At 36.8% G+C, this 72,089-nt stretch overlaps 3 protein-coding genes, 3 long non-coding RNA genes and 1 pseudogene across 6 annotated transcripts; 5 read left to right on the plus strand and 2 right to left on the minus strand.

Moving 5' to 3' along the window:
* Nucleotides 1-21,427: 21,427 nt before the first annotated feature.
* On the plus strand, nucleotides 21,428-23,193 carry LOC110905946. The gene is made up of 3 exons (XR_002573535.2): nucleotides 21,428-21,648; nucleotides 22,577-22,650; nucleotides 23,157-23,193. It is a non-coding gene; the product is annotated as an uncharacterized LOC110905946 (long non-coding RNA).
* A 2,064-nt stretch (nucleotides 23,194-25,257) lies between these two features.
* On the minus strand, nucleotides 25,258-27,153 carry LOC118486562. The gene is made up of 3 exons (XM_035983096.1): nucleotides 26,617-27,153; nucleotides 26,215-26,517; nucleotides 25,258-25,470 (listed from the first exon to the last, which is right to left on the minus strand). The coding sequence occupies exons 1-3, from the start codon at nucleotides 27,079-27,081 to the stop codon at nucleotides 25,258-25,260; spliced, it is 981 nt and encodes a 326-aa protein (XP_035838989.1). The 5' UTR covers nucleotides 27,082-27,153.
* Nucleotides 27,154-32,856: 5,703 nt separating this feature from the next.
* Nucleotides 32,857-34,087, plus strand: LOC110905947. Its single transcript, XR_002573536.2, has 3 exons — nucleotides 32,857-33,197; nucleotides 33,911-33,939; nucleotides 34,032-34,087. It is a non-coding gene; the product is annotated as an uncharacterized LOC110905947 (long non-coding RNA).
* A 307-nt stretch (nucleotides 34,088-34,394) lies between these two features.
* On the plus strand, nucleotides 34,395-36,045 carry LOC110903893. Its single transcript, XR_002572223.2, has 3 exons — nucleotides 34,395-34,462; nucleotides 35,672-35,826; nucleotides 35,913-36,045. It is a non-coding gene; the product is annotated as an uncharacterized LOC110903893 (long non-coding RNA).
* A 107-nt stretch (nucleotides 36,046-36,152) lies between these two features.
* Nucleotides 36,153-38,282, plus strand: LOC110903894. The gene is made up of 10 exons (XM_022149689.2): nucleotides 36,153-36,192; nucleotides 36,282-36,384; nucleotides 36,494-36,621; nucleotides 36,717-36,801; nucleotides 36,897-37,032; nucleotides 37,109-37,317; nucleotides 37,381-37,501; nucleotides 37,586-37,765; nucleotides 37,870-37,938; nucleotides 38,046-38,282. Exons 4-10 carry the CDS (start codon nucleotides 36,722-36,724, stop codon nucleotides 38,280-38,282), a joined length of 1,032 nt encoding a protein of 343 aa, XP_022005381.1. The 5' UTR covers nucleotides 36,153-36,192; nucleotides 36,282-36,384; nucleotides 36,494-36,621; nucleotides 36,717-36,721.
* Nucleotides 38,283-39,601: 1,319 nt separating this feature from the next.
* On the minus strand, nucleotides 39,602-40,433 carry LOC118486683. Its single transcript, XM_035983318.1, has 2 exons — nucleotides 40,207-40,433; nucleotides 39,602-40,080 (listed from the first exon to the last, which is right to left on the minus strand). Exons 1-2 carry the CDS (start codon nucleotides 40,336-40,338, stop codon nucleotides 39,835-39,837), a joined length of 378 nt encoding a protein of 125 aa, XP_035839211.1. The 5' UTR covers nucleotides 40,339-40,433; the 3' UTR covers nucleotides 39,602-39,834.
* A 2,089-nt stretch (nucleotides 40,434-42,522) lies between these two features.
* Nucleotides 42,523-47,310, plus strand: LOC110907439 (annotated as a pseudogene).
* Nucleotides 47,311-72,089: the final 24,779 nt, after the last annotated feature.

The following is a 72,089-nucleotide window of genomic DNA, read 5'->3' on the forward strand; positions in this document are numbered from 1 at the left end:
GAAGAAAGTCGACCTATCGGTGATCATGCTCAATTATCTGCATATCAGAGAGTTTCTATTGAGGATGTTTTAAATCCGCTATCTGCAAATCCAAATCCAATTGCAAGTTCAAGTGCTCTAAACGATTGTTTTAATGTAATTATGTTAATTCAGATCTCTAAATTGTTTGTATACATGTTTTTTGTTTAATCGCACCTCTGATTTTACATTGTTGTAACTGTTTTTGAAGTTTGAATGTTTGAGTATATTTTTGACATGAAATCAACATGTACGAATTCGCATGTTATGAGTCTTTCAATTCGCATTTGATATTTATTTTCCTTAGGGATTTCGCATATGGTATAATAAATTGCATAGATAAAACAGATTAATCAAAATCATCAATTTCGCATGTTTTCTTCATAGATTTCGCATGTGTTGGTGTTCTTTAAAATGAAATTATGCTGTTATTAATATATCGCAGGTAAATAGTCCGATAATTCGCATGTTTTTTGATTTTCTGATTTGATTCATTTAGATGAAAGGGTTTACACTCCGGAGGTTCAAGCATCAGCTACACCTGTGGTTGGAATGCAATTTATCTCTATTGAACAAGCATATGCGTTTTACCAATCATATGCTAAGTTAGCTGGTTTTTCTATTCGCAAAGGTGGTGAAGTACACAATGGTGGTATAAGCAAAACTAAGTATTTTGTTTGTTCTAAAGAGGGACATAAGCCACTGTGTATTGACGATCGTTATTCGAAGTCAAAGAAGCAATTCAAAACAAGGAACATGGGGACTATTAGAACGGGATGCAAAGCTCAACTTATGATTTGCACTGTTGATGGTAGATTATATACAGTAAAGAGATTTGTTGATGGGCATACTCATAAGTTTGTTTGTCAAGATGATATTCACATGCTGCCAGCTTACAGACAATTGTCAGATGTCCAGGAGGAAATGGTATGGGAACTAGGCACTTTAAACCTTGGTCATGTCAAAGCTTTCCATATAATGAGGAAACGTTATGGTGGTTTCGAGAACGTTGGTGCCTGTAACACCTCGAAATTTTGCGTCCAATTAAATAACGACGCGTGTCATATACGACAAAAGCATTATAAACCCGGATTTAGCTAAAGATGTATGGCATGATTTTTGAACATGTCGACATGTTAATTGATACCTTTGAACGACTTCATTATAAATCCCAAGGCCCTAATGTGGATATTAAACATCTAGTATACTTTTAAATCCGGTGATTTCTATTATTAATAGATCCCTAATTTCAAGAAAAGGATCCTATGAAATAATGCACGATATGGCCTTCGTTTATGAATTCAAATATTGTTCGAACCAATGTTACTTCATGAAAGGATAGACAACTGTTCAAGTATGGGTTAAAGGCAACATACTGATAATTCATGGCCAGAAATCATAATACACATGTTGCCCTTTCAAAGCTAGAGAAGTTAAAAATTTTTGCCTTCTGGTAAAGGCTTACGGACCGTAAAGCTCCTGCCTTACGGTCCGTAAGGAGTGCCCAGCGACAGCAGGTTAGCTGTTGGCAGTTATAAAAGTTTAACCGACTTAGTAAGATATTTTCAGCAGCACGGGCGACCCCTAACAGTTCCTAGGCACTAGGAAACACTTGTAAATGATCTGGGAGCAATGATAGACCTAGTTGTCATGATCTCAATGGATTAAAACCATTATAAAAGGCCTTTGAGTTGCAACATTGTGTTCACTCATCACTTCTGTATTTCTGGAGCTTCCTGGAGCTCAAGAGCCTTCTCTAAGCCTCTCTGGTCGTACCTTAGACTTCAGTAAGTATGCTTAACCTTTATTAGTTAAGTTTTTGCTTAGTTTTAGCTTAAAAGTCAAACCGTCGTAATTAACGGTTGACTTAACGATTAATCACTAATGGTCCAGTGATTAGTCAAACCAAAGGTAGTTGTACGTTGGTAATCATGTGGGCATTAAACCCTTAAAAGGGCACCCTCTGATTCCCACTCTAACTAGTTCAAATATCGGGTCAAAGTTGCTTAGAAAAAGTCAACAGAATGCTAATTTTCGATTTAACGCATAATTTAACAATGTAGAAGGCATGTAACATATTTTATCACACATATAACTTGATAATAAGTATAAGAACTGGTTTAAGCTTGTTTGATCCGACCATTTACTGTTTTGACCCGGTTCGGAACCGAAAGTCGCAAAACTTTGACTTTTGCTTTGACTTCAGTTCTGACCCGTTTTAGTATGACTTGGATATGCCTTAGGACTTCCTTAGGACTTCCTTAGGACCAGGTTACATGATGGTATGACCCTCTGTGACTGGTTCGTTGTTTGTCCAAGTCATTTGCACATTTCCGTTATATGCTTAAAAGTTGACCATAATGCCCTTTTGACCTTAAAACGAGAATTTTGGATATATGAAAGGACAATAACCTTAGTTACTGATTTCTAAACATGTTCCTAAAATTTCATGTCAATTCGAGGTCTAGAATAGGAGTTATGCTAAATAGCGCAATTAAGAAAACTTTTGTTAATTAAACGGCGCACTTAGCATAAAGCCCATCTACACCCAACTTTTGACACCAAACCTTTTACCCACTGATGTAATATAATATTTTGCGATTTTTAAAGATTTGTAATTATTATCAACCTGCTCATAACCTAAGGTTATGGCATTGATTCGGTAAATACCGATTATACCCTTTTCGGACATAAAATGAGTTCTACATAGTATTTTGACACAAATCCAATTGCTACTGATTTTATATAATAAATAAAGTATTTTGAATTATGTAACCTGATCAGAAAACTCAGATTTCCTGTTTAACCCGGAAATCGCTTAAAATGGCTTTTTACGCGTATTAAACGCCTAGTATAGCTTTAAAACCATTTTGTCACATAAGACTTATTACCTACTGATGTAATTTGTTAAAGTAAGTGGTTTTACTGATTACTTCAGACCCGAAAATCATAATTATAAATAATCTCTGTTATAATCTTTAAAATGACCAAAATACCCCTACGGGGCTTGTATAAAGGTTAAACTCGTTTTGGGCATAATGGAAGATATCCTACTGATATCATAACTTATTTAGGGCATATTAACTTAGGAAACCTGTAAGTGACTCTCATGGTTAGCCGTTACGCTTTCTGCGCGTTCGGTTCGGCTTATGTAACTAGTGTACATAAGATAGCCGAAACGGGTCAAACCTTATCGTTTTTATCTCAAATTCCAGAAGTTGTTTAGTTTGCCCATATTATGCAATTCCTTAAACTTGTCAGGACTAAAACACATTCTATTCCGGTCTTCGCCTAATCGTGCGTTCGAACCGTATCTTCCGTTAAAACTAACCGGTCTAAGCTTAAGCTATACTAAAGACCCGTTAGGATTCTAATAGGTTATTATAAACCTTCGTGCCAGAATAGGAGACCCGGTGAAAGCTACCCACACTTGCTATTTGTGATTGATACTTGCAAAGGTAAATACTTTTAACTTAATTTCCCTAATACGGGCTTGGGGTACGGTATATAGAATACCGCTTGGTCCGGCATTGAATCTTTAATCGAATAGAGATTAAATCATTGATATGCGCTGTTTTGAAATGTTTTGTTTGCTTAAAGCCTTTGGGGGGTTAATGACCATGTCCCGGATATCCCTGGCATCATCTTACGAGATGGCCACGACCTGAGCACGGGGTGTAGGCGTACACCCGTCAGTGCATAAATGAATAAATAATGTGGTGTGTCTATTGATCTTTAACCCGGTCTACAGATCTGGCTACTGAACGCATGAGAAACATGTAATTCGTTTACAAGTATTATATTCAAATAATTATCCCAAGTTATAAAAGTTTGTGCCTCGTGCATTCAAATCAATTTTTATTAAACTTTTCAAACTGTAACGGTTGAATGTATTTACCAGTGTAAACTGACGTTGTAACACCCCGTGTTTTCGAATGTCAAAGTCAAAGTCAAAGTCCAAGTCAACTTTGATTTCCTTGACCGTAAATAGTCTTTTCTTATTTTGTATTATGTGGAGTAAGTGTTGTCTAAATAAAATGATCGAATGTTTAATCAATGCGACCGATTTACGACTGTGAATAATAGGAAGTAACAATGCGATAAAGTTAATCAATCAATAATCAAGCTAATCGACTCATCAATCGAACTCGAGGCTCGAACTATGTGAAATCGATGTGGTAATACTTATGTGTGTGTGTGCCTTACGTGTTACTTGTGCATGTTTACTTTATGTTTTGTTTGGTATTCAATCGAATCAATCGAAACTCGAATTGAAACTCGAATCTCAAATCGAATGCAAGCAAGATCGAATAACGAGGAATGGTAACGAAAGGTTTGGGTGAATAATAGTTGATTGTATGTTAGATATAGTAGTTGGGACTGAAAGTAATTTGATTAGGAACTCTATCGTAATCATATCGTCTTCAATCGGAATCGAAATATGAAAAATCGTCGCAAAACACTCAAAAAGGATGCTGATCGAACAGGACGTCACCGATCGAACAGGCCAGCCGATCGAACCAGCTGTCCGATCGAGCAGGCCAGTCGAACAGAAGTCCTGGCCGATCGGTCAGCACTTTCCCCTTTTGGAGGCCAATAAATAGGGTTGTCATTATCATCTTTACCACTTTTGGTAAGCTCTGACCGACCAACTCTTGTTCTTCACCATTTCTCAGATTTCTCTCAACTCCGGTAAGTTTTCACTCTAAATCTTGTACGTTTTTTTATCAATGCATGATTCTTCACCTTTCTATCTTTCAAATCTTGATTTCTAACCATGAAATCACCAAGATCTAGGCATTCAAGGATGATGTCATCATGGTGTTCTTCAAGAACATCATGTCTTGGCCTCAATCCATCATGAATAGCTCGGATCTAACCGATTTCCACATAGATAAGTAAAGATTTATCACAAATCTAAACATCTACACAATGTGAAGGATTGAAAGAGTGATTTCAACTCTCTTTCAACTCTTTTACACTCAATGTCTTCAAACCGGTAGAAACAAAGCTTGAGCCAACTCACTAGCAATCGTAATGGTTGCGTGGTTCAAAATTCGGATTCTATCTACGAGGTTCACCGATTTCGGGTTAAACATCAAACTACCGTTCCGAACCGTTCACCGCCTGGACTTGGGTGATTCCTGTCCGAACAGGATGAACGGGTGAGGACGAAGGTTCCATTGTTTAAACTCGTTGTCAAGGAATATCGAAATAACGTCAATAACCAAAGCAGCCAAGTGTTAGACGAACAGGCCGACCAGGTCAGGATGCTGGCCGAACGGTTAGACTGTTCGAACGAACAGCCCAACCGATCGGACATACCAGCCGATCGACCAGGCCAGCCGATCGGCTAGCATGTGGTCCCACACTTGACAATTTCATGAAGTATGGTATTGAACGAGGTACTGTTTGATCGAACGACTGTTTGTCAACATTACTCCTCGGATCATGAGATACTATGCTTCAACACCTAATCTACAACTCGTTCGTAGTATAGGATGCCACCCGATCGAGCCTGCTACTCGATCGAGCGACATCCAACTGAGGAACCCCTATTGAAGTGTATAACCGATCGGTTAAGCCGGCCGATCCAACTGAGGAACCCCTATTAGGTGAGACACGACCTAGTCCGGGTCGCTGTCTTAGAGACCTAGACTATAGATAGGAACCAACATACCAAGTTTATGTGATCTATTCAGCAATCCTTCGCTATCACTGCACTCGAATCTTCAATTAAAAGTCAGACGATTTAGCCAGGATTAGGTGTGAAAACCGTAAACTCTTGACTAAATTGCCTGGATAATGCTGATTTCATCCGTCTATTCATGCATATCTTATCTATTTTCGAAACAAGCAAGGAGAAATATACCAAATCAGGAGTGAGATCCATATTTTGATGCATAATCTCCTCAATTTTTGCTAAAAACAAGGAAGAAATTGCTAAGCCAGGGGTGAAACCCTAACCTTGGCAGTTTGTTCCGGACTTATTTCATCTCACCAAGGCTTCGATGGACTCCAACGACCTGAACTCACGAGTATGACCTAGGGAAAATATGTGGACTGCCCAAGAATCGAGGCAGAAAGCGCGAACCCCTAGAGTCGAAAGTGACGACAAGTCTACTGTGAATAGTCGAATTGCTTTAGGTAGTCGATGTCTAGTAGCCGCAGACAATCTATCTCTCAATTTTATGTGTTTCGATTCTGAGAACCGCAACCGTGTACTCTGATGACTCGTTGATTTGATGTGTTTATGTGTGCTTTATCTGTTTTTGTGTTTATATTTTTTAGTATTATTCGATTTTTGCTATCATTTCGACCGACACACACGACTCGCATTGCGATCTCATCTCAATTCGATATCCAGTTGTTGCAATCTAGGCGATATTATGCTATGCTATGCTATACAACTAAGTAGGCCATACTATACTATACTACTCGATATGTTATACGCGATCACTATACACGCGAGCTTGGAAGGATAGGTTTCTGTGCTTATGTGTCTCTGTGCTCTATGTGCTTTACGTGCTAATGTGCTTCTGTGCTTATGTGAATCTGTGGTTATGTGCCTACGTGTTTATGTGATGCGTGTTTCGACGTGTTCCTAAGCTTTAGTAAGTAGTAGACGTGTGAGGTGAGACTCGATTTGTTGTGTCTGAGACCTACGACGATGTCTATTGCAGACCATGTCGTCATCTGGACACCGAACCCCTCTTACCCACCAAGAAAAGCGAGACCGCCGTCTTGCTGCAATCATCGCCAAAAGTGTGGCAAAAGCTGTAAGCGGTGTGTATGAAAACGCTAGCAAATCTTCTGAAGAGTCGCGAACCGACGCTCCCAAAGATGCCAGCAAGGTTACTTTCAGCTTCAAGCAGTTTAAAAAATGCAGACCCAAAGAATTCACCGGAGAAGATGGCCTTACCGCCATGTTTCAATGGTTCGATTCAGTTGAAGTCACTCTGCGCCAAAGTGGCTGTCCGGAAAATCTCCGCACCCTCAATGCTACAGGCGTCTTCCAGTCCCGAGCACTAGACTGGTGGACGGCCGAACGAAACAAACGCGGGAATGATGCAGCTTATGAGCTGACATGGAAGGAGCTGAAAGCCATCATGATGGACGAATTCTGCCCTCCCCATGAACGCCAAAAGCTGGAGGACGAGTTTTGGACCATCAAGCAAAAAGATGGAGACAACGCTGCTTTAACCGCTCGCTTCAAGCTGCTTAGCATCATTTGTACCGATCAGGTCAAGACTTCAGACCAGACCATCAAGAAGTACATTCGAGCCTTGCCAGATTGTGTAGCCGATTTTGTTCAAGCCGCCAAGCCAGCATCAATCGAAGAGACTTACCTACTTGCCACTGAGATCAATGACAAGCGGCTAAGGTGTGGTTTTTGGGATAAGCATACCAAGTCTCTGCACCAAGCCACCACAACATCAACCACCGACACCGCCCCTGCTCAATCCTCTAAGTCATCGAGAAGAAAGAAGAAGCACAACAACAGCAACTCCAGCAGCAAGAACTGTGCTGTGACAACAACTGCTGCCCCCTGCAAGCCGTACCGGCTCAGCAGCAGCCTCACCACCGACAAGCTCCAGTGGTTAATGCGCCGCCCGCAAAGCGCGCTTATACAGGTCCCCACCCGCTCTGCCCGACATGCTCATATCATCATCCGGTGGGACTAGCCTGTCGTTTTTGCGATCACAGCAACCTCTACGGTCATTTCACTGCGAACTGTCGCTATGGTCCCCGTCAAGCCCCAGTTCAAGCCATCGCTCATCAAGCTCTACTTCCAGCCCCTCAAGGCCAGCCAGCAGCTCAAGCACCTGTAGTCAATGCCAGGGTCTGTTTTGCATGTGGTGACCCTAACCACTTCGCAAACACGTGCCCGAACAGGGTAGTGAAACAAGAACCCCAGCAGCAGCCCCAACAACAACAGTAAGCAGCCCGTGCCCGAACCTTCAACATCAATGCCCGCCAGGCTCAGGCGGACAACAACGTGGTTAATGGTACGTTCCTTGTGAATGGTATTTATGCATCATGTTTGTTTGATACCGGAGCCGATAACTGCTTTGTGTCGTTTGAATTCGAGAAGCTCCTTAGTCGTAAGCGCTCTTATCTCCCCTCGTCATTCGAAGTTGAAGTTGCTACGGGAAGAACTGTCGCCGTTAACTCTGTTCTTCGTGATTGTACTCTCGAACTCAACAATCACATCTTCCCAATCGACCTCATTCCGATGCAACTCGGAAGTTTCGATGTCATAGTAGGCATGGACTTTCTTCGCGAAAACCATGCTGAAGTTGTGTGTTTTGAAAAGATGATTCGATTCTCACTCGCGAATGGTGATTTGTTATGTGTATACGGTGAGACAGCTTCGAAAGGTCTCAAGCTAATGTCATGTGTCCAAGCCAGTAAGTATCTCCGCAAGGAATACTGGGCTTTCTTGGCCAACATAGTAGTAGCGGAAAAGGGAAAGAAAAAGAAAGCTGAAGTCAAAGACGTTCCAGTGGTTCGTGAATTTCCTCAGGTGTTCCCTGATGATCTTCCTGGGCTACCGCCAAGTCGTGATATCGACTTTCGTATCGACCTTAGTCCGGGAGCTAATCCTGTTGCCAAAGCCTCATATCGACTCGCTCCATCTGAAATGCGAGAACTCTCAAACCAACTCCAGGAACTACTCGAAAAAGGATTTATTCGCCCGAGCACCTCTCCTTGGGGCGCACCAGTCCTTTTCGTCAAAAAGAAGGATGGGTCGTTCAGGATGTGCGTCGACTATCGGGAATTGAATAAGTTAACCATCAAGAACTGATACCCTTTGCCTCGAATCGACGACTTATTTGATCAGCTACAAGGTGCTAAGTGTTTCTCGAAGATCGATCTACGTTCAGGCTATCATCAGTTGCGCATCCAAGAGGAAGACATCCCCAAAACCACCTTTCGAACTCGATACGGCCATTACGAGTTCGTTGTTATGCCCTTTGGTTTAACCAACGCACCCGCGGTTTTCATGGATCTGACGAATCGCGTGTGTAAGCCATTTCTAGACCGTTTCGTCATTGTGTTCATCGACGATGTCTTGATCTATTCCAAATCGAAAGCCGAACACGCGCAACATCTACGTTTGGTTCTCGAGTTACTACAGGGGAATCAACTCTATGCCAAGTTCTCCAAGTGCGAATTCTGGTTAGAGGAGGTTCAGTTTCTGGGTCACGTCGTGAATAGTCAGGGTATACACGTCGATCCCGCGAAGATTGAAGCAGTCAAGAGTTGGATTACGCCTAAGAACCCGTCTGAAGTTCGTTCATTTCTCGGACTAGCGGGCTATTATCGACGATTTATTGAAGGATTCTCTAAGATCGTTGTCCCACTTACCGCTCTTACTCATAAAGACAAGTCTTTTGTTTGGGGAACTGCACAAGAGACTGCCTTTCAAACCCTCAAGCATATGCTTTGCAATGCTCCCATCCTCGCGCTGCCCGACGGAAGCAACGATTTCATTGTCTACTGTGATGCTTCTAACCTTGGTCTTGGCTGTGTTCTCATGCAGCGAGACAAGGTTATAGCTTACGCATCTCGACAGCTCAAGATCCACGAGAAGAACTATACAACCCATGACCTCGAGCTAGGCGCCATTGTCTTTGCATTAAAGATTTGGCGACACTACCTGTATGGTACCAAGTGTACGATCTTCACCGATCACAGGAGTTTACAACACATCTTTAATCAGAAGGAACTCAATATGCGTCAACGCCGATGGGGAGAACTTCTTAACGATTACGACTGTGAGATTCGTTATCACCCAGGCAAAGCGAATGTTGTTGCTGATGCACTTAGCAGACGGAGTTATATGCTCAGTATTCGTAATACCCAAGCTCAGCATAATCTCGAAGCCCTCATCCGCGAAGCCCAACATGCTTGTTTTAATGAACGAACCTTAAAAAAGGAGAGAGTCTATCACGATGGAGCTCAGCTTGTAAGCAAAGCAGATGGGATTTTCTATTATCTGGACCGAATTTGGATCCCTAAGCGGACCGATTTGCGAAAGATTATAATGACTGAAGCCCACAAATCCCGATACTCCATTCACCCCGGTGCCGATAAAATGTACCAGGACCTCCGTTATAAGTACTGGTGGCCGGGTATGAAACGGGATATCGCTCTTTATGTTTGAAGTTGCCTGACTTGTGCAAAAGTTAAGGCAGAACATCAACGACCCTCTAGCTTACTCGAACAACCTCCAATTCCCATATGGAAGTGGGAGAGTATAGTTATGGATTTCATAACCAAACTTCCGCCCACGCCATTAGGTCACGACAGCATTTGGGTTATAGTTGATCGTTTGACCAAATCAGCCCACTTTCTGCCAATACGAGAAGACTATAAGGTGGAACGACTAGCCCGAATCTACACCGACGAGATCATTTGTAATCATGGTACGCCTCGTGATATCATTTCAGACCATGACGCTCGGTTCACTTCGAGATTGTGGGAAACGTTTCAAGCAGCTCTTGGTACGACGCTTAACCTAAGTACCGCATTCCATCCTCAAACCGACGGACAAACTGAGAGAACGATCCGTACTCTTGAAGACATGCTCCGTGCGTGTGTCATAGATTTCGGTAGGGGTGCTAAACGGGTCGTGTTCGCGGGTTGGCGGGTTCAACCCGACCCGAACCCGAAAATTTTACACAAACCCGAACCCGACCCGAACCCGAAAACCGTATCATACATAAGAACCCGAACACGACCCGAAGTTTCGTGGGTTGACCCGAACACGACCTGTTCAACCCGAATTTTTTATTTTTTTCTAAAATTAATATATTAAAATTAAAATTTACTTAAAAAACACAAATGTATATAATAATATCATATTTAAATTATAAAATCTATGTTAATTTCTCTTTTTAAGTTATAATCATTGCATAAAATACGCACCTAATTTAATTTTTGACATAAAATATATTGTAAAAAAATATAATATAGTATAAATGTGTTAAACGGGTCAACCCGCCAACCCGACCAGGTTGATCCGAACCCAACCCGTTAACCTAAACGGGTTCACGGGTTCAACCTGAAACTGACCCGAACCCGTTTAGACTAAACCTAAACCCGCGAATTTCGTGTTAGGTTCGTGTCGAGTTTTCGGGTCGTGTCAGAAATTCACGCCCCTAGATTTCGGTGGTAGTTGGAACAGACACCTGCCACTAGTCGAATTCTCGTACAATAACAGTTATCATGCCAGCATTCAAATGGCACCATTCGAGGCTCTATATGGAAGAAGATGTCGATCGCCTATTGTATGGCACGAGATTGGTCATTCACAATTAACCGGTCCCGAGTTACTACAAGAAACGACTGACAAAATTCTCCAGATTCGAGACAACTTGGTAAAAGCTCGAAGTAGACAGAAAAGTTACGCCGATAGGAGACGCAAGCCCCTTGAATTTGACGTTGGCGACTATGTACTCCTAAATGTATCACCTTGGAAGGGTGTGGTCAGATTCGGCAAAAGAGGGAAACTAGTGCCGCAATATGTTGGACCTTTTAAGATTCTGGAAAGGATCGGAAAAGTCGTCTACAGACTCGAACTACCGGAGGAACTCAGTAACGTTCACCCGACTTTCCAAATGTCTAACCTCCGAAAATGCCTGGCTAATCATGATCTAATCGTACCTCTCGATGACCTTCAGGTCAACGAAACCTTACACTTCGTGGAAAAGCCTGACGAAATCATGGATCGCCAAACCAAGCAACTCAGACGCTCGCGCATCCCTATCGTGAAAGTCCGATGGGAAGGCAAACGAGGCGCGGAGTTCACTTGGGACCTCGAAAGCGACATGAAGGCCAAGTACCCACAGTTGTTTGAATAAAGATCTGAAACGTCAAATTGCTAAACGACTCACGGTGTTGTGCAGCTTCGAGTCTAATTTCGGGACGAAATTCCCTAAACAAGGGGAGGCTGTAACATCACGTGTTTTCGAATGTCAAAGTCAAAGTCCAAGTCAACTTTGATTTCTTTGACCGTAAATAGTCTTTTCTTATTTTGTATTATGTGGAGTAAGTGTTGTCTAAATAAAATGATCGAATGTTTAATCAATGCGACCGATTTACGACTGTGAATAGTAGGAAGTAACAATGCGATAAAGTTAATCAATCAATAGTCAAGCTAATCGACTCATCAATCGAACTCGAGGCTCGAACTATATGAAATCGATGTGGTAATACTTATGTGTGTCTGTGCCTTACGTGTTACTTGTGCATGTTTACTTTATGTTTTGTGTGGTATTCAATCGAATCAATCAAAACTCGAATCGAAACTCGAATCTCAAATCGAATGCAAGCAAGACCGAATAACAAGGAATGGTAACGAAAGGTTAGGGTGAATAATAGTTGATTGTATGTTAGATATAGTAGTTTGGACTAAAAGTAATTTGATTAGGAACTCTATCGTAATCATATCGTCTTCAATCGGAATCAAAATATCAAAAATCGTCGCAAACACTCAAAAAGGATGCTGATCGAACAGGACATCACCGATCGAACAGGCCAGCCGATCGAACCTGCTGTTCGATCGAGCAGGCCAGTCGAACAGGAGTCCTAGCCGATCGGTCAGCACTTTCCCCTTTTGGAGGCCTATAAATAGGGCTGTCATTATCATCTTTACCACTTTTGGTAAGCTCTGACCGACCAGCTCTTGTTCTTCACCATTTCTCAGATTTCTCTCAACTCCGGTAAGTTTTCACTCTAAATCTTGTACGTTTTTTTATCAATGCATGATTCTTCACCTTTCTATCTTTCAAATCTTGATTTCTAACCGTGAAATCACCAAGATCTAGGCATTCAAGGATAATGTCATCATGGTGTTCTTCAAGAACATCATGTCTTGGCCTCAATCCATCATGAATAGCTCGGATCTAACCGATTTCCACATAGATAAGTAAAGATTTATCACAAATCTAAACATCTACACAATGTGAAGGGTTGAAAGAGTGATTTCAACTCTCTTTCAACTCTTTTACACTCAATGTCTTCAAACCGGTAGAAACGAAGCTTGAGCCAACTCACTAGGAATAATGGTTGCGTGGTTCAAAATTCGGATTCTATCTACGAGGTTCACCGATTTCGGGTTAAACATCAAACTACTGTTCCGAACTGTTCACCGACCGGACCTGGGTGATTCCTGTCCGAACAGGATGAACGGGTGAGGACGAAGGTTCCATTGTTTAAACTCGTTGTCAAGGAATATCGAAATAACGTCAATAACCAAAGCAGCCAAGTGTTAAACGAACAGGCCGACCAGGTCAGGATGCTGGCCGAACGGTTAGACTGTTCGAACGAACAGCCCAACCGATCAGACATACCAGCCGATCGACCAGGCCAGCCGATCGGCTAGCATGTGGTCCCACACTTGATAATTTCATGAAGTATGGTATTGAACGAGGTACTGTTCGATCGAACGACTGTTTGTCAACATTACTCCTCGGATCATGAGATACTATGCTTCAACACCTAATCTACAACTCGTTCATAGTATACTATGCCACCCGATCGAGTCTGCTACTCGATCGAGCGACATCCAACTGAGGAACCCCTATTGAAGTGTATAACCGATCGGTTAAGCCGGCCGATCGAACGGACCGTTCGATCGATCGACCTGAAAGGTAAGAACACTTCAGTGTTCTCAAATACTACAACGAAAACCTCAAAAGTTCAAACCATCATACACAAACACATCCTACTTAGAGGAAGAAACAATCCACTCGAACAGCCCAGTCGATCGAGCCTGCCGGCCGATCGAACAGCACTGTCCAAACGGACTTTCAAACCAAACGAACAGCCCGCCCGATTGAGCCTACCGTTCGATCGACCAGGCCGTTCGATCCATTTGCACTTGTTTCCATTTTACGTATATTCATCATTATGCTATCGAACTATTCAGGCTAACTCTACTTTCAAGCTCTCCCTTCAATCCATTCCAATCAACCGCTGTGAGTATACTCGATCCCTTTTTGCTTTTAGCACTTCTGGGTGTTGCATACGTTACTTATCAAATCACAATCGAACACACTATTCAAACTATTTGAACGCTAACCGATTGCATGTATTACGTGACTAAATGAATGCTTGTTGTTATGTTTACACGTGGAATGCTGTCTACCTGCCTTAGCAACGTAGTACTATAGTTTGGACTCAGCACCCGTTCACACGGGGGTTGTTAAGGACAATTACTTGCATGGATTACGGTGGTAATCATGTATTGCGAACTGTCTCGGACAGTCAACCCGCAGTCGTTGGTATCGATACATCCATGTCGATAATTAACATGCTTCGTTTTCCTCTGTGTACGTGCTGGTTATGCGTAAACTATTCGAACTCTATATGCTATTATCAAACTTGTATGCTCACCTTTACATTATATGTATTGACTTTATTTTAACGTATGTGACAGGTGTTTAAGATAATTGCTTGCTAGGGAAGTGAAGCTAGAATAAAGCTTTAGAGGCCCCCAACAAATAGTTGTCTGTCAGAAACAAGCAACTAGGGCATAGTTGTCTGTAGATCTTGTCAGGTTGGGTCTTAGTAGCAATTCAAACAATATTTATGTTATGTATTAATTAAATCTGAGCTGCTGGAACAGAATTATTTGACTAGTTGTTTCTGTAATAATTAATTATGCTATTTGGGATACGGTATGGGACGTATCATTTAACTGGTAGTAATAATAGTTGTTGTGGAAACTTCTGGACAATCTGTTTCGCTCAGTGCCATGCCCCGATGATTCCGCTATCGGTTGGGGTGTGACAGACGTATTTTCTCAAAAAGGTTAAGTGCAGGTACTAAGCGAACTAGGCTGGCTTTCTCCTAGCGTCCACAATAAGTCTCGCAAGCTTGGATGTCAAAACTGTTGAACAATATTTCCTATTTATTTTTGATCCCCCTGTGGATTATTTTCAACTGTTTGTGATACATGATATTGCAATATTATTCGGTTGAAATATATCCAGCTTTTGCTTCCGCTGTGCATTTAAATATTATGTTGTTTGACTGTAATGTTACTAACTACGTCACGATAATCCCCCACCGGGCCCACCGGTGAAGCGTGTAAATATCGGGGTGTGACAGGTTGGTATCAGAGCCAACGTTGAGTGAATTAAACACTATCCTTATGTGTTTAATCTCAATGACACAATTGCACATACTCGAGTCTAGACAAGAACTTAGGACAATTCCAAATTGTAGCTCTAGTTGTCCTTTATTATTTGTTATTTATTTCAATTGTTTAAACAGGAACTATGCCACCAAGATTCAGAAGAAGAGGAAGAGGCAAGGGGCCAATGAGCGCTCCCAACAATCACGAGGCTGGGCCTTCTCACCTGCGAGCTCCTTCCACTACAATGAGTGCCGAACCTCAGAGAAATAGGAGGAACCTTTTTGAGCCCGCTAGACGGTCTACCTCTCACAGTTCAACACCCTCTTACCGTCACTCTTTTGGGCCGCACTCGGAGAACGATCCCGATAACCCTCAAACGTCATACATACCTCTCCAGCGTTTCGTTTCGCACCGTTCTTTCGGCGACCCTACTCCTGTCTTTCAGGGTCGGTTCAACCCCGCAAACTATATCCAAGAACCAGTGGGCTTTAACCCATTGGGACCAGAGGACCACTTCTCAGAAGATAATGCAATGGACATGGACGAGGACACGGATCCCGTCGAACCTGCAAGAGGTACCCCCAACCATCCCATCGAGATCTCTGATGGATAATCCTTCCACAGAACACCCTATCAGGGTCTAGACAGTTACCAAGCAAGGTTCAACCAGTGTGAGTGGTACTTTACACCCTCTCACCATTCATCACCTCACTAGCAGCAACAGCAGCAGCAGGATCCCTCGAGGGATTCGCGTTACGTGGCAGTCACGCCACCGCCTCCACTGCCACCAGTTCATCAAGCACCTCCAGAACCACCAAGGCGTAGGAGATCAGGCGCGGGGATATCCGCGTGAAGAGGGGATTTTCACTTTAGCACCCCTCGACACTGCAGTGGCAGTCATTATCTGCCACTGCCGGAAGACCCACAAATAGGTGGGCCCTCAAACCCAGTTCAAGAGGCGAATTCTGCACCAGTTGCACCACCACCGCCACCGTTTGGTTATGATAACCCGATACCTGCATACGCTGGCTCCACGGCATATAACCCATTTGAGCAGCCAGCTCACACTCACTACAACTATGTTGGTGTCGACCCATACCTAGAAGTAGCGGCAAACTACCACGCCCTTCATCCTGAAGTACCTTATGAAACTCCTTGGGGAATGGGATACTCAACTCATGGGTATCCAGTACCTGCTAGAACTCCGGCTCAGCACCTATCGCAGCCGCCAGGTTTTCCCCACCAGAGCATGAAGAAATCCTCCACCGTTTAAACAGGGTGGAACGAGATTTCGAAGAAGAACGTAAAAACAATCGCGGATTCCTCAAAGGCCTGGCAAACCTATTGAAAGGAAAGAAGAAGCGAGATCATTAATCTCTATATGTATTATTGTATTTCCTATTTCAATCAAGTCCCTGCGTGGACATTTATATGTGTATTTAGTCCCTGCGTGGACTTGTCTTTTAGTCCCTGCGTGGACTTGTCTTTCAGTCCCTGTGTGGACATCTATCCTAGTATTGGTCCCTGCGTGGACTTGTTTTCTAGTTTAACCCCTGTGTGGGTAATTCGTCTATTAAAAGTCCCGTTTAGGGCAGTGTGTAATCCTTTTTATGTTTAATGGAATGTTAAGTTTATGAAATCCATTTTTGTCATTATGTACATTATATATGAAATAAATAATTCAAAATCATTCCTTCTTAAATAATCTGCCTACCAAATATTAATTAAGAATCATAACGGTATAACCTAGCCTTCTGTCCTTATAAGACCTGGCCAAGATGGTTAGACCTGATTAAAAGATTCCAATCTCTGTTAACATCTGCAAACATGTTGACACTCCTGGCAGACGTGGTTCATTAAAATCACACGCGTCATTCTTATGAAAGGATCTTTCAAAAGATTCCTAAACCTAACTTAATGATATATAAATCATGAGTTTAAATCCTCAATTAAGATGATCATATGTTAGTAATATAGTGCCTACGGGCCATACTCATTGTCATATAAGACAAAAGACAGTAGTAGTCTATGACTCCCTGTCAGAAAAGGTAAAGAACTATGTTCAAACCTTAATGCTTTGATTCTCTGAAATCATGGCTTATAAGTTAAAATGTCCCTGTGATATGGCCTTCACAGGGACATTTTAACTTATAAGCCATGATTTCAGAGAATCAAAGCATTAAGGTTTGAACATAGTTCTTTACCTTTTCTGACAGGGAGTCATAGACTACTACTGGCCTATTGTGCTAATAATACTTTTACTATTGTGTAATTAAGATATTATAAATAAAAATCCTAAATAAAATGTGAGTAATAAATTAACCAAATATGGCTTATGTTTACCATGGTTAATGAATTGCCAAAAAGGGCAATTCCATAATAAACTCCCAAATAAATTTTTGTCACTATCTTATGTAGCAGTTCAAGATAAAATGGCTGACTCGGATGAAATAAATAGTCACCTACTAGAGAATCAGAATGATGCCCGGATTAATATAGCGGGTGCGGAACTACAAACGCTAATTGACAATGTTGTCGCAAAAGCCTTGGAAAGGCAGTATAGCGAACCGAGCGGTACTCATAGTAGGACCCTATCCGCACCGCATTCTAAGCCCAAGACTCATTCCGAGGCACATAGCAAGCCTCCCTCCAAGAAAGAAGAACCCAAGAAAGATGATGATGATCGTCACTCTTCAAACCATCATAATGTCCCGTCTCAAAGAGTCGTGCTGAATCAAGGACCACGTGATAAGGGTTGCTCCTACAAATACTTTGTTTCATGCAAGCCCCGGGATTTTACGGGGGAGAAAGTAGCAATAGACTGCATGACATGGCTGGACGAGATGGACACAGTGGTTGATATCAGCGGGTGCGCTGAGAAGGCTATAGTAAAATTTGTATCTCAATCGTTCAAGGGTGAGGCCTTAGCCTGGTGGAGATCGTTGATTCAGGCAACTGGAAAGATTCCACTATACGGTATGTCATGGGAACAATTTGTTGCCTTCATCCGAGAGAACTACTGCCCTCAGCATGAGGTAGAGAAGATTGAGTCGGATTTTCTGTCGTTAGTGATGAAGAATCTGGATTGCCAAGCTTACCTTACGAGCTTTAACACGATGTCAAGGTTGGTTCCTTATCTGGTGACCCCGGAACCCAAAAGAATAGCTCGTTTCATAGGGGGCTTAGCTCCGGAGATTAAGGCAAGTGTGAAAGCCTCTCGGCCAGCTACATTCAGGTCAGTAGCTGATATATCCTTATCCCTCACGCTGGACGCGGTCAGGCAGAGATCGCTGAGGATCAAGGATGCCGAGAAAAGGAAGCATGATGATGATGACAACTCGCGTCGATCAAATAAGAAGCACCGAGGAAACAATGACCACAGGAAGGGGTTTAGTTCAAAGAAAGATGGGCATCAGTCTGGAGATAAGCCCAAGTGTAAGACTTGTCAGAAATATCACTTTGGGAAGTGCAGACTTGACTCGAGATCCCAATCTCAGACAAGGCCTTGCGGGATTTGCAAATCCACGGAACATAAGACCCTGGAATGCAAGAAACTGAAAGACGCAACATGCTACAGTTGCAATTAAAAGGGGCACATCAAGACAAATTGCCCAAAGAATGCCAAGAAAGCCGATGAAGGGAAGAAGACCAATGCTAGGGTCTTCAGAATGGATGCAAAGGAAGCTGTGCAAGACGACAATGTGATCACAGGTGCCTTCCTTATAAATGATGTCTATGCAAGAGTACTATTTGATTCAGGAGCTGATAAATCTTTCGTAGATAATAAGTTTTGCAAATTGCTGAATTTACCTGTTAAAACCTTAAGTGTGAAGTATGAGGTGGAACTAGCTGATGGCACCTTAGAAACTGCCTCAACCATATTAGAAGGATGCTTCATATCCATTAAGAACCACTCTTTTCCCTTGTCCCTACTTCCTCTAAAGTTAGCCGGTTTCGACATAGTTTTAGGCATGGACTGGTTATCTCATAACCAGGCCCAGATTGTCTGCGATAAGAAGCATGTAGTGCTCAAGACTCCGTCTGGTGAGTCACTTACCATTCAGGGAGATACCCGGTATGGACTGCCGGAGAAAGTATCCATGCTCAAGGCCTCTCAGTGTCTAAAGAAGGGATGTGTCATCTACATGGCACAAGTGACTATCGATGAGCCGAAACCCAAGATTGAAGATATCCCTGTCATTTTTGAATACCCTGAAGTTTTTCCCGAAGAACTACCTGGTTTACCCCTAGATAGGCAAGTAGAGTTCAGGATTGACATTATCCCAAGGGCAGCACCTGTTGCAAGAGCACCCTACAGATTGGCGCCAACAGAAATGAAGGAATTGAGAACACAACTGGATGAATTACTAGCAAAGGTTTTATTAGACCTAGTTCGTCTCCTTGGGGAGCACCAATCTTATTTGTCAAGAAGAAGGATGGATCGATGCGTCTGTGCATCGATTACCGTGAGCTTAACAAGGTCACTATCAAGAATCGATATCCATTACCCAGGATCGACGATTTGTTCGATCAACTTCAAGGGGCAAGTTACTTCTCTAAGATCGATATGAGGTCAGGCTATCACCAACTGAAGGTTAGAGATGAAGACGTACACAAGACTGCATTTAGGACTCGTTATGGGCATTACGAGTTCCTAGTGATGCCTTTTGGGCTCACTAATGCACCAGCGGCATTCATGGATCTCATGAACCGTGTCTGCAAGCCATACTTGGACAAATTTGTTATCGTCTTCATTGACGAGATTCTGATTTACTCAAAGAACCAAGCTGATCATGAGAAGCATCTCCGATGTATTCTTTCACTACTTCAACAGGAGAAGCATTACGCCAAGTTTTCGAAGTGTGAATTCTGGCTTCGAGAAGTCCAATTCCTTGGACATATGGTTAGTGAGTGTGGTATCCAAGTGGATCCCGCTAAGGGGGAAGCTGTCATGAATTGGCAAGAGCCTAAAGACGCCCACATAAATTCGCAGCTTCTTGGGATTGGCAGGTTATTACAGGCGCTTTATTGAAAACTTTTCAAGGATTGATGCACCCCTAACTTCTCTGACTAGAAAGAATGTTAAGTTTAACTGGGGTCCTAAACAACAAGAAGCCTTTGATATCCTCAAGCAGAAGCTAAGCAATGCACCTGTGTTGACATTGCCTGATGGAATAGAAGAGTTTATGGTATATTGTGATGCATCACACACCGGGATGGGATGTGTGCTTATGCAGAAAGGCAAGGTTATTGCCTATGCTTCATGACAGTTAAAGGTGCACGAAAAGAATTACACCACCCACGACTTGGAGTTGGGTGCCGTTGTATTCGCACTGAAGCTGTGGAGGCACTATTTATATGGCATCAAATGTGTGAATCTATTCTGATCACAAGAGCCTCCAGCATCTGTTCAACCAAAAGGACTTGAACATGAGGCAACGACGATGGATGGAAACTTTGAATGATTATGATTGCGAGATAAGATACCATCCTGGCAAGGCGAATGTAGTCGCCAATGCCTTGAGTCGAAAGGAAAGAGTGAAGCCTATTAGAATCAATGCCAAGAGCATTGAGATAAAGAATAGTTTGAATGAAAGATTGTTAGCTGCACAGAATGAAGTTGTGCTAGAAGCTAACTATCCTAATGAAAAGCTAGGAGTAACTGAAGAACAGTTGTCCTACGGAAAGGACGGAATTTTAAGGTTAAATGGACGAATATGGGTTCCAGTTTATGGAGGACTACGAGAAGTTATTCTCCAGGAAGCCCACAGTTCCAAATGTAACATCCGTCAAAATAGGTTTCCAAAATCCGACCCGTTTTGAATCTTGGATCCTAATCCTTGAAGCTCAATTTTTTTTTTTTCGCGAAATAAGTAAAACCTTGAAAGACTTTTATCGTTTATAGATATGGATTATTTATTTATTTACTTGTTTAACTAATTAAAAATTAATTAATAAACCTTGGTGATTACGTAGACTACAAATTGGTTTTGTTTTCATATTATTACCAAGTTAAAAGCTATGGAGATGTTATTTTATTTATTATTATTATTATATTATTATTTAAATTTAAATGTTTTATTTTTTTTTCCTAAAAGAAATTCCTTTTTGCCGCCACAGTTGACAGCAATGAAACAGTTGTCGATTCCTTCTTCCTCAACCATAATTTACTTTTTTTTTCGTGATTTCCTTTTGAACAACCATTAATTCCTTTTAATTCTCTCCTTAATTTTTTTGAGAGTTACACGGTTTCAGTTTTTAAAACCAATCAAGTATCTAGCCTTTTTTTAAATAAAATTCATCACCGACACTTTCATTTTTATTTCGGAAGTTTTCGGACTTCCAAATCGGAATCGATACAATGATGTGTATATATATATATTAAACATCTCGACACAAGGAGAGAACCATAGCCTTGCTGGAGATCGGGGACGCACGTCGGAGACCCCGGGGTAAACCGAACACGCCCGACTGTTTCGGTATATTTCTTTTTATACAATTGAGTTTGTTTTTCGTTAACCTTATGTTGATAAGTTTTTATTTCTTTTTCTACTTTATTCATTCAAATCAACTAATATATGGAACAACATGTAAACAGTTTATGAACGAAGGAGATGAAATTGTGATGTACAGTTTTCATGTGTTCTTATAAAACAAATAATAGAAATCTTATTCTATCACTAAAGGTAACTTGAAATCAATCAAAATATTGTTTTATAAACTAACAGTGGAGTCTTGCTTTGTTCAATTATGAAGATGAGAAGTATTGGGTTTCTTTCAGTTTTGTTTCTAAAAAAAAAGATGAAAACGTTAACTGGTTTAAATGAATTAAAAAAAATCATATTAAAATCACAACTGATTATGTAGAAGTGGTGGTTTTGGGGCTTATTTTCTTAGATTTGTTTTTTTTTTCTTTTCTTAAAATCCCTTAAATCCCAATTAATAAACTGTTTTTTTTTTTTTGAACGGCCAACAAACTCAATCCCGAGCACTCTCGGGACACCCACTGGACAAACGGAGTACTCCGAGAGTAACCCGAGTCCACCACCAATTCCGGGGAAAACCCGGTAACCCACCCGCCCGTAGGCACGACAGTGAAATTACCGGTAAAACCCGTTTGGCTCAAGGATCCAACCCAGGTTTCCCTGGGTCTCCTATCATTGCCCACCAGTGCCTCACTCTGCACCAAGTAGGAGTCGAACCTGCATCTCAAATAAACTGTTTTAATTTGTTTTTTTTTTCGAATAAATCCTAAATCTAATATTAACACTAATAATTAACATATTTCATTCATATTTTCTTTATAATTAAGCATTTCAAATTTAATGATTAATTCGTAAACAATAAATATAGTTATATTCAACCTATAGATAATAACTAGTTGTTATGTGATATTTTAACATTTAGGGTACTCTTTTCGTTATTTGGATCCTCTCAATCTTTACTTGTGCGTTATTACAAGAAATCGCAACGCAATCAATGTGAGTATACTCGATCCCATTTTCGTTTTAAACACATTTGGGTGCACCATGTATTCAATATTCAAATTATACAACACTTGAGTCTTGTTTTTATCACACTCTATCCACATTTAAACATGAAACGATTTGATGCTTGTAACCCCACATTATATGCAACTTGAACGATATTTGAATGCAACTTCAACACTCTTTGAGTGCAACTTCATTATATGCAACTTGAATGATATTTGAATGCAACTTCAACACTCTTTGAGTGCAACTTCATTATATGCAACTTGAACGATATTTGAATGCAACTTTAACACTCTTTGAGTGCAACTTCATTTGGATGCAACTTGAACGATATTTGAAAGCAACTTGAACGATGTTGAAAAGTGGTAGCTAGTGTCATCGCCTTCATGTTGGATACTGGGCAACTTCAAAACTTGTTTTATTCTACTATGCTATGTATCAAACTTGTATACTCGCCAACATATTTGTTGATTTTATTTTAATACATGTTGCAGGTTGATAGACAAGATGATGAAGAAGCAAGTTAGGGTGGACTAGAAACTCACCTAGAAAATAAACTATGTTTGAAATTTGATTTATGTTTTGATCTTGTTTGAACAATGTATGACATTTTAGCACTTATGAAATTGAATTTAATTCATATTGTCACAATTAGTGTTATGTTGTTTTCAGCAATTTGTTCGTCTCATCCCGATGTTTCCGCCATCGGTTGGGGTGTGACACCAAATACTCCGTTCATCCTGGAGCTGATAAGATGTACCAGGACTTGAAGGCAAACTTTTGGTGGATAGGCTTGAAGAAGTCTATAGCTACCTATGTAGCAAAATGTTTGACTTGTGCACAAGTCAAAGTTGAACACCAAAAGCCGTCAGGTTTGCTACAACAGCCTGAACTTCCCACATGGAAGTGGGAGATGGTGACGATGGATTTCATCACCAAGTTGCTGAAGACAAGGAAAGGAAATGATACGATATGGGTAATAGTTGATAGGTTGACTAAGTCAGCACATTTCCTACCCATTAAGGAGACTTATAGCTCCGACATGATAGCCCAATTGTACGTAGATAAGATTGTATCTCTACATGGCGTGCCTGTGTCTATTATCTCTGACAGAGATACTAGATACACGTCACATTTTTGGAAAAGTTTCCAACAATCTTTGGGCACGCGTTTAAACTTCAGTACGGCTTACCATCCTCTGACGGACGGACAGAGTGAGCGTACAATCCAGACCTTGGAAGACATGCTTCGTGCATGTGTGATTGACTTAGGTGGTAGTTGGGATAACCACCTGCCATTAATCGAGTTCTCGTATAACAATAGCTACCATACGAGCATTAAAGCTGCTCCTTTCGAAGCCTTGTATGGTAGAAAGTGCAGAACGCCCGTTTGTTGGGCGGAAGTGGGAGATGTCCAGTTGATAGGACCTGAAATAATCTTTGAAACGACAGACAAGATTGTCCAGATTCGTGACCGTCTGAAAGCTACCCGAGATAGGCAGAAAAGCTACGCAGACTTGAAGCGTAAACCTTTTAACTTCGAAGTAGGTGACAAGGTATTGCTTAAGGTATCACCCTGGAAGGGAGTGATGCGATTTGGTAAGAAAGGCAAGTTAAGCCCGAGATACATTGGACCATTCGAGATCATCGAACGTGTCGATCAGTTGCCTATAAGTTAAACTTACCGGAAGAGCTCAGTGGTATTCACAATGTTTTCCACATCTGTAATCTGAAGAAGTGTTTCGCTGATGAATCATTAGTCATACCACATACAGATGTACACATAGATGAGAGCTTGAAGTGTAACATCCGACAAAATGGGCTCCCAAAATCCGACCCGTTTGAAATTCGGATTATAACCCTTTGAAACCTCGGAAAATTTTCACGAAAATAAATAATCGTTGAAGGAGTTTATTTATTTATTTGTTTATTTCACTAAATAAATTTATTTTATATTAATTAAAATAGGGGTAAAATAGGGTTTAAAATACTAATTATATAGTTAAACTTAGTTAAGTGATGTTAGATTTTGTAAAAGAAAGTAATTAGTTAAAGTTAACTATGGACTAACCTAGTTAGTCTAGTTAAGTATAATAGAGGGACTATTTATGTAAATCTGGTAAGTAATGGTTTCCAAACAAAAAGGAAAAGAAAAAAGAGACAGGCGACGGGATTCGAACCTCTCGTTGATATTCAAACGCACAGGCCAAGTCTTGACATCGATTTGAATCGCTAACATTTAACTTTTATACATTCATTAACTTTGAAATACAATTCAAGTTTGCCACCAAACATGCCAGCGATAACAATCTGTTCATTTCCTTTTTGATTGAAGCTAACTGATCGGAATTAAACACGAATTCCGCGTTTCCTTTTTACAAGCAATCACGAACCGAGCCGTGATTCCACCCAAACACATGACCGCGTACAGTTATCATTCTTTCCTTTTCGGCTTGAACTTGATTGACGTGATTGAATGATTTACGCGTTTCAGTTTTTAGCCGAATCAAGAACCCATCTACATACACCATCACCTATCCTAAATACGATACCCACACCACTCGAAAGAAACTATCTCCCTCACACACCTCATTTCTCACTGAATAACCGTTACCTTCATGTCGGAAATACTCAGAAGTCGCCGGAGGAAACCAAGTTCACCGGAGACGTACCGGAAACGCAACGGAAATCGTATAACATTCGTTTTGGTATACCCTCTGTTTACCCTTTTCATTTCGTCTTGTTTCGGTTTCGAGTAATGTTTTTCGTGTTTAACGCAAACGATATTAACAGCGGCCGGATCCTCATTCTGGTTCGGTTTTAAAAGAAGAACACGCGGGAGCTTTCTACGAACTCGACTTGACCCAACTTGGTATACGTTTCTTTCAACCAACTCGTTTCATATATGTCGTATATATTCACTTGAACTAGTAATTATTAACTCGTAAATATGAACTCGTTGGGTTCTGTAGGCTAAGGGTGTAAGGGGTGCTCACCTCTTAGGTGAGTCCCCCCTCTTACACACAACCAATCACATAGTTCCATGTCAACTCCCCTAATACACTCCCCTAATACCGATTTTTGATGGCGGCACTCCCCTATTAGGTGAGTTCAAAATTAATTTTTTTTTTTTTTGTAAAATTATGGATGTTTAAAAATTATATAAAAGACATTTCATTAAATTTAAAAAAAATACATTCAAACTAGAAAAAAAAACACATTGAAAGTAGAAAATAAAAAACACATTCAAAGTAGAAAATAAAAATTACATTAAAACTAGAAAATTAAAATTTTAGAAATCGCATGGCCACCCGTACTTGTTAGCGATTTCTCGCTTTCGGGCGAGGATGATCGGCAACATACTTGGCGGAACATCGTCGTGCGGCTTAAGGAAGGTTTTCATATCTCGATCGTAATTGTAGTTTTTCATCGTCTCGAGTTGTGCCGATATGAGCTCGCGAGCCTCCGACTCTCTTTTTTTCCTCAATTCGATCGCCTCCAATTCTACCGCTTGCTTCGCTTCTTTCATGGCGGTGTACACTTTGAATTGTGCCGCCAACTCGGCCGAGCTTCCCTCGGACGATGTAGCTTGACGCTTGTCTCGCCGTTGTGCTCTTTGTGGCGAGGGATCTTCGTTCATATCCGGTATCGAAAAGTCCACGTCAACGGGCTTTCTTTTATGTGTCGAACCTTCAACTTCCTCACCCATCAATGGGACTTGGGCCCATTTCTCCTGTTTTCGAACGACCTCCCACGCCTCGATGTGTTGAAAACCGCTTGGAAATCTTTCTTTAAATTCTTTTAACGCGACTTTCATCACGTCCAGATCCTGACATCCGCTTGCTCGTGTGCGATCCTACATGTTATAAAATAAAAAAAATTAGAAAGTGTTAAAAAAGTATGAACTTAGAAAAAAATTAAAAATATGCAATGTTAAAAAAAATATAATTTTTACCGCTTGTTGGTATAGGCCGTTGAAAAAGTTTATTTTCGCATGCATCGGGTTCCATTTAGACCGTACTTGATGAACGGTCCGGTTACTTCCACCGATAGTTTTGTTAAAGTGCTCTAAAATTTTACCCCAAAAACTTTCGCGACTTTGTTGATTGCCCTTTTTTTTGTTGGTAGAACAATGTACCCACGCCTTCGCCAACGCCTCTTCTTGTTCTTTTGTCCATTTTTCGCTCACCGTTTTCCCTTTTTTTTCTCGAGCCTCATCTTCTTCGTTGCCCGCGTCTTCGTCCACATTATATTCATCTTCCTCGTCGTCGTCGCCCAAATTTTGAGTTTCGGGCACTACCTCATCGTCCTCGTCGTCGTGAATAGGTAGAGGACGTTCGACATTTCCTCGTGTAGAAGGAACTTGTGGAGAACGATAAGCATATGGGTCGAAGGCGGGGGATTGAGGAGGAGCGTCCATTGATAACAAATTTTGAAAATAGCCGAAATTGGGTTGTTGGGTGTTGTAAAACGAGGGGTGTGTAGGTTGTTGGAAAAAAAAACGGGGGTTGTGAAGTGTATCCGAAAGGGGGTTGTGGTTGAGCATTTGAACCGCTCGAACCATCTCGAGACGGTTTCGAGACCCGTCCCTTAGTTTTTTTCTTGGCCTCGCGGGGTCGGTTCTCCATTGCTCGGTGTATAAAAAATAAAAGGTGAAGGGGGTTTGGTTGGAGAGTATAAAAAATAAAAAGTGAAGTGGGTGTGGTTGGAGAGTTTAAAAAAATAGAGAGAATGAGATGGTTTGAGTATAAAAAAATGGTGAGAATGAGATGGTTATTTATATTAGTTTTAAAAAAGTGAATTTTTTTTTTTTTTTTATTAAAAATATGACCGTTGAAGAGGACCGTTCCTCAAATCTCGTGCACATTCAATCGGTGAGGCCACGCCCAAATTACACCCCGAATCGGGACCCCGCTTTGATGGCGGCGGTGTTCCCGATCGGGGAAACCTATCACCGCGGGCACTCACCGAAGACGCCCCGTACACCCTAATGTTCTAATACAAAAGAAAACATAACAGTCTGTTGCTATATTGTGAAGAAGATAACATGGTGAACACGTTTAAAAGCAATGATAACCCTTGTTTAGTCACAAAAAGAGATGCAGTCCTCTGGTTTTGTCGTTACGTCTCAACCCGAGAGACTCGGTTTCGATCCGGGTTCCTCGCAGGTCAAATGCTGAATGTTTTTTTATAATATCTGATTTGGCTTTAACTTGTTTTCAGCAAATTATTCACTAAATTAAATAAAAACAGTTTAGTTAAAACTGTTTATATAAAATAAAAACTAACTTCTAAGGATCTAGACAACTAAATACCCATTAATAACATGAAGGATTACTTTTTTTATTTATTCTTTTAATTCTTTTCTCTAAATTTGTTATAACATAAATAAATTCTTATAATACTTTTATAACATGTTAATAATTAGATAAATTATAAATATCAAATTACTTAATTTGTAAACCTTTAAATCCTTTTATTGATTAAACAGTGAATAAAATAAATTCTTTTTTTTTATTAAACTCTAAAATTAAATAACTACCAAAGTTATTTATGAGATAAATTATAGTATCCAATTAATCGATTTATGAACCTTAAATATTAGGAATTATAATTACCCAATAAGTTTTAATGATATCATTATTCTATATATAGGATAATCAATTACGTTCATTCTCTTGGACTTTTCTCTATCTTTCCTCGTGCGTTATCTACAAGGAATTCTTATACACAACCACTGTGAGTAGATCTTACTTTCCCCCTTTTTGCCACTTTAACTTTTTGGGGTGTTTCATGTGACACATTTTCTATGTTTCGTATACTTTTCAATAACATGTCAAGTTAAGTGTTATATGTGCTCATGGTCTGTTTCGTACGTGCATTACATGTTATCATTCATATGCTATATATGTTTACCGCTTTGGGTCAAGTGTTTTATAGTATCGCTTTTCGCCTTTCGGGGCTTGAATCACATCATTGTTTCATAGTATCGCTTTTCGCCTTTTGAATCGCATCATTGTTTCGCTTTTCACCTTTCGGGGCTTGAATCGCATCATAGTTTCGCTTTTCGCCTTTCGGGGCTTGAATCGCATCATGGTTTCATAGTATCGCTTTTCGCCTTTCGGGGCTTGAATCGCATCATTGTTTCATTTCTTATGGTTTGTTATGTCATGTTACATTATTTACATATGGATTGGTTGATAATTGGATTAATTGATTTATGTCACCTATTACACTTAATATTGCATGTTAAATAATTTTTATTAAATAAAATCAAATAAACTTTTAAAGTTTGATAAAAACAAATAAAGATCTATTCACCAACCTTTGTTGACCCAAAAACTATTTTTACACATGATATAGGTGAACATGCTTGAAGAGAAGATTGTACATAGGATGGGCCTTAGTTAACAAGAAACTTAAAAATGTAGTTTAGTGGTTATGATCATTGTCTTATTTGTAATTGTTTATTTGAATTATTTGTTATGTGAAACATTTGTTATGAATAAATCATTATTTAAAACAAGTAATAGCAAGTCATAAGCTCTTCGGATCAACCCAATCATGCCCCGATCACCTATTCCGCTGCGGTTCGGGGTGTGACATGAAGTTTGTTGAAAAACCTGTGTCGATCGAGGATCGACAGGTTAAGAAGCTTCGAAGGAAGTATATACCGATTGTAAAGGTAAAATGGGATGCCCGTAGAGGTCCCGAGTACACGTGGGAGGTAGAGTCCACGATGAAAGAAAAGTACCCTCATTTGTTTCAGTAAATCTCGAGGTCGAGATTTCTTTTAAGGGGGTGAGGATGTAACACCTCGAAATTTGCATCCAATTAAATAACGACACGTGTCATATACGACAAAAGCATTATAAACCCGGATTTAGCTAAAGATGTATGGCAAGATTTTTGAACATGTCGACATGTTAATTGATACCTCTGAACGACTTCATTATAAATCCCAAGGCCCTAACGTGGATGTTAAACATCTAGTATACCTTTAAATCCGGTGATTTCTATTATTAATAGATCCCTAATTTCAAGAAAAGGATCCTATGAAATAATGCACGATATGGCCTTCGTTTATGAATTCCAATATTGTTCGAACCAATGTTACTTCAAGAAAGGATAGACAACTGTTCAAGTATGGGTTAAAGGCAACATACTGATAATTCATGGCCAGAAATCATAATACACATGTTGCCCTTTCAAAGCTAGAGAAGTTAAATTTTTTTGCCTTCTGGTAAAGGCTTACGGACCGTAAAGGTCCTGCCTTACGGTTCGTAAGGAGTGCCCAGCGACAACAGGTTGGGTGTTGGCAGTTTTAAAAGTTTAACCGACTTAGTAAGATATTTTCAGCAGCATGGGCGACCCCTAACAGTTCCTAGGCACTAGGAAACACTTGTAAATGATCTGGGAGCAATGATAGACCTAGTTGTCATGATCTCAATGGATTAAAACCACTATAAAAGGCCCTTGAGTTGCAACATTGTGTTCACTCATCACTTCTGCATTTCTAGAGCTTCCTGGAGCTCAAGAGCCTTCTCTAAGCCTCTCTGGTCGTACCTTAGACTTCAGTAAGTATGCTTAACCTTTCTTAGTTAAGTTTTTGCTTAGTTTTAGCTTAAAAGTCAAACCGTCGTAATTAACGGTTGACTTAACGATTAATCACTAATGGTCCAGTGATTAGTCGAACCAAAGGTAGTTATACGTTGGTAATCATGTAGGCATTAAAAGGGCACCCTCTGATTCCCACTCTAACTAGTTCAAATATCGGGTCAAAGTTGCTTAGAAAAAGTCAACAGAATGCTAATTTTCGATTTAACGCATAATTAACAATGTAGAAGGCATGTAACATATTTTATCACTCATATAACTTGATAATAAGTATAAGAACTGGTCTAAGCTTGTTTGATCCGACCATTTACTGTTTTGACCCGGTTCGGAACCGAAAGTCGCAAAACTTTGACTTTTGCTTTGACTTCAGTTCTGACCCGTTTTAGTATGACTTGGATATGCCTTAGGACTTCCTTAGGACCAAGTTACATGATGGTATGACCCTCTGTGACTGGTTCGTTGTTTGTCCGAGTCATTTGCACATTTCCGTTATATGCTTAAAAGTTGACCATAATGCGCTTTTGACCTTAAAACGAGAATTTTGGATATATGAAAGGACAATAACCTTAGTTACTGATTTCTAAACATGTCCCTAAAATTTCATGTTAATTCGAGGTCTAGAATAGGAGTTATGCTAAATAGCGCAATTAAGAAAACTTTTGTTAATTAAACGGCGCACTTAGCATAAAGCTCATCTACACCCAACTTTTGACACCAAACTTTTTACCCACTGATGTAATATAATATTTTGAGATTTTTAAAGATTTTTAATTATTATCAACCTGCTCATAACCTAAGGTTATGGCATTGATTCGGTAAATACCGATTATACCTTTTTCGGACATAAAATGAGTTCTACATAGTATTTTGACACAAATCCAATTGCTACTGATTTTATATAATAAATAAAGTATTTTGAATTATGTAACCTGATCAGAAAACTCAGATTTCCTGGTTAACCCGGAAATCGCTTAAAATAGCTTTTTACGCGTATTAAACGCCTAGTATAGCTTTAAAACCATTTTGTCACATAAGACTTATTACCTACTGATGTAATTTGTTAAACTAAGTGGTTTTACTGATTACTTCAGACCCGAACATCAGAATTATAAATAATCTCGTTTATAATCTTTAAAATGACCAAAATACCCCTACGGGGCTTGTATAAAGGTTAAACTCGTTTTGGGCATAATGGAAGATATCCTACTGATATCATAACTTAGTTTCAAGGGTTTATAAATGAGGCTATAACTCATAGTTTATCATTTAATTACCCATTACTAACTATGTCAAAAACGTCGAATTCAGTGGCTGTTTCGAAAAGACAGCATGTTGTTTTATGCTAAAAATAAGTTGCTGTCCTGATTTTGTAAAAATCATATAAAATCATAGAAACATCGTTAGAAAACGTACCATATATGCCTAGAAAGGTATTTGAGAGTTCTACGATCCATCTTTGAACATGTTGATCTAATTCAGCTTTTAAATGGGTCAAAATGGTCAATTACAGTAGCTGAATACAAAATCGATGCACATTAATAATGTTCTTATTAACCAAGAAAAAGACATAGAATTGTATATACTTGCTTTAGGCATGAATTATTGATTGTTGGGAACAAATAACACTATATGTAACATGCTTAAAGTGTTTAAAATCACTTACTAACTAGTTTGTATTAGTAACTTCACTAACGGGTCAAACGGTTAGTGAATGAAAAGATTTATGGTATAAAACTAGTTGTTGAAAATATGATATGCTTTGATTGATAAGTGTATAAAAAATAAAAAAAAAGAGAAAAAGAGAGAGAGGACCATAGAGTGATGGCCATTGTATAGAATGACCAATCTAACCATCTTATGATGTTATGATATAGTTTGACTCTAAACAAGCTAGTTGGGAGCTTGGAAAGGAACGGGTCAAACAGATCTTGGATGCGAAGAATGTTTGCGCGGACGCGAGGTAAGTAAAACTTACACCCATTCTTAGTATATATATTTGTCCCGTGTGAATTGTATAATTATTGTATAGTTTTATTTATTTTTATTTAGTTTTAGTAGTATATTATATTATTTTGTGTTTTGCTAGGTCCTGGTGCAAATGGAGCAAAAACGAGTAATATGGAAATAACCAGCGAGTTGGGCAAAGTGGGGTGCCAGGAACCGAATTAAAATTGCCGTTATTTTTCTCGAGTGGGCCAAGCCCGCTATCTCTATGTTATTAAAAAAAAGGCTGCATATTTGTGTTTAGTGAGGCCCGCCAAAAGACAATCAACCATCAGATTGAGTAAAGCAAGGATACATGGGCCGTGAAAGGGCTCCTAGGACATCAGTTTGCGCAGGTTTATTTATAGTGGGCCATTTGAATAACTACAATGCATTATTATATCTAAAACCCTAATGGACATTCCTAAAAATACATCAAACACATATATTTGGGGTGACGTAGAAAAGATAAATATGCATAGAAGAGGGGGATATAATATTTCATGAAAATAATTAGTGGAGGCGGCAATCAGATATCTTGGGACGCAAGGAGTCGCACACAACCGATATATCTACTACTTCTAATAAAGCAAAATAATTTTAAGCCATTTGTCATAGTTTTAACCTATTACTTGCCACTTGGCAATTGACTAATCCATTTTTGTTTCTAATGACCGCCAAAACCAAGAATCCTCACTTTTCTTTTATTTTCCTTTTTCTTTCTCTAACCTAATTAATTCACCACCGTTTCACAAAGAAATCTCTTCATCTTCACTCCAATCATCTTCCCAAAATACATTTGGTTTCCTTACATAAGAATGAAAATCGCTGGATCTACATATAATCATTGGATTCGATTGTTCTGCTTCTTCATCGACGCATACTTTTTCTTTTATCGGCGATTCATAGAAGATTCTGAAATCGATATACAAATCCGTAAGTTGTTTATGTTAAATTTCTTCTTTAATCATTATTTTGTGTTTCTTCGTTTCTTTACTTTCTTAAATTTATGTTTATGTTGAATAAACCCTAAATATGATTGTCATTGATAAATCTGTTGATTTTGGGGTTTTAATTTATGTTTACCTTTACAAATACGATGTTTATGAATAACCCTAAACCCGATGCATGCTGCTGAATTATCTTAATTTATATTGTTTTTTCATTCATTCAACTTTGTATCAAACCCTATTCCCGATTTGGATGCTGAATAACTTTGAATTCTATAATTTTAACTTTTGTATATTAATATTATTTGATTTTTTGATCTGTAATTGTTAATAATTCTGTGATTCTGATTCAACAGTCTATATCCGATTTTGCATATAAAAATGAATTGATTTTGGGGGTTTAACAATTTGTTTTGAATTAATATGTTTATATTGGTTTTTCAACTTTATATTTTCCTTACTTTTTGTGTTATAGAACTACTTATTAAACAAATTGTAATGTGTAATCAGTTTATTTTTTATGCTATCATAATATGATTATATAATTAGTTGTCATAATTTTTTTCCACATTATGTTTATGAAGATAGTTGTTTACAGAAATTTATGTTTGATTGCATAATTTGATTATTTTGTTTGTAACTACGTTGAATGCATAATGATTTATCTGATGTCGTTTGTTTATGTAAACTGTATTTTAGGTATTTACTATGGGTGATAGTTCATCAAGGTATTTTTGTATTCATTTTACTTATTTTGTTGCAATAACCTAAACATGTTTTACTTTATTAACATTTGTTTTTGTATTGTATTCTAATTCAGTTACAGAGCACCCTGGTTCTGTAGGGAAATGAGTCGAGCAGACCAAGTTATTATGGTAGGTGAATAATTTTTTATTGAGTTTTTGTTTAGTTTTTTTCTTTTTATTTTATAAAGTTTACTATAATTTTTTTTAAACCTTTTGAGTATAATTATAATTCGTTTTTCCATTCTATTGTTACATTAGGCCATAAAGATAAATAATCATATCTATTGTTAAAGATATTTTTACAACAATGCAGAGAATCCCTGATCCTGTTTCACGCAAGGCTAGACTTGATGAAGGCTTAAAAGATTTGAACATAAGATTTTTGCATATGGATCCTCCACTGCAAATTACCAACGGTACAAGACGTGAAAAAAGATCCAACGGTCGTGGTTATCGATACGCTTTAACCTGTTGGAAGAAGTTCATGAAAGCCGCTCGGATTAAGGTCCGTGACCAGGTTCACTATTCTTTTGATGAAAATGAGCAGGTTTTGAGTGTTGTGAGGGTTGTACCTTACGTTAAGCGTACTAAGTAGTTATATGACAATTACGGCATGTTTTTTGCCTTATCCATTTATTTGGTTTTAACATTGGTTTTGGTTTTCAATTTCAAGGTTTTTTTTTTATTTTTCATATCTTAACTGTTATGTTATTCACTATGTGCCATGTCTTTAAAGTTCAATGTATGTTATTACTATTTTTTAATCTCACTACATTAATGATGTATTTAAAACAATATACAAACTACTTATAAGGATAAAAGAAGCTGATATATTCCAATATTAACTGATTAATGTTTACAAATTATATAGTTTTTATATAACTCACGGTTCAAGTTGTTATAATAACATTACTGTATAATGTATATTTTGTTATTGTGATAATTTAATGTATTCTATATTTTTTTGGTTTTTAAAAAAATATAAAAAAATAAAATTTTAAACATTAAAGTCAAGCATATTTATAAATGATTGATATTGATAGAATACCTTATTATTTTAACCATTTAACATGATTTAAAATAACCACGATCCTATTCATGATTTTATCAACTTACTTTCTGCACATAGATTATATTGTTGTTATTTCTAGATTGTAGAATATTGTATGTTTTTCATTTTCATCTGTAAACCTTGCATTTTAGTTTGTACCTGTTATATTATAAACTTTTTAATTTTAATATAACATTTAATTAGCATAAAGAAAGTATTAATATTCTTTTTAACAATAGAAAGTCAACTTTCTCTTACTTGCTTGAACAAAGTCGAAAATTTTTACTTTAGTAAATGTTTAGTTAATTATGGAAACTGTTGAATCATAATAATTTATAAAAATGTAATTTTTTTTATTTTAGTAAAGTTTATCAATTATAATTAAGATAAATAAATAATATTGCTACCATAATTAAGTGACCATTTTATTATATAAATTAGTTTCATTTGTTATTATTCATACACATCACAACTACTGAAGTTGTCTCTTTCGATATACATATCTTCTGGTATGAGTTTTGAATTTGTAATGTCTTTGATGTAGTTATTTTTAAGTTGTTTTAGTCATCAGCATACATAGGATGTTTTCATGTTCTTTTCTTCAATTATTGTTCTATATCATCATCAACTAACATATTTTAACTGTTTTTTTATTTATTTTAGAGATGGAACAGGCTGCTGTCACACTTTTGAATAATGTTGATCTTAATGTTGATGATTACACCATCAGAATCCGCATTGTCAGGCTATGGACAAGACCTACTTTCAATAATCCTAGAAAGATTTATTGCTACGACATGATATTCATGGACCAGGAGGTTTTTTTTAGACCAACTCATACTTTTGTTTGAATAAAAAATATTTAGTTTCAGATTATAATTACTTATAAAACTGTTTTTTTCAGGGTACGAAAATGCAGGCCTTTGTTTTACAGAAAAACACTACTGGTTATGAACATTTGCTGAAAGAAAATCAATGTTTAACCATTCGTAACCCTTCGATGGGTGAAAATCGTCAAAAAGTCAAATATGTTCATACTTCGTTCAAGATCAATCTAAACCCCAACACTACTGTCCAAGAATGCAATGAGCCTGTTGGTGCTGAATGGGGATTTGACTTTTCTCCATTTGATCCTATTGTGGATGACCCTCTAGATGATAGCAAGTCTTTCAAAAGCCCTATTGGTAAATTATTTTTAATTTTTCTTAATTTTTAATAAATTTAATATTATATATCTTATGTAATATTAATTTCATTATTCTGTGATGTTTAGATGTTATCGGTTTTGTTGTCAAGTGTCTTCCGTCAGATGATAAGAGTGATAATAATAACGGCAAAGACGAGAAGAAGACAACCTTTATTTTGGAAGATTTGCAGTACATCCTTATATATATATATACATATACCTTATATTACTTATATATTTCTCCCGTTTTTTATATATTTTACAACTATCAAGTTAATTCTTTACTTTTTGTTTTTTAGACACCATCAGATTTACGTCACGTTATGGGGTTGTTATGCTGATCAGATTTTGGATTTTGAGAAAAACAATAAGGACGAAAAGAATGTTGTGGTTGTTGTTCAGTTTGGGAAGTACAGATTTTGGGGAGGTATATTCTATACCTACATTCAGACTTTTCATTAAACTACATATTGATTTTTATACAACTTTGACTTTTATTTTTATGTTGTAATAATGAAACAGGTAATATGTATGTCTCAAATTTGTATAATGTAACTCGAGTCTTGATAAACTCTGAGGTGAAAGAGATAATGGATTTCAAGAAAAGGTTTGCAATCGTATTACATTTTTTTATAGTTTTACTTTTAATATGTATTACTTTCAATAATGTTCTAAATAATTATTTTGACATTTTTTTATTAGATTTATCGAGAGACTTTCTCCCGAGATTTCTTCCAGTTATTCTGGCTTAAGTTCTCCTGTTGTGAAGACTGTCACTGAAGAGTTCCTATCTGACTTGACGTTTTATCCCATTGGGTCGTTAAACTCAATAGATACGGTAACACCGATATAAATATCTTTAATATTTATTCTTTTATCTATTTTTTTATACATTATCTATATCTTAAACACAGACGAGGTTTGTTGTCATTGTTGGCACTATCAAGAGTTTTGCATCGAACAATGAGTGGTTTTACAACGCCTGCACAACCTGCAACAAAAAGGTTTCAACAACTACTGTTGTTAAACAGAAGCAGGATGGTACTGATGGTGTTGAAGAGGTCACTGTCTTGGAATGCAAGACTGATGTTTGTAATACAAAGAACGTTTCATCAGTTCCAAGGTAAATCTTATCCATGTTAAGTTTTTTTTCAAGATAATTAAATATCATTAATATATTTTGCAGAATTAGGCTTTATATACGTGTGCAAGATTGTACTGGTATTGTTAGCCTGACATTGTTCGAGCGTGAGGTGACAAAGCTTTTGAAGGTTAATGCTAATCAGCTTTTAGACAACAACATTGAAGTACGTAATAAAAATTTCCTTTTTATCATATTTTTTCGTTAGTATACAACATACAACAGTAAAGTATATTTTCTTTTTCAACAGTTAGCAAACGAAGGAAGTTTTCCAAATGAGCTTAATTCTTTACTCAATATGAAGTTTGCGTTCAAGATTGCTGTTTCTTCTTTTAACATTACCAAAAAGTCTGATGGCTACTCAGTCTCCAAGATGACTAATAACCCTGTCGTTTTATCGGAGCTTGATAAACATTTTGACACTATTCAGGTATATTTTTTCTAATTTACCTTTGTACTATTATTACAAGTTGTCAATAATTTTTGTGTATTAATTATTATCATTTTTTGGTTATTTTTTTTATACAAATTCAGCCTATTGATGAAGAAGCCTTCAGTGTCGAACCATCTGATTCAAATCGTACTGAAGATTTGCCTGTTAAGGTTTACTATACTATACCTTATGTTTCAATTAATTCTTACTCATTACCTGTTAAATAAATTAATATTTTTAACTCATCCCTACTTATTTATTTATTTTCTTTTTATAGGATTCCATATCCCAAACGGGAGACGATGTAACCCCTAGCTCGAATGTTTTTAAAGTTGGCTTTACAACATCGTTTGATCAGAAGGATGCTGACTTGGATACGAACAGCGAACGTGACTTGAAGCGCAATTTGGATACCGTGTATGACGTGGATGCTGTTTCTTCCCAGTCTTCATCAAAGATGCGTAAAGACGGTGGTGTCGATGAAGTTATTCTGATTCCAAATAAAGAAGCTTAGTAATCTATAATTCAAACATTTGATATCATCGTTTGTTTTGTTTTCATTTTTTTGGATATTTTTGTTGGGATTTTTTTGGATTTTGACAATGATTTGACTATTGTGGTTAATTTATATGAACGTGATTGTTTCGTGGTTTAGTTGTTTATTTCTGGTTACATTTTTATTTTTGCTAATTGTTGTTAATTATACTTATTTTTCTTATATATATTTTTACGATACTTTATTGTTTGATGTTATATATCCATTATTTTTAAGTCTAATAATGTTTTTAACCTGATTATATTATTAATAAAAAAGAAGAATAATATTTTTATTAAAGTTCTAATGTATGAATGCTGCCATATAAACCAAATTTATATACGATGCATTTAAAGCATAATTTTTATATTAAAGTTTTTGTTTTGGTAAGTTATTTACATATGGTAACTTGATTCGGTTTTATATATATTATTTCCAAAAAAAAATTTAAACTGTTGACTTTCCAAAATGAAGAATATTAATATCATTAAATATTAACATTAATAACGTTTCCTTAAAAAAGAATTTTTACATCATATAAATCTCTTCATCTCATTTCAAGTCATTTCTACTATTTTGTGCTATGAGTACATCCCTTTCACTCCAATGGTATTTTAATTCAATTTGAACAAACGATAAGTTTGATATTCCAAAAGCTTATTCCGCAATGTATAAACGGTCAAAGCATGATTCCAATACTTCCCGAAACCAATCAAACCAGGGAAACACTTCAGGTTTTCTTATTTGATTTATCTTTAACATTCCTTTGTTTGTTTATGTTTTTTATTAATGATTTTTATTATAGTGTAATTCATTTTATTTACTTCAATGATAGGCATTTCAAGTAAATGCAAGCGTAGATCTTCATTTATCTCCAGTAATGAAGTTAACATAAACAACTCAACAGGTAACACTTTTTTGATTAATGTCATGTTTGTCTACTTTGTATAACTAGAATAACTATATCGATATGATTTAGTTATGTTTTGTTTCTCTAATTTAGATGTTGCGGCTATTACCTCAAGAAGTCCTTTCTCAGACATTACCAATGATATGGAACTTCTCTCATTTCTACTATTTTGTGCTATGATTTATGTTATGTTTCTTTAATTTAGATGTTGCCGCTATTACCTCAAGAAGTCCTTTCTCAGACATTACCAATGGTATGGAACTTCTCTCATTTACTAACTTATTTTCTTATTCTTCAACATTTATTTACCAATGTATATCGATTTTATGTTATTCAATTCATGTGAATGTACAAAACATGTAATAAATATTAAATATAAGCTAAAAAATAAAAGTACAACACATGATATATATATATATAAATACGGTTACATAGTAGCTGTCCAAACTACATAAAGATCGTAACTTACGCTACCTTACTTTTAACACATACATAAAGATCACACATGTTAACAAAAACTTTACAACTTTTAACACCACATAACTTACGCTATCTTACTTCATTAGCCAAAAGAACAATATGTTATTCTTCTACAGTCGTTCCAACTTTCAGACATTACCACTAGCCGAAAACATTGGCAAGGAACAAAACACCAATATGTGGAAAGTACTGGAACTTGCAATGATCACCATCTTTTATGTTGTTATCCTTAAGCCATTTCGCCCATCCTTTGACAACGTACTTTATACTGTTTTTATTTGGCTCCGCCCTAACATCATGTTTTGTCTCGACATTCTCCCTGTTGACGATCTTAACTTTCAATGTTTCGTCAACTCCTGTTATCCGTGCTACCTCAACTGGTATGCGCTTCAAGTTTTAAAACATATTACCAATTTCCAATATTAATGTCAAATATTTTAAAAAATACCAAACTTATTCAAATTATGTAATCATATTAGAAATGTACGAACATATAATTTAGTATCAACTTACAAACCGTTTGGTGTATGGGACAATGAATATCAGCGGACCAGTTTCATCGTCATCATCATCAAACTCTTCTGAATCAGCCAAAGACTCTTCAGAATCCGATATAACCACAACATTGTTCTCTACTCCGGCCATGCTAAGAAACAGTTAAAAGGTTGACATATTTTAAAGGAAACATAAACTCATAACATATAATCCAATCATTTGTATTTAGTTAAAAGTATTGTTAATTTTCTAACTTTCATTATCTTCACACACTTTAAAGTCATTATAAGTAAAATCCTAACAACCTTTGTTCTTACATTTCATCTAACCCAATAACATAACAATTACTCCTAACAAACATTCTTATTACATTTCTTTTTACCCCCTAAACCCATATCCGAGAACAACTTAACTTCACTACCTAATCATATAAAACTCCTACTTATTATTTGTCTTTTTAATTTTAAAAAATGATTCTTTTGTTAACTGCAACATTTTTCATATAGACATTTATTCAAACACCTGGTGTGCATTGTATTCTTTATGTCTTATTGCATGTCATTATATTCAAATCACAACCTAAATCAGTTATTTTCATAGCAGAATACAGGTATGCACCAAATACACTTACAACATCATGTATGTTAACTAAATCAATGAAAACAAAATTGTCAATGAAACAAGTTCCGTTTACCTTCTGCTATCCAGATTTGGTAGTTTATCAAATAAATCGAATCCGATAATTACAGATGAACATCAACATTGAATTTAAAGGATTTATGTTACCTGATTTTCGTAGACTTGGGAACCGTATAATGCACAATTTCAGAATGCAGATGTTAGCCGGAAGTTTTCAACCCTTAATGAAAGTAAATGAAAGTATAAGATTTTTTAATGATATATACATAAATCATGATGAGGTCGACGTAGAAGCAATTAGTAAATGTTGACTAATTTTTATGCATATCAGTATGTCATATTTGAGCACAAGGTTCCATGCATTGAGAATCATTTTTAGCCATATATTTATATCTATTTCTGCATTTTTCTATTTTATATATTAATATCTTTTTTTAATTTTTTATATACCTATTGTGGCATCAATTATTAGGAGGTAATAATTTTTTGTTTACCATGATAACATATATCAAGTATGATAACATTTTTATACAATCTTTAAATATTAACAAAGTTTTATTTATACTTATTGATTGATATACTAATTCTCTTAATACAACTAATCGTATTATATTGTTTCATTTGTTTTACATGTTACTACAGTTTTAACTCCGGCAATTACACAAGACGTGTGCAGAGAGAGGCGTAAGCAACGGAAATTGTATTTGGATAGTAAAAGATCTAATGTATCAAACGTGTTACCGCTTTCTAAGAAAATTGAATCGTCGACATCTAATTTGTCTTCCACTTTATTCCGCACTCCAACTACTTCACATCATGCATCTACTATTTCGCCAGGTTTATTTATTTAATTTATTTAAAATTTTCATAATTTTTAAATTTGTATACTTAACTATTTGGTAAAACGTATATATGTCTAAAATTATTATATATGTCAAATATGATAACATTTTTACGAAAAATTAAATTATTATAAAATTTCATTGCACCTAATGGATTTTTATATAGTTACTTTTTTTATACAACTAATGCTATTATATTGTTTCTTTGGTGTTATATGCTAATACAGTTTTTACTCCGGTAATTACACAAGACGAGTGCAGAGAGAGGCGTAAACTACGAAAACTGTATTTGGATAGTAAAAGATCTAACGTATCACACGTTTTACCGGGTTCTACGACAAAAGAATCGTCGACTTCTAATTCTTCTTCCATTTTACTACACACTCCGAATATTTCACGACATTCATCTACTATTTCGCCCGGTTTAATTATATATTATCATTAAGCTTTTCAATTTTTTTTTTAATTTGCATACTTAACTATTTTTATACATATTTATGTCTAAAACAATATACTTATTTTTTTTCGTTTTATCAGTTGTTTTCACGCAAAGTTATCAAAGTTACACTAAAGAGAGACGGAGATTAAGGAGACTTTATCTAGATAGTAAAAAATCTCCTATCTTACAAGGCAAATCCAGGGCTATGAACAGTTTACAATCTTCTTCTATTACAAGGTCCTTTCAATGTAACACACAAAATGGTAATTTTATACATTTGTTAATATTTACAAGTAATATTATATCCGATTTTCTAAATTGATATTTTGTCTAGGTGATTACCCATCTGCTTCAAACAACCAATCACTTTCAACAAGTGTCCGTCGCTTTTCTATTTCTCCAAACATAACAACAATGAATACAACTCCTATTTTACGCAAAACGTCTCCAAAGCTATCTACTGGTAAATCTAAGTTATTAGGCAGACAAAGAATTACATCTCCTATTCCAATGGTTGATTTGACTACAGATGCAGCGTTAGATGTAGATCCTTACAAAGGTGTTTCACCAGGTAGTCGCTTCATTTACATATTGTCGACATTATTTTGTATACCATTTTTTTATTTTTAAATACATCGCTTAATTTCATTTATTTTTATTTCCTGCTAATCTACAGATTACTTAGATCATGGGGACCAGTGTATTACGTGTCAAGTATGCAATGCAAAGTTTTGGGAAGTAGAAACGGCGAGAGGCAGAACCAATAATCGGAAGACAAGTTATTTTTTATGTTGTGGATATGCTAAAGTAGAGCTACCCGATTATAAAGATGCGCATCCAAATTATCAGAAACTGTTTACGTCTTTGGATAATGAAAGCAAGCATTTTTTGAAAAACATTCGCCGTTATAATTCTATGTTCGCTTTCACATCTATGGGTGGTAAGGTCGATCCGACTGTTAATAGAGGTAATGGCCCATTTTGCTACAGGATTAGCGGTGAAAACTATCATAGTATTGGAAGTCTGTTGCCGGAGAATGGCAATAAACCAAAGTTTTGCCAGCTATACATATACGATACAGAGAACGAAGTTTCCAACCGAGATTCTATATTTAGGTAAGTATCTTACAGTATAATTTGATTCAATTGTTTCTGAATTAATAATTAATATTTCATTTTTAAAAATTTTGTCAAAACAGTCGATCTAAGGAGTCGGATACATCATCTTCTGCTTCAGTTGATCGTCACTTGATCCAACATATCAAGTCTGTGTTAGACTCCGATAATGTATTGGTTAAAGTTTACAGGATGGTTAGAGATTGTTTTCATGACGATCCGCAGCTTACTCTTAAGGTACGTCTTATTGGAAGAAGGGACAAGGATGGTCGAATGTATAACTTACCAACATGTGGCGAGGTTGCTGCTCTAATTGTTGGAGATGTTGAAAACGCATTTGAGAACAGAGACATTGTTGTTGAAACTAAATCGGGGACTCTTCAACGAATTAGTGAATTACATCCTTCTTACCTTGCTCTTCAATACCCAATTCTCTTCCCGTATGGAGATGATGGTTACAGAGTTGACATCCCTCATAGAGGTGTCGTAGATGTAACCAACAAGAAGCGTCCAAATTGTACGATGAGAGAGTTCTTTTCGTATCGTATTCAAGATAGAGTAAACCAATTTTCTCTGATTCTAAATTCAAGGAGACTTTTCCAACAATTTTTGGTTGATGCTTATACGATGATTGAGAGCGAGAGACTAAACTACATACGTTTTCAACAAAAAAATCTAAGATCTGATACCTATGAAAGTCTCCGGAAATTGAGAAATAATGGTCAGCAAGATATATCTAATGTTGGTACACCTCTTATATTGCCTTCTTCGTTTACCGGTGGAGCTAGATATATGATGCAAAACTATTTAGATGCAATGGCTTTATGTAAATGGTTTGGTTATCCTGATTTTTTTATAACCATTACATGCAATCCCAAGTGGCCAGAGGTAAAACGGTATCTTAAAGACACCACTCTGAATCCAGAAGATAGGCCTGATATCCTGTCAAGGTTGTTTAAATTCAAACTGGATGCAATTTGTAAAGATTTAAAGGAGTGTCATATGTTTGGAAAAGCAGCAGCAAGTACGTATTGCAATCCTTTATTACTAAATATATTTTTTACATTTGCTTTTATTGATTTTAAATTATTTTTATGCAGTTATTTATACAATTGAGTTTCAAAAACGTGGCTTGCCTCATGCGCATTTGTGCTTATTCATGGAACCAGAAGCTAAAATTCCCACTGTTGACCAAGTTGATCCGTTCATATGTGCAGAAATTCCAAACAGAGATGATGACCCAGAGTTGTATACGCTTGTGAAGGATTTTATGATTCATGGACCGTGTGGTAATGCTAATATGAGCTGCCCATGTATGGTTGATAAACAGTGTTCTAAAGGCTTTCCTAAAAGATTTCAAGATACTACGACAATTGACGCCAATGGTTTCCCATTATACAGAAGGAGAGATGATGGAAGAACAGTTGTCAAAAACCGGATCGAGTTAGATAATAGAAGTGTTGTACCATACAACAAAAAGTTATTGAAAAAGTATCAGGCACATATAAACGTTGAGTGGTGCAACCAAGCTGGGTCAATTAAATATTTGTTTAAGTATATCAACAAAGGTCCGGATAGAGCAACAGTTGCTGTTTTGCATAGTGATAATCATAATGAACAACATGAAAAAGATGAGATTAAAGAGTATTATGACTGTCGCTATATCTCAGCATGCGAGGCATCATGGAGGATTTTTAGTTACGATGTAAATTACAGATATCCTTCTGTTATGAGGCTTCCATTCCATCTTCCAGGTCTCCAACCGGTTGTATTTGGAGCAGATGAAGACATCAATTATGTTCTTAACAGGCCATCTGTCAAGTGTTCTATGTTTCTGTCTTGGATGGAAAGGAACAAAGACCCTGATGACCATTTGGCGCGTACACTAACTTATGTCCAGTTTCCAACTTGGTATGTATGGAAGACTGAAAACCGTTGTTGGCAACCTCGGAAAAAAGGTAACACAATTGGCAGAATTCATAATGTTGCTCCATCTCTTGGAGAAGCTTATTTTTTAAGAATCTTGCTCAACAAAGTCAAAGGACCTAAGTCATATGACGATATCAAAACTGTTAATGGTCATGTACATGATACATTTCGAGATGCATGTTTTGCACTTGGTCTTTTAGATGATGACAAAGAGTACATCGAAGCAATTAAAGAAGCAAATGAAACAGCAACAGCTTCTTACGTACGAAATTTATTTGGCATGATGCTATTGTCCAATACTATGTCAAGACCGGAGATCGTATGGGAAAGCACGTGGAAATACATGACAGATGATTTCATCTACAGATATAGTAAACTACATCGTGTTGAAGGTACATTATCAAACTTTATAAAATCCATTTTGCTTTTTTAATTTTTTTCATACAAGGTTTAACTTAAATATCATACTCATTGTATCAGTATTTGAACATCTAACAGGTTTATCAATTCCAGACGATGAACTTAAAAATTACGCTTTGTTGGAAATTGAAAAGTTTTTAGGTATGAATAGCTCATCGCTACGCAACTTCTCAACAATGCCTTTTCCAGATTCTTCTTCCTTATCTGATCTCGACAATCGTCTGATTAACGAGGAGCGTACTTACGACGTATTAAGTCTCGCAGAGGAATATGTTAATCTGTTTAATATGTTAACTGAAGAACAAAGGTCAGTGTTTGAAGAGATAATGAAATCTGTTGATGGTAACACTGGAGGGATGTTTTTTGTTTAAGGTTACGGGGGCACCGGGAAAACCTTTTTATGGAAGACGTTGTCTGCTGCACTTCGGTCAAAAAGAGAAATTGTATTAAATGTTGCTTCGAGTGGAATTGCATCGCTGTTATTGACAGGCGGCAGGACTGCACACTCCAGATTTCGTATTCCTTTGAATCTTAATGAGGATTCGGTATGTCATATAAAAGCTGATAGTGATGTTGCTAAATTGTTGCATCAGACCAAACTTATTATATGGGATGAAGCACCTATGGTCCATAAACATGCGTTTGAAGCCTTGAACCGCACGATGAATGACATCTTCAATTTCGACACTTCGAGAAATTCTGAAACCTCTTTCGGTGGTAAGGTTATTGTTTTTGGTGGAGATTTTAGACAAGTACTTCCCGTTGTTCGAAATGGTGGAAGACAAGAGACGGTGAACGCATCATTAAGTTCGTCGTATTTGTGGAGTAAATGTAAGGTGCTAACGTTGTCAAGGAATATGAGGTTAACCGTTGGAAGATCTCCATCCGAGATTGAGGAAATAAATAGTTTTGCAAAGTGGCTTTTGGACATAGGAGAGGGAAATGTTGGTGGTCCTAATGATGGAGAAGCAACAATTGAAGTGCCATCTAATCTTATAATCAATGATACTTCCGACCCCATTTCCTGCCTGATCGAATTTGTTTATCCTTCAATTCTCGATAACTTTAATAGTCCTAATTATTTTAGTGATAGGGCTATAGTTGCGCCGAAGAACGAGGTTGTCAACGAGATTAACGATAGGCTGTTAGCGTTGTTTCCCGGTGAAGAAAGAGAGTATCTAAGCTCTGACCGTCTTTGTGCAACTGAAAATGTAAGTTCAATACAAGAAAGATTATACACACCGGATGTTCTCAATGGTCTTAAGGTTTCAGGCTTACCGAATCATCGGTTAGTGCTAAAAGTTGGTGTCCCAGTCATGTTGTTACGTAACATTGATCAAAAAATGGTTTGTGCAATGGAACAAGGTTGAAGGTTACAAAGTTGTATAACCGTTTAATAGAGGCTGAAATAATATCTGGAGCTAACATTGGTACTCGAACCTATATTCCCAGAATTACTTTAGTACCTTCAGACAAGAAGATTCCCTTTTCATTTCAAAGAAGGCAATTTCCGGTTGTTGTTTGCTTTGCTATGACTATCAATAAAAGCCAAGGTCAATCACTTTCTAGAGTTGGTCTGTACCTAAGACAACCGGTTTTCACCCACGGTCAGTTGTATGTCGCGTTATCGAGAGTTAGAACAAGAGACGGTGTTAAAATGCTAATACTGGACAAAGATGGGAAGCCTACAAATAAAACAACTAATGTTGTGTATAAAGAAATATTCAATGACTTATGATTTTTCATTATTACTTAATATGTATAATTTCAACATGAATATTTACTGAATGTTAATTTTTTTAATAAACGATTTGAAAATAATAACATTTTTTTGGCATTTGTTGTCTTATTACTCCTGTTATTTGCATTAATTTTAATTTTTGTTTATATATACACATATATAAATATATATCGTGAAAACCTTATTTCTGGTTTAGTCTTTCATAACTTCATGTTCTTTAGTATTTTGAAATCCATTTAAAAAAACCACGCTTACAGTTCCCTGTTTCCTTATTTTTCTTCCAAAAATTATCATTGCATCTCTCCAATCTATACATAATCACATCAGTCATTCCAAAATTACGAAGATCGGTGTTTTAATATAATTTATAATGATGAATTTTTGGGGATTTTCATACCGTCATTCTTCCTTAAACTCTAAACGGTTTATCTATCTACCATCGCCTTCATCATCTTCGCAATTTAGTTCGTCGTTTTTGCCTCCGGTAAGTTTATTACAGGTTCGATTCTATATTTTGTGAAGCTCTGATTCTTGATTTAGTAACTGATTTAAAGTTATTTACGGTTTATTTTATAAACCCTAATCTTTTTGCATCTTGATTTTTTAGGTCATAATGTTTATTGTAACTTTCTATTCATTTAATGTTGTTGTTTTAGTCATTATCTTTAACAGATTGCTTTCATTATGTTTGGATTTATATTCATATACCCGAAATCTTCGGCAATTAACTTTTGTTGATATGCACATCTTTAGTGTTATTTTTGTTTAAGTTGTTCTATTTTGATGATAACCAACTATTCTGTGTGATTTTTTTAAGTTTTTTTTTCTATTGAATGAATTAATTTTTGTCTGATTGAACAATAATTGAACCATACCATGTATCTTTGTATTTCTCATCACCTTCTGTTATTAAAGTTTTGTTTCATGATGTTTTTTTTCCAATTTAGGTTAATATACTGGTATACTCTGTATTTTGTTGTTTTTATTGACTTTTATTACATGCCCTTGCTACCACTTAAGTCTTTTAAGATTGATCAGTGCATATGTTAAAAGTATATTTGACGATTACTTGACGTTTTTAACATTTTATTAAATCAGTTAATGTTATGTCTATTATATTAAAGTAACTTTTACTATACAAAAGAGGCATGAATGCATTTATAAATCTCCAATTTTACCAATAATGTTAATCATACTGCCTTAATATCATTTGTTTGGCTTTCTAATTTACTTTTCGATGGATTTATAACTGTAATCTAGATATATGAATGTTCTTTATAAATATCTTTACAGATATGGAACGTGGTTTTTATGTTTACATCAAGGACAGAAAATTGGAAGAACAGGTTATACGTTTGTTCATAACGTGTTATATATTATTATATTGTTAAGTAACAATCTAAGTTTTATGGAACCGTTTAAGTAGCATTATATGTTCTTTTTATTATTTAATCACTTAAATGATTCTTGCAGCCTTTACCAGCTTGGTATAACAAGTTTAATGAATTAGATGGATATCCTATTGGTAATGTTTTCTTAATAACTGATGATAAAGCAATATTTGATGTTAAAATCAAGGAGTCTACGGACGGTTATTGTTTGTCAAACGGTTGGTCAACTCTTATAAATGTTCTTGAAGTAGACATTGGAGACTATGTTGTATTTGAACTTATGGATGTACTGACGTTTAGAATAACTCATTTTAAGAGTTATCCACACCCGGATCATGGTTCAAAGTTCCACATTGTTATGAAATACCCTGAGAACCAAAATCTGGTATGTTTTAAACATATATTTTTATTTTAAGTAAAGATTTACATTTTGTACTTATTCAATGTTTTATAATCAATTGCAGTGGGTACCGAGAGACTTCATGCAAGAGCATTTCAACGGTGATAATCTGTATGACGATTTTGTTATTGTTTTTGACAAAAACCACACGTGGACCGTTAGTATGAGTAGACTCTGGGATATGAACCATTTCTTTGTTGATTTTACTCAAGTTTCCAATGATCTATGTTTAGTATCTGGCGATGTTATTGTTTTTGAGTTGGTTGATCAATATGTCTTTAAAATTAAACTGTTCCGTACTAATGGTCTTCAGTCTCTTAGTCCCGACCTTGCCGTACCAGTGGTTGAATCCATTAAGCAGGAGGTCCTAAACTTTTATTTAGACCGTGGCTTTTATATTCTTATTGCGGACTCCTCAAAATCCGAACAGGTAATTGTTATTTAATTTATTGCTAATTTTTAATATGTCAAGCGTATTAGCATTAACTAATGTAATCCCTGTTTTTAATTTACAGTCTCTTCCTTTATGGTACAATAAGTTTGACAACTTGAAGGGCTATCCGATTGGTACTGTACTTATGACAAATCAAGAGGGCAATGAGTGGACTGTTTGTGTTAAATCTACTGCTAATGGTTATTGTTTCTCGAATGGTTGGTCTGCTATGGTTCGTGATGTTGGTCTAGAGGATAACGATGTTATTGTTTTGCATGTGGTTGATGATCACAAGCTAAAGTTCACTCATTTTAAGGCTGATGGTCTTTCCTGTGTTAAGAACAAGTTTTATGTAAAGATGTTATTTCCCGAGAACGCTAACTTGGTAAGTTATACTTTTGCTACTTATGATAAATAACCAACTCAATTTTTTTATTGACCATTGCATTTATTGTGTATTCAGTGGTTGCCAAAGGAGTTTATGAACATGTATTTCAAAGCAGACACATTGGACGATAACTTTTCAATTCGTTTTGGTAGTACATACATGTGGACTATTAAAGTGAATAGGCTTTGGGGATCCGATTACTTCATTCATGATTTCTCACAAATCACCCAAGATCTTCATCTCATATCAGGTGATGTCATCTTTTTTGAGTTGGTTGCGAGACGCATTTTCAACATTATGCTTTTCCGTCCCAATGGAATACAATCTGTTTTTCCCGAGTTTGCAAATAGTGTTTGTGTTCAAGAAGAGGAAGACACGGAACAAATGGATGTTAGTGAAGATTGCATACTCGACACGGGAAATCAAGACACGGAAGATGAGTATGTAGACGTTGATCCTGTGCCCATCTTTATTGCCGATCCTGTCCTGGAAGCAGACGTGGTTGACGTTCCACACATTCCGGCAGTTGTTGATGAAGGCAACGTATACGAACTAAGATGGTGTCTATCTTTTCGTTTTGTAAGTGTTTCATAGTTGAAATGCTTTATTTTTTATATTATGTAAACCTTTCAGTGTTTATATTTTTATTTAAAATTCTTTATTTTTCCTTACTTTAATGCAGCGTATCCCAAAGGACTTTGCAGCAAATGTAGATTTCTCGGTCCTTGATGAGATGTTGCTTCAAACTGAAGACGGTTTTTCAATGACACTCGGGATCCGTCAGGAAACGGCACGTGGGATACCTCGGTATGCTTTCAGAGGATGGCGTAACTTCATGCTGCAAGCTGGGTTGGAAAATGGAGCTGAGTTTCTGCTTCGATATTTTAGGGATCAAAACATGTTGCAAATTCTTAATCCGGACCACTGAACGATGTGTTTATTGAAAGATGTCGTTAGAAGTAAACATATAATATCGTTACCAACGCTATCCTATATGTGGTAACAATTTTGGAACAATTATTAACTATGTTTTGTTTAGCAATGTTTAACCTGAAATGAACATTATGTTGATGTAGTTTTGGAACGTATTAAAGTGTCTCAAAACATTAGGTTTAACAAAGCACGATTTACGTTTTATAGTTTTAAATTGGTTGAATTTTTTTATTTTGTTAAGCCACCCGCGAAGCTCGCGGGTTCTTAGGCTAGTTTATAAATAATTCTAGTCGTCAAGAGAGGGGAACATCAGCTTAGGGACGGCACATTATTAGACGCAAACAGGAGAGGGACGAATTGAAGGGAGTGGCTGCCATCTTGAATATTTTTAGAGGTTCGCAAATTTTAAGGAGAAGGAAAGCTGATTGGTTCGAGGGTTCAAGACACGATCAAGATTTATTCTCGGGTTTGCAAATAATTAATTTATTAGTTTCGATATACTTTTTGTTATCAAACTTGATACTATGAATTGTTTGTTATTTGAGACTTGTTTCTTGTTCTTGGTTATGTTCCTTGGCTAATTTTCTAAACTACCTAGGTTATGACAATAGTTAAATAAAGTTTGGTTCCTTATTCGATTTTTGGCGTGGTTGTGGATTTTTCTTGTACTGTAAAAGCTTTGGGAATTTAACTTGGTGCATATGCGTGCTTGTGATTGTTTGATTATTGTTTATTGCTTCGTTCGATTCTTGGTGACGGTCTTTATCACATAATAGAGTTGGGCTAGGGTTTTAGGTTTTGGTGAGTGTCTATATCACATAATAAATCTCTAATCCTTTAGGGTGAAAATCTAGTAAGTAAACTTAGAAACAATATTCGGTAATTTAATAAAATCAAGTGTTCTACTAATCTTGTCGCTGTGAGGCTCGAGGTTATTAATAGGTCTCGGTTTGGTTATAAGTCCTTAACATTCCATTGTCTATTAAACCAAGATTAAAACTCGTAGTTGCTTTAGACGTTCGCGCTGTGAGGTAGAGCGTCTTATATAGGCACTTTCAAGAAATTAGAGGACTGTGAGGAAATCTAGAAAACCGGTGAGCGTAACAGCCTAGGTAGTGCCACAAGAATCGCCTTGAGAGTGTTTGAGGGGCTTAGTGGTGTCTTAATAGGTTTAGTATCCAAAGATCCCGGTTCCATACCACACAATTATCGAATAGAAATCCATTCTGAGTTAAACTTGCGTCTAGCCTAGGTAGTCTTCATCGCCTTTGGTCAAAGTCTTCGTCCACATTCGTGTTTAGTCTTTTCTTTGATTTTTCTAGTTTAATATTATATTTTTAGGATATTTAGAAAACCCCCCCAATCAAATAAACAATTAGTTAAAGTTCGTGTCAGTCTAAGTCTAGATAGAGTCATTAGCGTAATTAGTAGAGTCTCTTGGGTTCGATACTCGGACTTCCTTAGGCTATACTGCATCGATCGGTACACTTGCCGGTCGTGTGGTTAAGGGTTTAGAGAGTCTTAGTTTTATAAATTTAAAACTTAGAGAGTCTAGTTTAGGGTTTAATTTAGTTAATTTAGTTAAACCACTTTTAGCACATCAAGTTTTTGGCGCCGTTGCCGGGGACTCTTTGGCGATTGCGTTAATTACTTTGTTTGGACTTGTTTGACATATTACGTGCTATTTGTTCGTTTGTTTGAGTCGTAGGAGTCTAATTGTCCGTGACTTTTATTTTTCTTGAGTCTTGTAAATATGTGTGAAATTTGTGGAGGACCTCATTTTACTGTTAATTGCCCACAATATGAGGGGTCCTCTGTACGATGTTACGCTAACCCTTTTATGTGTCAAAATTGTGGTATACCTCACATCTCTATATTTTGTCCATATTTCCCGAGGTACTCCACACGTTACGCTAACCCTTTTGTGCAGTCACAACCATATTTTTCACAGGGGTATTCTTTGAATTATTATGATAATCAGCCATATTACGATGATCCGTATCAGCAACCACAAGATAGCCAGGGTCAGTTTAGTGGCTCAGGAGGTCAGTTCGCTAGTGGGGGGTCGACTCAGGAGAGTCAAGCCAGTGACAAGGCCTTACAGGGTAGTTTGAGCAGGATGGAGGAGATGTTCGCTCAGATGATGACGCAGTATCAGGCGTTCGCTAAAAGTCAAGAGCAAATTAATAAAAATAAAGAGTCTGCTTTATTAGATCAACAGTCTGCTCTATTAGATCTTCAACATACAGTAGATGACATTACTAGGAGATTGAAAGAAGAGGAAAAAGCGCAAAAAGTCCAACCAGAACAGCCAACGACTGGGTATACATATGATGCGGAAGGTAACTACCTCGGTTACATGCTTTCTACTGGGGAATTAATCCCAACATTTCCAGAACTGGGGAAAGAGCTGCCATATGAGGAGTGGTCAGATGAAGAGATCACTTCAGTTACGGAGACGAAAATGGACGAAGTCCCACCTCCGGTTCCACAGGTTTCGATTATTAATTACTGGAGTGACTCGGATGATGAAATAGACGAAGAAGAATGGGCGGCGTATCAAAGGTCGTTAGTGAAGAAAAAAATAATTGAAGAAGAAGTGGAATTGGGGGATTCCACTGGTTGGTGTTTGATGAAGTGGAAAAAGAAAAAGTAATGGAGGAGTAGGGATGACAATGGGTCGGGTTTGGGACGGGTTTAGTAATCCCAAACCCAAACTCGGTTAGATAAGCTTGTCCCAAACCCATCCCAAAACCCGTCGGGTTTCTAGCGGGTAAATACCCATCGGGTATCGGGTATACCCGTGGGTTTCGGGTAAACCCGTTAATTTAAAAAAGATTACTTGTTGGGTATACTCATCTCAAAACCCATTGGGTATTTATCGGGTAACTACTAACCGGTTACATTTTGTATTGTCAGTATGAAAATATATATCAAATAACTACAATGTATACGGGATAGAATACCTATATATGTAAAAAATGGATGTATCATATATATACATATTTAATAATATAAAAGAAATTATATCGGGTATATAATCGGGTAAACGGGTACACTTTATCGGGTAATTGGGTCGGGTAAACGGGTATATCACTAGATCCCAAACCCGTCCCAAACCCGCGAAAAAAATAAAAACTATTCCCAAACCCGTCCCAAACCCGATTAGCCAACCCCAAACCCGTCCCAAATGTGTCGGGTTTCGGGTTTACCCATCGGGTTCGGGTTTGATTGCCATCCCTATGGAGGAGGAAGTGGATTTAGGAGACTCCCTTGAGTTAATGTTTGGTACAGAGGAAGAAATTGAAGAGGTTGAAATTAAGTCGTCTGGGGAGGATGAGTTTTTAGAGTTAGAATTAGATGGTTTACCGGTCTATGAAGAGGTAGGAGTGTTGGATCCTGATGGGGACATAGCATACTTTGATGCCCTACTTGAAGGTGAATCGACAGAGGTGATCGAACCTGCCCCAGACGAAGAGACTAAGTGTGGGGATCATCATGCGAGAGTGGTGGAAGAAGAAGAGCACCACAGCTGGCCCGTGGAAGTATTAGTGATAGATGAAACTAAAAAATCAACAAAACCACGGGAGAGGGCAAAGAAACGAAAAAGAAAAGATCAAAAACGGAAGAGGACCGAAGGGTTAAACAAGAAGAAGAAGGAAAAGCCTTTGAATTTCAAACATGATCAGTCTTCTCACTACATGCCACGCATTCGGTTTCTTCCAGGTAAGTTTAAATTTTGGTGGTCTGACCCGTTTAAATTTTTTAAAATATTTTATAATTCCACTAATAATTTTTTAAGTATTTTTGAGGATCGGGTGGAATTGAACGGGTTAGATAGGGTCCAAGTCAAAGAGAAGCCTCCTGATTAAATTCAAGTGTGGGGAGGTTTTGTAGAGTTTGTATAGAGTCGTAGTTTTTGTATATTGAGTCTTATTTAGTGTTTTTGAGTCGTTTTTTTAGAGTCGGTACTGCTTTGGTTTTTGCTTGTTTTTGTTTATGCAGGTTTGAATTGTACCACCCGTACTCAATCTCCATTCGGGTGATTTTGGAGCTGCTTATCAAATTCCATGCATTTACCAAGTGTACTAGTCAGTGTCAAAGCCGATCGCGAATGAAATGCTATACGATCGAGCTGGATTGGACGAGACCATGGGAGCATACGTATTATTTAACCAGCTAAGTCCTTTCCATTTATGCCCTTGTGTCTTTTTATTTCTTATTTATTTTTAGTTTTTTTGAGTCGGTTTCCATCCTACATTGAGGGCAATGTAAAGTTTAAGTGTGGAGATGGGAAACTATCGTTTAGTGTCTAGTTAGTAGTGTCTTGAGTCTTAAAAAAATTGAGTTAACTGCCATTTTCGTCCCTGTGGTTTGGTCACTTTGGCCATTTCAGTCCATTTTTCAAAAATGCGCCATTTTCCTCCCCGACGTTCTGGAAAGGTGCCATTTCAGTCCAAAAATCATAACCCAGTTAAGTCGGTTAGTAAATAAGGACTGATTGTGTAAATTTGTAACATAAAGGACCATTTAAGTAAATATTAAACACCACCACCACTAGCCCTGCCACCACCACCACTCCGCTGCCACCACCGCCACCACCGCCACCACAGCCCAGCCACCATCACCACTCCGCTGCCACCACCGCCACCGCCACCACAGCCCTGCCACCACCACCACTCCGCTGCCACCACCACCACTGCCATCACCACGACCACACACACTCTCTCTACTCTCTCTCTCTCTATGCTCTGCAATCACCACCACCATCACCTTTACCTCTCTACTCCGGTGACCGGAGTAAATCCGACCATCTTTCTGACACCCCACACCCCCATGTGTTAATCTTCTGTTTCTGTCGATCTGGGTCGAATTGAACAGACATCTGAAGTTCCTTAGATCCCCACAAACATTTTACACCCCTCACAATGCTCAAACACATCAATTTTAGCCGGAACCGAACCTGCAACTTCGCCGGAATCTTCACAGTGGCCGGAATCAGTCAACACGTCATTCCAGCCGTTAACGGTTCGTTTTTCTTGTTCCGGTTCATTCGTTTATACTTGTACAATGTTTGCACCAGGTTAATTGGAATATAACCTGATTTTGGTCGTTATTTTGAGTCGTTGACTTTCCTGTTTGACCTTCTGTTGACCGCTTTGGGGGAGATGACACTGTTGACATCTGTGAGAGTGGTGGTGGCAGGGCTGTGGTGGTGCGGTGATGAACGACAAATTCATCATCATCATCGCCTCTATTAATATTTGAAGGAAGCAACAGTAACAGCAGCAACAACATTATCAGCAACAACATTATCATCAACAAAATTGGTGGTGGCGGTGGCAGCGGAGTGGTGGTAGTGGTGGCAGCGGAGTGGTGGTGGTGGCGGTGGCAGCGGTGGTGGTGGTGGTGGTGGTGGCAGCGGAGTGGTGGTAGTGGCAGGGCTAGTGGTGGTGGTGTTACAAATTTACACAATCAGTCCTTTATGTTACAAATTTACACAATCAGTCCTTATTTACTAACCGACTTAACTGGGTTATGATTTTTGGACTGAAATGGCACCTTTCCAGAACGTCGGGGAGGAAAATGGCGCATTTTTGAAAAATGGACTGAAATGGCCAAAGTGACCAAACTACAGGGACGAAAATGGCAGTTAACTCAAAAAAATTAAAATAAAAAAAAAAAATTGAAAAAATTAGAAAATGTCTTTTGAATAAAGAAGTTTGCAAACTAAGAAACGGAAAATGATAGAAAAATCGGGTTTTTGTTCGGGTTCAAATAATAATAATATGAGATAATAAAAATTGAGCTTGTGTCTAGTTTGGGATGTGCGGGTAGGCTCGGTTCGGTTTTAAGTTCCTTTGATATTAAATATACTTAATACTCATCTAGGGAGAGTGGGGAAATTGAAACCGCCAATAATAGTATAAGGGATGCCGTTATAAGCTAAGATCGTTAGAGTTTTTGGTCATTATCTCGTTGAAAAAGAAAAAAAAAAGAAAGAAAAAAACGAGCTAGAAACTAAATGAAAGTAGCCATTTCTATGTAGTCTGTGGTTGGGGATAGCGACTCTACAGCCGGATTACCGCTAGGATGTGTGAAATCGACCTTGCAAAATAAATAAAAATTACCGAAGCCTAAGTAATCCGAGTTGGGGATAGCGACTCTACAGCCGGAATGCCTCTGGGTTAGGGAAAGCAACGTCTACGCTCGAAAAAAAAAATGAAAAAGTGATGAAAAAAAAATGGAAAGAAAAGGAAAAAAAATAGATTTGATTCTAAACTCTCTTGATCTTGGTATAAAACGGTTAGGAAATAACTCAGTGGTTGTTCCTTTTGTCCTATAAGCTTGAGGTGGGAATAGGTGGACTTGCGATTCTTAACGTGAGACCCTAGGTGGATTGACCATAATTGAACTAAATTGCATGATAAGGGCTTGGAACCGGGTTTGGGTTTAAGAGGATCAAAATACTTGCAATCGCGGCTAACACAAGTTTCGGTTTTAATAAGTAATTTAAGCTTTTGTCCCGTTCGACTATTCCGACTATGATTTCGTTTGCATAATTCTTTTTCGGGGACGAAAAAAGGTTAAGTGTGGGGATATTGAAATATATATATATCCATTCTAGATGATATAAATAAAATAACGGATTGTATCCGAAATACGAGTTCCGACGCGAAATGTTATGCGTTGGAACGAATAAAATGATGAAAACCATGTTAATGGTAATAAGGGATTTGAAATGGAAATTAGTCATGAAATGACATATACAAAAGAGTTTTTGGAATGGCTACTTAGTAAGATAAGCCTAATCGAACAATAAGGGTAAAATGGTGATTTGATCACATATGGTTGGAATAAAAGTCGAAGTTCGAACGACATCATATGGCATAAGCCATGTTGGGTCGAACTCAAAAGAAATGAATTTAAAGATATAATCACATGGTGAAAAATCCGAAATGGGTCAAATGGTGATTTCAACACCACTTGACAAATAACGACTAACAAGTATTTGTCGAGTACAATGCTCACAGGGTAAATCGGCTTATGGAAATCTCATTGCTAGGAATTAGCAAATCATTAAGGCAAGATATTAAACGGGTCAATACTTCGACCCGAGCCAGGTACGCGTAAACAAGATTTAGTTAATATGCGGGTTTGGTCAAATATTTAGCAAAAGTCATTCGTCGTAAAATGAGGGACTAGAGTTGACCAAAGCGCCCTTGAAGGGTAAATCGGGCAAACAACCCATATGGGTTGTTTAGGAACTTGCATTTTGATTAGAGAATCATTAAATATGGATACAAGATATAGGTATAAACATTCGTGGAATCAAATACCTAAAATGGGTCAGTTGCGTAAAACGACTAACCGAATGATAAATTTGGGTTAACGGGTTAGATATGCTAAATATACCACAAAAGTAGTTGTGGTAGGACCTAAGCATATATTTTAGATGCGGAATAACAAAGTGTGAAAAGAAAAGAACTAGTTTAGACTAAATGGCTTAAATACCCTAAACGGGTCAAAATGTGGATTTTAAGTAATAAGCCGAATGCTCAAAGAGTTAGATTTTTATTAGTTTGAATGTCGGATTTTAACTCCATGTGATGGAGAATTAAATTACGGACGCGTAGGAAAAAGAATCGCCTAAAACGGACTAGTAGATAAAAAGTTATGGTCGTTTAAAGTTCGATATTTGTTGAATAATTGAGCTGGGCAGAAAATGCAGGTTCAGAAACGGAACTGCTGGAAAACCGACTCCCCCACGCCACGCGACAGGATCCAGGGGATCTGGTGCAACACGCAAGAGCCCTCGCGACACGCGACAAAGTGAATGGGATCTGGCGCGACACGCGACAGACTCAAATATGAAATTTTATTTTATTTTTGATGGTTTGATGCTAGGACTTATTTATGCATATTTTAACAATGTCAAAACTAACTTTTTAAGTGGTTTTGACTCCAGGTGAGTATGATAAGCATCCGGACGACGATCAAGCAATCTAGTGAACCGAACACATGTCAAATGAAGCTTCCGCAATAATTTTATTTGGTTTTTGTTTTAAGTGATCAATGTAAACACTTGGAACTATATTTTGTTTACTTTAAACACGTATGAACTTTGACTTGACAAAGTTTTCAAAAAGTCACATTTTTCATATAAAATGTGTAATTATGGTTATAATCCTATTAAATTGAGACGGATGTTACATAAAACACATTCTATTCCGGTCTTCGCCTAATCGTGCGTTCGAACCGTATCTTCCATTAAAACTAACCGGTCTAAGCTTAGGCTATACTAAAGACCCGTTAGGATTCTAATAGGTTATTATAAACCTTCGTTCTAGAATAGGAGACCCGGTGAAAGCTACCCGCACTTGCTATTTGTGATTGATACTTGTAAAGGTAAATACTTTTAACTTAATTTCCCTTATACGGGCTTGGGGTACGGTATATAGAATACCGCTTGGTGCGGCATTAAATCTTTAATGGAATAGAGATTAAATAATTGATATGCGCTGTTTTGAAATGCTTTGTTTGCTTAAAGCCTTTGGGGGGTTAATGACCATGTCCCGGATATCCCTGGCATCATCTTACGAGATGGCCACGACCTGAGCACGGTCTACGGATCGGGCTACTGAACGCATGAGAAACATGTAATTCGTTTACAAGTATTATATTCAAATAATTATCCCAAGTTATAAAAGTTTGTGCATCGTGCATTCAAATCAATTTTTATTAAACTTTTCAAACTGTGTCGGTTGAATGTATTTACCAGTGTAAACTGACGTATTTTCTCAAAAAGGTTAAGTGCAGGTACTAAGCGAACTAGGCTGGCTTTCTCCTAGCGTCCACAATAAGTCTCGCAAGCTTGGATGTCAAAACTGTTGAACAATATTTCCTATTTATTTTTGATCCCCCTGTGGATTATTTTCAACTGTTTGTGATACATGATATTGCAATATTATTTGGTTGAAATATATCTAGCTTTTGCTTCCGCTGTGCATTTAAATATTGTGTTGTTTGACTGTAATGTTACTAACTACATCACGATAATCCCCCACCGGGCCCACCGGTGAAGTGTGTAAATATCAGGGTGTGACAGTGCCACGGTTGATGATTGCAAAAATTTTAGGAAGCAAATTAACAACTATATAGGAGAATATGATGCTGATATGGTGACTAATAGGATGACTGATTAAAAAAAAGTATTTAGCTGATTATTCGTTTGAATATTCTGTTGATGATGACAAACGTTTAACTGGGTTGTTCTGGGCTGATGGTTTATGCAAGCTTAACTATATGGAATTTGGGGATGTGATATTCTTTGATGCAACTTTCAAGACGAACAGGTTAGTGTTTGAAGACAAACATGTTCTTTTTACTATTTTCGCATGTTATATGTCTTCATGAGCTTGTTACATCGCATGTGTAAAAGTGGTGCTGAATATATCGCATGTTATACTTTTTGTTTTCGCATGTTTTTTTTTTTTTTTTGTAATTCGCATGGTTTCAACGTGTTTTCGCATCTGTTGTTCAGGTACAAGATGGTGTTTGTCCCGTTCACTGACATTGACAACCACCATCGAAATGTAACACTTGGAGCTGGGTTGTTGGCATCAGAGAGCATTGAATCATATAAATGGCTTCTGAATTCATTTTTAAAGTCATTTGGTCAGCAGCCAAAGGTTGTAGTGACTGATCAAGACCCTTCTATGAAACAGGCTATTGAGGAGGTTTTCCCTATCATCAGACACAGATTGTGCATGTGGCACATAATGAAAAGAGTGGCAGATAAGGTATAGCATGCTATATTGTTTTCTGTTAGCGTTATTTTTTTATATTATATTTTTTTTGTTATAGGTTGATATAAAAAGCATTTATTGTTATAGGTTGGACACGAGTTGTGCAATAACGATGAGTTTAAAAGGAGGATGTGCGACATTGTATGGACTGATTCGATTGAGCCCAAAGAATTCGAGAGACATTGGAAGTTGGTGATGATTGAGTTCGGTCTCACAGAAAACAAATGGATCGATGATATGTTTGTGATGAGATCCATGTGGATTCCGGCTTTTTACCGACATGAGCCAATGTCGGGACTTATGAGAACAACCTCAAGATCAGAGAGTGAGAACCATTTTTTCTGCCAGGTGGCTAATTCACAGCTCACTCTTGTAGAGTTTATGAATCATTTCGACGGTGCAATGGATGTCCAACGTTTTAATCATAGAAAGAACGATCATATTTCAAGATATACCGAGCCTTCTGATTGGAGCGAAACTACTTTGTAAAAAGATGTTGCTAAGAGATTCACCAGATCTATATTCTTTGATCAGCAAATAGAGATCTATGGTACAATTTCTGAATGTCTGCCCATGGAGACTAAAATAGAGGGTCCACAGATCAGGATAATGTTGAAGGACTTTAAAGCCCATTGAGATGGTTCATTGGAGGTATTATAGCATATTTATTTAAAACATGCGATTTGTTGATAACATACATGCGAATTGCTTTTTTTTTTCAAATCATTATATTGCAATATGCGATTTTGATTTTTTATCATGCGATTTTTAAATTTATTCATTTGCATGATTTTTTAGGCATGCGAAATTGTTATATTATACATGCGATTTTAATTGTTATATATATATATATATATATATTGTTTTTCCTAGGTGTGGTTCAAGAATCTTGAAGATGATGTAACTGCACAGTGTAGTTGTTTGCGTTTTGAGCAGTATGGGCTGCTATGCAAACACATTTATTTTCTTTTCAAGATGTTTGGTGTTAAAGAAATACCAAACAAATATGTTATGAAGAGATGGACGAAGGATGTTGTGCCGAATGAGTTAAATGTTAAGTACAATCTAAATGTGGGTGGCAAGGATGTGCATCACAAGGCTAAACGGATTGCTCGTGAAATCATCCACACAGGGGAGTATTTGGTTAGTAATTTGATTTCCGACCTTGATCAACTTGTTTTAGTGAGGGATCAAATGATGCAGCTTAAAGAGAGAGTTGATCAGAGTCGAATAACCAAGCAATTTGATCCAAAATTTGACCGATTTTCAAAGTTGATTGGTTATCAACAACCAGTAACTAATGCTCCTCCTACTGTCCGTGTGCCGGCTGGTATAAGAAACAAAGGTCGCGGCTCGCATAAAAGGATTAAATCTAAGAAGGAACAAATGATCAGCCGCAAGGGTAAAAGGTCAAGGACATGTAGCGTATGTAATGAAAAAGGTCATGACATTCGGACTTGCGAGGAGCTGAAAGCCAAACAACAAGGTAAACAGCAAAAAAAGAAGAAGAAGGGCATCCAGATCGAAAATATTGCCAGAGACAAAGACAATGAGGTCGAAGACGAGAAGAGGAAGATGAGTTTGAAGATTACAGTAGTGACGATGGATCTGAAGAAGAAGACCAGTGGGAGGAGGTTTCGGAAGATGATGAGGATGAGTAGTTTTTTTCTAAATGGACATGCGAATTTATACGAAACGCATGCGATTTTTGTATTCATCTGTTTATATCAGTTTTCATGCGATTATACATTTTAAATATGCGATTTTATAATCTTCAGTTTATAATCATTTTACATGCGATTTGTGAGTTATCTTGTTTTTGTTATGTGACAATGATGGCTATATCATTCATGCCATTTAATATTAAGAGCAAACATAATATGTGTTCAAAACATGTACCCAAAATATAATAATAGTTATTGTCTAACACAGCCACAAACACAAAACGATTAAAAAGAGATTTTAGTTACTTGAAGCAAATACTTTGTCACGTTCAGAAGAGCTGAACTCCATCTTCTCCTTCACAGTGTTCAGAGCATCTGTCAGGAAAGAGAAGGCTAAGTCATCAGCTCGAGATTGCTCTTTTATGTGATCCAAAGCTTTGTCTCTGAAGCTTGATGGTGGTTCTTGAAGTAGCTTTTCCCATACTGCTTGATTTTTCTTGATTTGTTCAAGAATTTTGCCATGCACATCAAGAACCAGATGAGAAGAGGTGACATCAGTGCTTATTTCTGTCAACGTGCGAGTTGACAATAGCTCTTTGATTGCAATGTTTTTGATTTTTTCTATATCTTCAGATGCCATTTTTGTTTGGTATGTGTTTTTGTGTGTGTTTTATTTGGTCTTCTATTTCTTAATATGGAAGGTAGTTATCTAGGTTTTTTATATTAATATAGTAAATTTATTATATAGGTAGGGTGGTAAGTTCAGTAGTATTTATTGTAAAATGATCATTACATGTCAAATTACAGTCACATCGGTAATAAATTAAGTTTTTTTTATATAAAATACTACTATTTTTAGTTTTTAAATCCGTAATTTGTTTTTTTTTTCATTTTTAGGAGAAAGCAATTTTAATTTTTTTTGCATTGTTTTTATTCAAAATCGCATTTGAAATGGGAAACAAATTCGCAAACTGTAAGAAACCTAAATATAATTATCTTTTTTTATCATATCGCATGTGTACAAGCTGAAATCTCACAGTATATGAAATTTCAAAGAATTCTTAACTTTTTTACTGAAATCGCATGTGCATTATCATGAATTTGCACAGTATATGAAATTTCAAAGAATACTTAACTTTTTACTGGAATCGCATGTGAATTATCATGAATTCGCACACTATATGAAATTTCAATGAATTCTTTTTTCATTGAAAACGCATTTGCATTGTCCATTAATTCGCACATGATATCACAACCTGCATCATCTTCTTCGATAATCAGTACATCGATTTGTTTCAGTTCAGAATTTCTAAATTCATCAGAAGTTCATTTTCACAGAAGGATTTGGTGAATAGGAATCGATCGATTTTTGATTAATTGTTATAATTTCGATTTCGATTTTGATTTTTATACTCCTATGTTATGATTTTTGAGGTTTTGTTTGCTGATTATCAGGGGTTTTGATCTCGCATTTGACGATTTTAACCTTGGCGGTTTCTTTTTATTAATTTTAATTTGATAAATTTAATAGTAAAACACGTTGTTTAAATGAGATGATCTAACGGTTGTGGATGAAGCGTACATAATGTACGATTAGGCTATTTGTATGATAACCGGCCTCTCTCTCTCTCTCTCTATATATATATATATATCTCTCTCTCTCTCTCTCTCTATATATATATATATATATATATATATATATAGAGAGAGAGAGAGAGAGAGAGAAAGAGAGAGAGAGTTTGGTTAACGTACAAGAGCTCTTATCCTACATTACGCACGCGATCATCTCAGCCGTCAGATCTTCATCCCACATTGAAATCGCATATTGGTTTTTTAACATACAATTTTATCAAAATTACCACATGCGAAAATGTTACAAAAAACCAACATGCGATTTCATCAAAATTATCACATGCGAAATTGTTACAAAATACCAACATGCGATTTCATCAAAATTATCACATGCGATTTCATCGATGCTATTTATAACATGCGATTTCGCATCGTGTACGTAGCGTACGTTAATCCATTTTTCTATATATATAGGGTGAGATTCCTATGAAAATGATATTTTTCGTAAGAAATGTGAGAATGCATAGGAATTGGCAAGTAGATATCATATTTTGGACTTAGCCAAAATGTTTTGGCAAGAAAAACACCAAAATAACAATTTAAAACACATTGCAATGTATTATCGGCATGAAATTTAAAACACAATGCTTAACACTTAAAACATACTACCTAAAGTTCTTGGCATGGTTTTTAAGTTTTAAGCCTAAAATTCATTGCCAAAACTAGGGCTGAGCTGTATACGATTTAGAATCGCGAGAACCGGGGAACCGAACCGGAACCGCTAGATTCAAAACGTATTTTTGGATACAGGGTCCAGTTCCGGTTCTTAAATTTGGGTAAAAATGGTTCCCGGTTCGGTTCCGGTTAAAGAACCGCTAGAAGTAGTTGTGATTATAAATATTTAAAACCTTATTTTATTAATGGGCTTTTCAACATCATACGACCATCCTAATTCTTATTCCCTCTTCTTATATCCATTCCACGATCTTATCTTTCATCTTCTAATTCTTCTCCATCTCTCAACCCTAACCCTAATTGCTATCATACAAGTTTATCTCCATCAACACCCTGCAAATACAGCTACGCTATTATACATGACCTTTTTTTATGATTGCATATATTTTCTTTCTAAATGTTTGCTTTCTGATACATATAGTTTTCTGTACGTGAAAATAAAAATTGAACAAAAATAATCAAATCAATGTTGATCGAATTGTAAATGTGTATATAAATAGTGTATCGCTTGTTTTAATTGTCAACACGATGATTGTAATAGTTTTATTTAGAGATTGTTTATGGCTTGAAATTTTTTAATGTTGCTTTGCTACTTTTATTTTGGTTGGTTTGAACTTTGAATGTTGCAACTCTTAGTTAATGTTTTAAATGGTTTGATTCGTTTCTATTGAATTGTTAAATTTAGGATTTAATTGTCAACCGGTTCCCGCGAGAACCGTTTACACGAGAACCGTTTAACCGGTTCGGAACCGAACCGGAACCGTTATAATACGGTTCGGTTCCGGTTCTTAAATTTAGCAATTAACGGTTCTGGTTCGGTTCGGTTCGGTCCTGAACAGTTGCACAGCCCTAGCCAAAACAACCCAAAATATCATGCCTAAGTCCAAAACATGATTCCTACATGTCAACTCTTATGCCTTCTCACACTTTTAACGAAAAATGTATTTTTTACAGGATTCTAAACCTATATATATAGGGGTTGGTTATAATAAGAACCACCTTGAGTTGTGAAATCCGTAGAAACCAATATAAGGTCAGTGATCAAAGGTGTTTTAATTGATGAGATTAAAAGACAATAAAGTTGTGTAATCAATAAGCTTTAATCAATGAGTTTTTTTGTTTTTAACCATATTCATTAATGATTGGTATAATTAATGATTTGGATTTTATTTAATGTTATTTAATTAAACCATATTTTTGAAACATGCAGTTAAAAAAATCAATAATAAAATTAATGTGATTTAATTAATGCAGTAAAAAAAATCAACAAGAAATTAATGTGATTAAAAAAAAATTAAAAAATTTCGTTTTTAGCGCCCCGGTTTTAAAACTTTTTTGGCGCGCCGTTTTAAAACTTTTTTAGCGCCGCGGTTTTTTACGCCCCATTTTCGCGCCCCTTTTTTTGCGCCCCGTTTTGTACGCATCGTATTTTACGCCCCGTTTTTTGCGCCCGTTTTTTGCGCCCGTTTTTACGCCGATTTATACGCCCGTTTTTTTCGCCACGTTTTTACGCATCGAATTCCCGTTATATCAAGTTCCCAGTTCAAGCATCGGCGGTCTCAAGAAAATTGTTTACAAGTTAGAAGTGCTCATCAGGATCGGATGTGTTCATGGGTTAGATCTGACTGTCCTGTCTGGTCTTGAAAACATTGATAGTAAATCTTTTTAAAGGTTTATAATGAAAGGGTTAGGTTCATTTGTGAACCAACCTCTTATTTGTGAACTTAGTGAACCCATCCTAGCCCTTGATTTATTTTAAGATTATAAGGGTATGATTGTAATTAATCATTTAAATTTAATTTTATCTTTTAAAAATTATAATCCATTTTTGATTGAGATACATGTTACTAACCAGTAACCGTTTCCTTTTTTCTAGGATTTGAATTTATTGACCCAATATCACAATTCTCGAATCCAATATTGTTCCAAATAAAAGAAAAACGTCCTCACTTTCTTGTTATCTTTTCAACCATACAAAAAATATTTTTCTATTAGTTAATTATACACCTAACCAAAAAGTTTTTATTTTTGAAGACAATACACAAGTGTTTACAACCAAAAATATTTCATTTATGAAGACAATACAAGTGTTTAACAAATAAGTGAATACATACTTATTATGATTTTGTTTAATACATCTTAGTATACATATTTTAACAATATCATGTTCCAGCAAAATCCTATTTTGTATTTACTTTAACAGAACAGCTAAATATCAACATACTACACACTACACACTAAAGAAAGGATACTACACACTAAAGAAAAGGATGATTAGTAAAAACTTACCCAAACCAAAATATAATTTTTGTAATCGAAAGAAACATACTAGAACATAATCAAGAGTCTAACATATTCAATACCAAAATAACATCAACTTATACTCGATTTTGTCATACTTCGAATGTGAATAATAAAACTAACAAAAGACTTATGTGCCTTTTCATATTCAATCGCTTCTGCCAACACTCTTTCACGGTACTTCTTTGCGTTTGACGTCACTAGTCATACAACATATTTTTTGCGTAGTAGCGTCAACTTCGCTTTCTTCTCCATTCTTCTAAGAGGGAACTCACTGTGCATCAACTTTTTTCATGAGCCATCCTAACCAAAAAACATTACAAATACAAACAAAAAATATATTTAATAATAACAACGCTTAGAAGTCCACCAATTTTCAATGGCATAATCCTCCGTAACACATGTGTATAAGTAAATTAATGTACTTCTACACAGGTGTATAATAAACAAAATATCCTACATAAAACATGTGTATAAGTAAATTAACGCAGTTCTACACAGGTGTATAATAAACAAAATATCCTACATAACATATGTGTATAAGTAAATTAATGTAGTTCTACAGAGGTGTATAATAAACAAAATATCCTACATAAAACATGTGTATAAGTAAATTAACACAGTTCTACACAGGTGTATAATAAACAAAATATCCTACATAACACATGTGTATAAGTAAATTATTGTAGTTCTACACAGGTGTATAATAACAAAATATCCTACGTATCAGATTATACATCTGTGTATACCTGAGTATACAACGCCCATGTTAAACACACTGTTTAACACATAATTTACCTAAAGTATCAGATTATACATATATGTATAAAACAATTACTGTACATATATGAACTCTATCAAAGCCATCACTTATCACAAAATCAGAGAACAACACACTGTTTAAATTACCAAAGAAAAACGCCCCTTAATTACCAAATTCGGTTTTATTTATAAATCCCTTACCTTCGATTTTTTTCCAAATAAGCTTCAAAAAAAAAACAAATATAATAAGCACACGATGTGTTTAAACACAGATGTATAATAAACTGGCATAGACATTTGTTAAAACAGGGTATAGCTATGTCTCTGATCGGTTGAGCCCAACAATTAAACCAATAATTTACAAAATTGGAGAAAAATCTACAAAAATCTAACACGTCAAACCTAAATCCACAAACTTATACAAATTATCGTACAACGAAAGATTTTTGTATGAACTACAAACTCAAGCCCTAGATTTTCTTTACACAATCGGGCTAAACAGGGTAAGACGAAACCGAAGTACACATTATATGGTACCTTTGTTTGTCGTTGAAAGAAGATACACGCCATAGAAAATGGTAGGTGTATGGTCGTTTCGCCTGAAAAGCTATATACGCAAGATTGTTGTGTACAGAGAGAGATGAAGATCTTTTAATTTTGAAGAATGATTTGATCATGTGTAACTGACATAGGGATTGCAAATTTTCAATAAAAGAAACGATTACATTCTCCCAGGTTGCAAAGAAAGAAGAGTTGAAATTACATATTCACCCTTGTTTCTTTTAATTTTAGGAGAAGTTATTAAGAAGAAATTACAATCTTGTCATTCATAAAAAAATCTAGATCTCAACAATCAATGGATAAGATTTGTTCATTTTGTTCACAAAAATTACTATGGTTCACTCATGAACCCCACCCTATAATGAAATGTATAAATATTTCTTTATCAAGAGGTTAATTATAACCATGAAAATCCAAGGATGCAATGTTTTTAGTAAATATACATTAATTAGTCATATAATGTTTTTTAAAATAACAAAAGTGAAAGGATTAATTTCAATCATACCAAGCAACTATTACCAAGTTACCAACCTAAAAAATATTAGTAAATATACATTAATTAGTCATATAATGTTTTTTAAAATAACAAAAGTGAAAGGATTAATTTCAATCATACCAAGCAACTATTACCAAGTTACCAACCTAAAAAATATGCGTATAATGCAAATTGATATAACAATTTCTTCACAATTTGCATAACATTGCATTGCTGAGTGTTCTAAGAAAGGCTTTAAGCTCATAACTGATTGATCCATATGGCAGCCTGAGAAGAGACACATCACAATTATTTGAGAGAGAGAGAAAGAGATGGATATGGTAAAGATCAAGAAGATGAAGTTAAAATCATAAGAAACAACTTAAGAGGTTGATGTTTTTGGCATTTCAAACCTTTCTTTGTCTCTTCTTTTGTTAATTCTATCGGCAGTTACCTTATAACCGTTCGTTTATACGCTAACTATTTCATATATATTTTTTAAATCTTTTTCGTTGGGCATCACGTATGGTTATCGTTTCAAAGTATCTGTTTTGTCGCCTGCTTTGGCGAACTCAGATTTCCATTTTAATTACTTGTGTCACTGGTAAATTGGAGACGCTTGATTCTCGAATGGTAGATACATCTAATATAACACATGAAAAACAAGTATAACACATAAATCTTTTCAATGGATGTCACATATGGGTCCCATATATTAGCACATAAATCTTTTCAACGAGTGTCACCTATAGGTTGCAGTAAATTCAGATTTTCCTATTACCACAATAGACGACTTGTACCTGAAAACTTTCATTTTTCATGTTATAAAAGCTAATATAATTTTTTTCTTTTATATATAAACTACTGGTCGAGTTACATCAATATCGCAGGTAAGCGATCAACAAGCTGCGCCGCTACCCCTTTCTGAATAGTAAACCTGAAGGGTATGGTCCTAAATCTCGCGCCAGCTAAACCGCGAGTGACCATTACCCTTATCAAATAGCCCCCACCAGCAATAAACGCGTCCACGCGGACGCATCCTTCGAATCCAATCGGTCTAAGGATAAGCCTTACCTTGTGCATAAAAGCAGACGTACATAGCGATGCGGCTGGCACCGCATCATATGGGCATTTTCGTCACGACAAGGGATGCAGGCAACAACAACAGTCACCACGGACGGCGATGCAGCTTGGCACCGCGTCTCGCGTATTTCTTGATCAAAGCATGAGACGCGGGAACGTCAGAAGTTACCGCAAACAGCGATGCGGCCCGCACCGCATCCTGTGCACTCAGCAAGTGGGACTGACACCACAGAGCAAGTAGCACCAATGACAGTCGCCTGTCAGGTCTACGTAAGCGACAGACTAACGTCGCTTCACATCCATAACTGACAAGCCTGACACACCTGCGAAGGTGCAGCATGTCGTCAGTCCGTCCATCCACCTCCTCCTTCACTCCTCGGCTATAAATACCAACCCCAAACCAGGTTTAAGGTATCTATTCACAACTCTCTCACTACTACTACTATCGCATTTTGCTTTCCAAGCAAACTACTGATTCTCACGCCGGAGAGTGATAACAAGGAGCACCCCACCCCATCCTCCTTGTTACGAGTCACGGCTTGTTTCCTTGTGCAGGAGATCAACCGGCGGACGATCCAGCCAGCGATCCTCGAGAGGAAGGGATTAACCCTTCTTGACGAGATCAGTGAGTTAACCCTGCCTGGTTAACCATTGTTTCACCAAAACCCTAGCCTATTAAACACAAACCCTTGGCCCCCTGTTGATGAGCATCTGCTGTGGACAACATTTTGGACCCTAGTCAACAAACAGATAGCTTCTAAAGCTAGGGAGCCAAATGCGTCGAAGGCGAAGGGGACAAATGCATGTTGGTATGCACATGCTTTAGCGTGTTTATCCACCTTTTTAGATTCCGCTTTCCTTATAGTCTGTCCTGCTACAAACCCGCTTTCCCTTAAACCAGCTAAGGGGGAGACTCTTGTGAGATCCACACAAGCATGTTTCCCTCCCACCCAGCCAAAGACGAGCAGATCCGCTGGTCTCAATATAGATCTCCCTTCCATCAGATCTGTAAGAAAATTCACAGGGGCCTCCTTCTTGGCAGAAATCCCCGCTCTTCTCAAGATGTCCCTATAGCTAATATGAAAAATGGAATTATAAGACATGATCACCCTATAGCTACAACTACAAGTTTTCTAGCTATACCAAGTTATAGTTGTAATTCTTTTATTTAATATTAGTTAGTAGTTTCATTTGTGGGTTGTGTATGACAACACACCTTTTTGGGAAAAAAAAAACTATGTATGAACTATGAAAACACGATCTGGTAGAATTAGGTGGATTTTAATATATAATAATTAATAGAAAGGAAGGCTACGTATCTTTTCTTGTAAATAGCTCCAATTGTCTCTTCTGTGGTGCAAGTTCACATAAGTTGATATATGGGGTGGGTTACCGTGTTAAGTACGCTACATGATCACCTTGATGGCCATACATGATACATTATACATATGTCAACATATGAGACAACTTTCGATTTTGAGATTCTTTATTTTGGCTTGAATATATAAGGTACGATAGTTTCCTAAGGGGTGACAATTACAAAGCTTCTTTTTGTATATCATCTTAGAATATTATTAGCTACATTCCACAGTTTAGCAACCAGGAGGGTTTGATATATATTATTATATTTGAATATTGCTTGATGATCTCGTTTCAGTATAAAGCCATTTTCTTAGTAAAAAGTGTAAGAGTTAATGAGAAGACAACATACACACGTGAATTTCTTAGGCGAAGGGTACTTGCGTCCATATATGTATGTAACTTTTGAGCTCACATATATCTATACATCATCTAATACGTAATCAGAAATCACTATAGAATATAGACTAGTACACATTCGTTTTGTGTATATGCGTTGGACAATGGACACATATTCACATCGTGTGTAAAATGGGATAACCACATCGTGTAAATTGGATAACCATACTATACAATCATCATACGATGCATATTTACAACTATTAAAATGTGTAATATTTTAACAACAATACTATGTTCATAGAGTGAATAAGTCTCAATTTTATGATATAATTTTTTAAATATAACAATGTATATGAAGGCTATTCGAGTTTCAATGAGTTAATGCGTACATGGAAAATCTTCCTAGAAAAAGTCAAAACACCACATATTCACTCTTTTTTTTACCCCTCCCGTCACTAATTAAGGAAGAATGAAGATAAAAACTCCATTTTCCTTCTCATTTTTTCTTCCCTTCCCTCCACTTCCTTTCAACTTGGAAGGATTGATTTTAATCCAAACTTTCGTTTCT

This window comes from Helianthus annuus, chromosome 14 (genome assembly GCF_002127325.2).
Source record: "Helianthus annuus cultivar XRQ/B chromosome 14, HanXRQr2.0-SUNRISE, whole genome shotgun sequence".
In the NCBI taxonomy this organism is placed as follows: Eukaryota; Viridiplantae; Streptophyta; class Magnoliopsida; order Asterales; family Asteraceae; genus Helianthus; species Helianthus annuus.

Coding starts and splice junctions, on each gene's coding strand:
- LOC118486683 (XM_035983318.1), bottom strand. CDS start 40,338: ATGGCCGGAGTAGAGAACAATGTTGTGGTTATATCGGATTCTGAAGAG. Junction 40,081..40,206: donor TCCCATACACCAAACGGTTT/GTAAGTTGATAC, acceptor TAAAACTTGAAG/CGCATACCAGTTGAGGTAGC.
- LOC110903894 (XM_022149689.2), top strand. CDS start 36,722: ATGTATGTCTCAAATTTGTATAATGTAACTCGAGTCTTGATAAACTCT. Junction 37,318..37,380: donor AACGTTTCATCAGTTCCAAG/GTAAATCTTATC, acceptor TATATTTTGCAG/AATTAGGCTTTATATACGTG. Junction 37,502..37,585: donor TTTTAGACAACAACATTGAA/GTACGTAATAAA, acceptor CTTTTTCAACAG/TTAGCAAACGAAGGAAGTTT.
- LOC118486562 (XM_035983096.1), bottom strand. CDS start 27,081: ATGGACGCTCCTCCTCAATCCCCCGCCTTCGACCCATATGCTTATCGT. Junction 26,518..26,616: donor ACGGCCTATACCAACAAGCG/GTAAAAATTATA, acceptor TATAACATGTAG/GATCGCACACGAGCAAGCGG. Junction 25,471..26,214: donor GAAGCTCGGCCGAGTTGGCG/GCACAATTCAAA, acceptor AAACCGAACCAG/AATGAGGATCCGGCCGCTGT.